Here is a 69,772-nt window from a genome sequence, read left to right as displayed (position 1 = left end):
AAACCATATCTGTTGAGACTTCCCAAGGGTTACATAAACAGTTTGGATGCTAATATCTTTTTAAACAACAGTTTCTGAAAACACTAAGAAAAAATATAGCCCCTCTTATTTAACAGTCTGGTGCCTGGAGCCAGCCCTGGGAATCCCTAGGAGGCCTTGCAGAATCACTTCCTCCTGAGTCCGAGCAGGGATAGGGCTCTGGCTTCTTGAGGGACAGCAGTGGGGGAAGGGCCTGGCTCTGTGTGTGTATGTGTGGGTGTTGGGGGAGGGGAGTGTGTGAGATTGCACTTCGTGTAGGCAGCTATGTCTTGTCACTAGGAGAAAGCAGGAACCCAGGACGGAGCCCACAGAGGTCTTCTGGGGGCTCCACTCTTTGGGGAAGGATTGTGGGCTGCAGGCGGGATCTTGCCGTTTGAGGATCTGATGTGATGCAACCAGGGTTCCTGGGCCCTAGGTCACGCTGGGAATGTCCCCTTGTCATAAGGTCTCAGCAGCCTCAGTGGCCTTGATGGTTTCTTAGCTGTGAGGAGCTGGGTTCATCTGAGCAGCGCCTGTATCCCTTTTGACACATCCTTGTCATCCGCTCCTGTCCCAGTCCAGTGGCCTTAGTCTCCTGTGCCCATGGAAATGACTTGGTGTCATCCTGCCCTACTCAGTTGTATCTCAACTTTGTCATTAGAATTACATTCGAGGCCGGCGCCGTGGCTCAACAGGCTAATCCTCCGCCTTGCGGCGCCGGCACACCGGGTTCTAGTCCCGGTCGGGGCACCGATCCTGTCCCGGTTGCCCCTCTTCCAGGCCAGCTCTCTGCTGTGGCCAGGGAGTGCAGTGGAGGATGGCCCAAGTGCTTGGGCTCTGCACCCCAGGGGAGACCAGGAGAAGCACCTGGCTCCTGCCATCGGAACAGCGCGGTGCGCCGGCCGCAGCGCGCTACCGCGGCGGCCATTGGAGGGTGAACCAACGGCAAAAGGAAGACCTTTCTCTCTGTCTCTCTCTCACTGTCCACTCTGCCTGTCAAAAAAAAAAAAAATTACATTCGAAATTAAGCATTATTCTTCTCCAGGTGTCTTTTTGGAAATGCAGTTAGCTAAAGATACAGAACTCATTGATATGATTAACCTTATCAAATGGATACACTTCTGCTTAAAAGGGCTCCAACTGGTGGTTCCTACACTATTGTTACTTAATTTACTAGAGACAGACCGACAGAAAGAGCTCCCACCTGCTGGTTCACTCCCCAAATGTCTGCAATGTCTGGGGCTGGTCAGAGCTGAAGCTGGGAGCCAGGAACTCAATCCATATCTCCTACATGGTGGCAGGGGAGCCATCACCACTGCCTCCTAGGAGCTACATTAGCAGGACGCTAGAGCCAAGAGCAGAACCAGAGCTGGCACTGTGGTACAAAATACATTAAACTGCCATCTGTGACACTGGCATCCTGTATCAGAGAACTGGTTCAAATCCCAGCTGCTGGTTCAAATCCAGCTCCCTGCTACTGTGCCTGAGAAAGCAGCACCAGATGGCCCGAGTGCTTGGGCCCCTGCCACCCACATGGGAGACCCACATGGAGTTATAGGCTCCGTGGTGTTGCAGCCATTTGGGAATAAACAGCAGAAGAAAGATTTCTTTTCTTTTTCTTTTTGACAGGCAGAGTTAGACAATGAGAAAGAAAGAGAGAAAGGTCTTCCTTCTGTTGGTTCACTCCCCAAAATGGCCGCTATGGCCGGCGCGCTACGCCGATCCAAAGCCAGGAGCCAGGTGCTTCCTCCTGGTCTCTATGCCGGTGCAGGGCCCAAGCACTTGGGCCATCCTCCACTGCCTTCCCGGGCCACAGCAGAGAGCTGGAGTGGAAGAGGAGCAACTGGGACAGAACCAGCACTCCAACCGGGACTAGAACCCGGGGTGGGGGGGTGCCGGAGCCACAGGTGGAAAATTAGCCTAGTGAGCCGTGGCGCCGGCTGAAAGATTTCTTTATCTCTGTTTGTCCCCCTCTCTCTATTACTCTGCCTTTCAAAAAAATAAATTTTTTTTAAGGGCCAGAGCCAGAAATAGAACTCAGGCACTCTTCTGTGGAATGCAGGTGTCTTAACCCCTGGGCTGAATGCTCGCTCCAGTTCTTAGCTTTTGAGGACACACATACTTCTTCCAGAGTTTATTGGAATGGGTAGGCCCACTCCCCGGGAAACATGCCAGTACTTTTGTGTAACATTTGGGGATTTCAAGGACCCCTTTGGCCTTCACTGGGTTCTGTGTTCTTATAGGAGGGTGGTGAGTGGGACAAGGCGAAGGAGGGCAAACAGAACCTGGGTGCTGCTGGAGATCTTTTGGTGGCTGTGCCCTAATTGGCCACGTGAAAATGTCAGCAATGAGTGTTACCAACCATGATCCCGCCTACTCTAGTGCAAGAGTATGCTTGTGACAGCAGTGACGTGTGTCCCACGCCACAGCTCTGAGTGCCCCAAGTGAGAAGTGGAAGGGGGAGGACACTGTCCCAGGGTTGCCAGGGCTGGCTTTCTGCTGGAGGGGGCAGATGGTGGCCTGTATGTCCCTAGTGGGTTGGGATCCCCTTGGATGGTGACAGAACCACCCACCTGCCATCACCATGTCACACCAGCTGAGGTAGGGTCATGCTCACACCAGACTACAACCTCACAACCCTGAGCCTGAGGTCCCTTTTATTTCCTTTGGTGAAGTCGGTTCTACCACATGGCTTGTGATTCCCAGGTCATTGTTCTGCCCTGAGTAGGGGAAACATGGGGGAAGTTTTTGGATCTCGAGTTTGTCCCAGAGCATGGCAGGGGATTTTGGAAGTGAGGCAGCACAGTGAGGGTTTGTAGTCCAGCCTTGCTGAGCGAAGCTCCTCCCACCTGCCTGGTGACTCACGGAGGGGAGAATTTCCCCCTCTGGAGCCAACTAGACAAGTGTCAACGCCACCCTGCAGGGCAGAGGAGCAAGGCCTGACTAGGGGGAGTCTGCAGGGCTTGGGAGACTGGACCCAGTTTAACATGAAAAGGGGTGGTCCTTCCATTAAGCCAGTCAGTTGGGGTCCCCTTCCCCTCCACAGAGCTATTCCCAGCCCCTAGCACAGCAGCCGATCCAGACGGGGCATCAGCATGTCCTCACGGAGCTGGTTGGAGACTCAGCTCCCATCTTCACAGCCTGGTGATGCTGAGTCAGGCTTCACACAGCTCGCTCAGGTGGACACGCCTTCCCATCCCAGACGGTGCTGCATGCTCACCACCAGACCTCCTCTACTTCTGTGGGCTGTTTCCTGTCAGTAGTTTTTGCTGTTGTTATTTCTGTGTATGCTGCTGTTCTTAACATAAAGATGATTTAAACAGGATGCAAAAAGCAGTCGCCATAGATGAAAAATTAAACATTCATGAACTGTTAAACACTTTTATTTATTTGAGAGACAGAGTCAGATAGAGAGTTGAGCTCCCATTCTGGGTTCACAACCCAAATGCCCACGAAGGCAGGGGCTCAGGCTGGGGCTGAAGCCAGCAACCAGGCACTCAATCCAAATCTCCCTCTTGGATGGCAAGGACCCGATCACTCTAGCCACCACCACTGCCCTCCATGTTCTGCATTAGCAGGAAGCTAGAATCAGGAGCCAGAGCCAGAGCCAGGTCAAACCTAAGTACTCTGTGCAGATATCTCAACTGGCATCTTAACTGCTAAGCTGAATGCCCAGCCTGAGCTTTTGTGAACAGGGTAAAAAGGCAAGGTAGAGACAGGAAGAAGATACGCTCAGTACAACACCTGATGGAGGACAAGTGCTTGCATTCAGAATGTACAGAGAACTCCTACATGTCACTGTTAGGAAAAGAAAACTTAGGCAAAATTTTCAACAGAAACATCTAAATACTGCATATATAAATAGCCAATAAGCAAATTCAAGTGTGTAAGATACCACTATAAGCCCACAAGAATGACTAAAGTTTAAAAGATTGACAACACCAAGCTCTCATACATTTCTGGTGGGAATGTTAATTGGTACAGTCATTTTGGAAAACTGTTTGCAGTACGTACTAAAGCTAAGGTTATACCCCTGCCATAAACCTTCGTATGCACTAAAAGGAATGAGAGTAAGTGTCCACAAAGCCATAAATAAGGATGTCCATGGTATATTTATTTACAGGAGCCCCAAACTGGAAACAACCCAAGTGTCCATCCATGGTAGAATGATATTTTAATTGTGTCATATGCACATAATGGCATACAACACAGATTTTCAAGAAGTACAAACCATGGCTACTTATAACATCGTAGATGGACCTCAAAGTGTTGAACAAGAGAAGTTAGACATTAAAAATATACCTAATAGATGATTTTCCAGGGCCTACGCCCCTGGTCAGTAGGAAGCACCTGTAGAAGATACGATGATTCTACGCCCCTCAACATCACCTGTAGATTAAGGTCTGGAATCTCTGAGAGGGGTATGATATAGGCAGGCTTCTTTATATGAAGTTTAAAACCAGATTAAATTAATCTATGGTGATCGAAGTCAGAACAGAGGTTATCTTTTGGGTAGGTACTTTTAGGGAGGCATATTGGAACCTCCTGTCATCCTTATGGCTTCCGGAGGATAAGACCCTGCCTATTATCTCTGAGCCTAAGTGCCAGCGCCCAGCAGAGCTGCTGCCCGTGGGGCAGGTCCTCCGTGGGGGTTTGTTGAAGGAGTGGGTGCAGGGATCCTCGGCCTTTCCTTCTGAAGGTGCTGTCAGAGTACTGTGGGTGTGTGCTGCTGGGGAATCAGTTTGGGGAGGCAGTTAACAAATGCCCAAAGTTTGCTGTAAAACAGAAGCATAAAATAGGCGCCACAGAGAGAGAAGCAAAGGGGCCGTGGGTTGGGGGCAGACACTTGCAGATGCTCCAAGGACGGAGTGGGCTTCCTCAAAGAGGTGATCCTGAGCTGAACCTTGGATGGTGCTCAGCTGGGATCATAGCAGGCAGAGAAAGGCTAGGAAGGGCAACCCAGACTCAGGGAAAGGCATAACCCGCCAGTTCCCAAGCTTTCATGCAAATCAGAACCACTGGAGGACTCCTTAAAGCGCAGGTTGCTGGCCCAACCCCGGAGGTTCTGAGTCAGTAAGTCTGGGGCCTGATAATTTGGCCGTTTTTCTCATTATCCCAGGTGACACTGATGCCCCAGTCAGAAGCCCATTCTTTGAGAACACTGTTTTATACCAAAGCCAGCCAGTGCAGGCAGCTGCCTCTCACCTCAGGCACAGCGTTAGGTGAGGGAAACACAAGATGGGAAGGGGATGTGGACAGGTGCTGTGTGGCCCAGACCCCGTAGGCCTTTGGCTGCTCTCTGAGGAGTTCTGACCTAATTCTGTAGACTTCATTAGGTGTCTAGATACGGAGAAAGGACCTAGTCTCATGGGATGTCCTGGTCCAGGGTCTAGAGCACCCTGTACTCCCAGGCCCCAGCCTGAACCTGAAGCTTTATAGACAGGTAAGTGATAAATTCATACTGAGCCTGGCTTTGTAAAGACACATCCTCCACTGCCCCATGCGGCACACTTGTAAAGGGAGACAATTCACACTTAACAGGCAAGAGCTTGTTTTAATTATGCAACCTCAGGACTTCCTGTATGTAGCCGAGTGGCAGGTGGAGCAGAGACAAATAGAATAGGTTGTGTCTTCAGGCAAGAAAGAATTCAGAGGCAACAGAGATGAGTGGTGAGTAAGGTAACAAGGTTTCTTTACAGAAATCTGGGATGGGAAAATGCCCGTAATTCAGACAGGCACCAGAGACAGTGAGGGATCCAAGCAGTTTATTAATGCCAGCGGGCTCAGTTGGAATCGTTTCCTGAGAATTGAGCATCCAACCCAAGTTTCTTACAATATTTGTAGGTTCATCAGCATCATACCTTAGCTGTTACAGCATTGGTGGGTTTAACTTGTAGCCTACATGACTTAGGACCACACTTCCAATGGTCAGTGGGTTCAGGATGTTTGTGAAAGAGATACCAGGGGCAAATTTATTAGGTCAGATTTATGACGGGAGTTTATAGAAACAGAACTTAGGACATCTTCCCTCCCTAGACAAGATAACAGTGGGCAGCTGTTTCACTAGTTAATCACAAGCAGCCACTTTCAAGGTTTGTGTTGGGAGGGGTCCACTTTTCTTTTTCTTTCTTTCTTTCTTTCTTTCTTTCTTTCTTTCTTTCTTTCTTCCTTCCTTCCTTCCTTCCTTCCTTCCTTCCTTCCTTCCTTCCTTCCTTCCTTCCTTCCTTTCTTTCTTTTTTTGACAGGCAGAGTGGGTAGTGAGAGACAGAGAGAAAGGTCTTCCTTTGCCATTGGTTCACCCTCCAATGGCCGCCGCGGCCGGTGCACCATGGCCAGCGCACCCCGCTGATCCAAAGGCAGGAGCCAGGTGCTTCTCCTGGTCTCCCATGGGGTGCAGGGCCCAAGCACTTGGGCCATCCTCCACTGCACTCCCTGGCCACAGCAGAGAGCTGGCCTGGAAGAGGGGCAACCAGGACAGAATCCGGCGCCCCGACCAGGACTAGAACCTGGTGTGCCGCCGCCGCAGGCGGAGGATTAGCCTATTGAGCTGTGGCGCCGGCCCCGCTTTTCTTTCTTTGTCTCTGGTTGTGGCCATATTTCCTCTACAGTTTAATGGGTGGGACATATCCTACCAGACATGTTCTATCCAGACAAAATTTGAGTGTGGCAGCTCATTCAGGCTGGGGAAGGCAAGGTTACATGCTCTGATGGAGAGACTACACTTGACAAGCCAGGCGGGTATCTCAGGAGAGGCTGAGAGAGCTGAGCATGCAGTCTGTATTCAGACTGGAGCTTTTAAGGGACTGGGGTCTTGTTCTTCCCCTTCTCCTTCCTCCTGGACGGAGGGTTTGCCCAGTGTGAATTAGGTGAAATCCCTCCCACAGTGCTAGCAGACTGGGTAGCCTACCTGGCTTGGTTGGGTAGAGGAGAGTCCCCTAGGGTGCCTTCCTTCGGGAAAGACTATGAAGGTTTCCTTGCCCAGTGTTATCAAGCTGGGTAACCCATTTGGTGCTGAGCAGAGAAGGTTCTCCTAGGGAGCTTTCCTGGGGGTGAAGGCTGGGACCACCTGTAAAGTTATCAGGGCCCAGACAGGACTTTGTAAATGCAAAATACTGTGCTTCTGAGGCTTTGCTTTCTGCAGAATCTTTGTTTTTCCTTAGATTCCTTAAGCTAATTTGTAGCTTCCTACGTAGCAAAAGCAGCAGTGTTCATCCTAGTCATGAGATCATTGGCTGGGCCTTATCTTTCCCATGGCCTAGGACCTTCCTGGTTCCCGGGGGCAAGGATGTTATGCCACAAACACCATTCCATTTCTGTCGCTAGGGAAGCACCTGGATGTAGGTAGTTTCCCCTAAATGGTCTCCTTTGGCTAAGAAACGGAGAGCTAGTTGCCTCAGTGGGTTCTGCAGAGGGAGGCATGCTCTGTGTTTGCCTGAGGGAAAAGGTTGCCACTTCTCTCCAGGGCCATTCTGGTCAGGACACACTGGACTAGCAGGACTGGCCTTCCCTGGCAACCCAGGCATGCAGAGCACATGCCACCCGTCATCCTGCCTAGTGGGCTCACTATACCTTCAGTGAGCTACATTTACCCAGTATCAACTCTGCAAAGTAACCAACAGGATGTGGTAGAGACACAAGGATGAATCACCCATGGACCTGCCCTCCAGAAACATGGGATTCACCATGGAAGGGGAGATGGAAACCGTTCCTGAGTGTTAAAACCCTCCTTCCAGTCGCTCTGCATCCAGGGCTTAGATCCAGCCTCCCCTTCTTCCTCACTCCTGGATGCAAGAGGTTTGGGACTTTCACTCACTCAGCCTTCACCACACGCCAGGTGCCACAGGGGTCCTGGGCTCTCCCAGGTGAGCAAATTAAGATACCGTGCTCTAGTGGTGAGCTTCTCCTCCACAGCTGGGTTAGGCCAGCTCTGAGCAGGTGCTGTACAGCTGCCATCCCCACTGCTGTGGCCTTGACAGTCAGGCCTGGCCTGGGGATCCTCAAGTACCCTTGCTGGCTAAGGCTGCACACTAGTAGGGGCCCTCCTCTCTGTCTCAACCCAGCCGAACCAGGGGCCTCTGGGAGTCACAGGTGCTGTAGGCTGGTGATCCCTGGAAAGCTGGAGTAGAGCTCAGGTGAATGTGGTACCCTGCTGACTCCCCAGGGCCCTCCTTCCCTTTGGAGCCCTGTCTTCCTCACTGACCATGCCCCCTTTGCACCTAGAACAGAACACAGGCCCAAGAATCAGAGCTGAGATCAGACATTGTTCCGACACTGCCCACCATGGGCCGTGGGCAAGGCCCCTAACCCTCCTAAGCTTCAGCATCCTTGTTTGTGGAATGTAAATAACTAACTGGCTTATTGCAAAGTATTGTTCAGAGGCACAGGGTTGGCACAGAGGCAAAACTCTCACCCTGAAACCTTCCTGGAGCCCTAAGGGGGAGTGGGACACACAGTATGATGCTTGCTGTACCAGGCAGTTTTGAGGAGCAAAGTGGAGGCAACCTGGTATTGTCTAACAGGGGGAGACTGCAAAGTCCCAGCCTGTGCCACAGGGTCTGGGCTTCAGCCAGCCCTCCCGGGGGCTGGGCTCTGGTGTGTGTTAACACCAGGCACTGTTTAATGCATTTCACTGAGGCCAGACTGTGAGATCAGGGTTATCATCCCCATTTTACAGATGAGCATACTGAGGCTTGGAAGGCATCATGCGTTGACTTGGTGTAGTATTTATGGAGCACCTGCTGCCTGCTAAGCGGTACAGATGTAACTGCAACCAGAAACAGACCCAAGCCCCTCCCTCGTGGTGCCTCTGCTCCACAGAGGAAGTCACTTGCCCAAGGTGAGGTTGGAATGTGTGAAAGGCAGGATTCAAATGGAGGTCCGGTGGCCTCCAGGGCTTATGCTTTTCCCATCTCACCCCAGAACTCACTCTGAGGACAGTGCTCTCCTGTGGGGCAGACGCTGTCACTGATGACTGCTGTGAGGAGTTTGAGGATTCAGGAGCCAGAGTCAGGCTGGGCCCGGCAGAGGAGAGGGGCTGCTGCTGCTGGGGAACCCTCTGGTTCCCAGCATTCCCAGGCAGCCATGCAACTCCTGACCAAGGACGTCCCCTTCCCAGGGAGGAGCTTGGGGGAGATTTCTAGGGAGGAGAGGGGTAGGCTCGGTGCTGAGGTCAGGACAGGCTCCTCCTGGCCCACGTGGGGAAACCCCTGGGATTTTACTGGGTTTGTGGGAGGGGCCTATTGTTTTCCTGCTGCAGCAGGCCTCCAGGGAGGGAAAACTCAAGAGCCAGGCCCCACCTAGGGCTGAGTCAGCCTCTGCGGTCTGAGTGGCTTCTCTGTTTGGGGGCACAGCTGCTGCTGTCCCTGCCCTCAGCCCCCCCTCAGACCTCCTCTGCCTCCTGCTCCAGGCGCCCCTGGGCACTGCTCCTGGGCAGTGGCCGTTTTTTGTAACCCAGGAAAACAATCCGAGGTTTGCAGCCCTCCCCGAAGAGCACCCATGCGGAGTTTGTTCATTGTCACTGGAAACAATGCAAGCAGGCAGGGCCCCTGCGTGGGGTTGCATAAACCAGGGTGGAAAATCTACAGGTAATGCAGTGCCACCCTTGAACTGTTAAAATTATAGAAGAAAACATTAATGACTTGAGAAGAGCTCTTCGTAATAGATTTAGTCATAATTTAAGTCACAAAACCTAATGCATGCGATCTTGTTCTTGTAAAATATGTCTATAGACACACAGAAAAACGTCTGGAAAGGTGTGTGCCAGACATGAATGGTAGTTACCTCTGGATAATAGAATTATAAGCGACTTTTTTCTCTGTTTTACATATTTTCAACATTTCCTTCAGTGAAGAGGAATATCTTCTCTAGTTATGGAGGAAGAAACTTCCCATGGTGTGTACTGGAGAGAGAAGAGGGAGGGTTTCCTTATAGCCTAGGCCCCTGCCTTGTTCCAGGACCTCAGAGGCTGTAGAAGCCACAGAGAGGCCTGATAACTCCCAAAGGAATAGCCAGACGTTATGCAGGCCTCATCCTAGCTGGCATTGCCCAAAGGGGCTATGTGACCACTCCACCTGGCCACAGGAGGCCCCTCCATGCTCACTCTCCATCTGTAACCCCATTGTACTGTCCTTAGAGCTCTGTGCACGTCTAAGAGTGCCTACCTGCCTGCTTGGGCAGTGTTTGTCTCCTACCAGGAAGGCAAGCTCTGTGGCAGCATCAACCCTGCCTGTCTTCTCGCTGTCACTTCCCTGCAGGAGGAAGGTTTGGTTCGTGAAAAGCTGAGGACTTGCCCAGCAGCCCCAAGCCATGGGTGTTTGTCCTAAGGCTACAATGGGAATCACTTCTGGGCCATCCAGAACCAGGTAGATGGCTGGCTTCTGGGGCCAGAGGGAGATGAGGCTCAGCTACAGAGAGGGCCTGGCCCAGCACCAGCAACAACTGTAGCTGGCAGGTGTTGTGTGAATGCCAGCTTTGCGCATCACATTTTATGAGTGAGCAAAGTGAGGGCAGAACAGGTTCACCTTGTGATCCCTTGCCCCTTGGCTTCTAGTCTTCCTGCTGCACTAGCTACCTCAGGACTTGAGTCCCTCTCTTGAACCTGCTCCAAAGAAGTGCTCATCCCCACCAAATCTGCCCCTACCAGGATCTCGGGAACTCCACAGTGCTAAATCCAGGTGGCAATTCTCTGTCCTCATGGAACTTGACCTATCACAGTGGGTTGCTCCTTCTTCCTCCTGGTGGCCTTCCTGTTGTGCTTACTGGGCCCTCTCTGTCTCCTGCCTGAGCTACTGGATGGGACTCAGTCCTGGGGCTACTTCTCTGTTGGCATCCATCCCCTTGATGATCTCAGCCTGTGTCCACAGTTGTAAGGGACTACATGCTCAGTAGCTACCCTATCCACCTATCTACACTGGACTGTCTAAAAGGTACCTCTCAGGGGCTGGCACTGTGGCACAGTGGCTTGAACTGCTATCTGTGATGCAGACATCCCATATCAGCTGCTTCACTTTGCTGCTAATGTGCCTGGAAAAGTAGCAGAAGATGGCCCAGACACTTGGACCCTTGCCATCCACGTGGAAGACCTGGATGGACCCCGACCAGTGCAATCATTCAGAGAGTGAACCAGCAGATGGAAGATTGCTTTCTCTCTCTGTCTCTCCCTCTCTGTCACTCTGCCTTTCAAATAAATAAAATATATATTTAAAGATAAAAAAATAAAAGGCACCTCACACTTAAGATGTCCAAAACTGAGTTCCTTATCTTCACCCCAAACATGCTTGATCTGCTGATACCTACTATTCTGAAAACGGCAGTTCCATCCTCCCAGTTACCCGGGCCAAAAAACTGGGGTTCTGCTTGACTACTTTTGCATTTCTCACCTCCAGTCTACCGGCAAATGCTGTGGGCTCCATTTTTCAAAGCCCATCTGTGCCAACTTCTGACCATATCTCAACACCTCCATGCTACTGCTCTGCTACTTCCCAGCTACTGTTGGGAGGATTTCTGTATTAGCCCCCTAACTAGTTCTACTTCTCTTATCCTCAACACAGCATTCAGAAAGATCCTGTTAAAAAGTGAGTCACACCATACCACTTCTCTGTGTGCCTCCTTCTCAGAGCCAAAGCCAAGGTCATGTGAGGGCTTTTGTTCTTTATTGCCTGTACTCTCTGAGCCTCTCACCCCTATCTTCTCTCCCCCTGCTCATGCTATTCTAGCCACACTGCCCTCCTCACTGATGTATTTTTTAAAAAATGGTTTACTTTATTTATTTGAAGTGTGACCTACAGTGAGAGAGAGAGATTGAGAAGTCTTCCATCTGCTGGTTCATTCCCTAAATGGCTGCAACAGCTGGGCTGGACCAGGCCAAAGCCAAGAGCCCGATCTCCCAAATAGGTGGCAGGGGCCAAGTATTTGGGCCATCTTTTGCTGCTTTCCCAGGCTTATTAGCAGGGACCTGGTTGGGAAGTGGAACAGCCAGGACTAGAACCAGTACTCATTTGGGATGCTGACATTGAAGGAGGTGGCTTAACCCACTGCACCACAGTTCCAGGCCCCTCCTCCTCAATGATCTTCATGCGCCAGGCAGGCTGTCACCTCCACATCTTTGCACTTGCTGAGACTTCGATCTGGAAAGCCTCTTCCCCATGAATGTGTCTCCGTTATCCTCGTTTGTCCTCACTTCATGACTGACCTCCTCAGGTGTCCTGCCTTCCCTGGACACACTATGAAGAATCTCAGCACCCCTTCCCCAGAGTTGCCTGCCACCCTCTCCTGCTTTATTTTTTCAGTGTAGCATTTAACCTCCTCTGACTGCTATGTTTTCAGTTTATTGTCCCATTGGTTGTCACTGTCCCTCTGTTGGCTGCAGATTCCACGAAGGCAAGAGGTTTTGTTTGCTTTGTCTTGCCACGTCCCCGAGCCCCATGGAAGTGCCTGGCACATAGAAGGTGCTCAGTGAATAGCTGATGACTGATGTATTTGTAGAAATGAAGGAGGGGCCTTGAGCACTGGGTTTCTGCCAGCTGAGGAGCGTTACCGGGCTGAGTGAGAAGGAAATCGTCCAAGTGGAGAATGGCCCTGGGTGGACACCATGGTTTCTGTCTCTGTCTTGCGCCAGCACGCAGCCAACTCACAATGCTCAGCTTCCATCCAGGCTTCCTCCCTCCATGCTCAGCCTCAATTGTTTACTTTCCTTTTTTCCTCCAGGTGCTAGAGTTCCCAACCAACTGGAGGCAAACAACAGCCACGAGGTAAGAGAACAATGAGATCCTGTCTAGTTTGGAACTTTGCAATTTAAAAGCCTTGGAAAGCTTTCAGGGACGACCAGCATGCTAGCAGTCTTGGCAGCTGGGTAAGATGAAGGCCTAGGGGACAGAGTGAGCCATGGGACTGTGAGGACATCTCAGTGTCATAGATGGCCGAGGGGTCCTTAGACTCTGTGTCTTAGCCCATTTTCTATTGCTATAAGAGAATCCTTAAGGCTGATTTAGGAAAGGGAAGAAGTTTCTGCAAGCTCCTGGTTCTGGAGGCTGGGAAGTCCACGGTCGGCAGGGTCTTGTGCTGTGCGGTAACACGGTGGAAAGGTGCGAGGGCAGGTGAGCATGTGTGGAAAAGAAAGCAGGAGGTGTTGGAAGACATTAGTCCTCTTAATGATGGAATCCCCTGCCGCAGGCCCTCCAGCCCAACATTGCCACAATGGCTATCAAATGTCAGCCAGAGTTTAGACATTCAAACCACGGCACCCAGTACAGCAGTGTTTCCCTTGGGAGAGCTTGACTCGCTCTCAAGCCATTCGGGGTGGGCCCACTGCCTGGCCTTCCTGCTCCCCTTCCCTGTTCCCTCCATGGCCACCCCTTCCTCACTTCCTCCCTAGGCTTTGTCCAGCCTGTGCAAGTCATAGCAGGCATTGGCAGAGTAACTATGACTTCTTTTCTGGAAAGGATTGTTTGTTTCCATATTAAGAGGAATACACCAGGATCCTTCCAGCAGAGGAATACTGTGATCTTGTGTTAAATCTAAGTGTTTTTTAAAATTAATTGATTGATTAAATTTATTTGGGAGACAGAGTGCCCATCTATTGGTCTACTCCTCAAAATGCCAACCACAGCACAGGGCCAGGCCAAAAAGCCAGGAGCCTCAACTCAATCTACATCTCCCACTTGGGTGGCAGAGACCCAACTATTTGAGCCACCTGCTGCCTCCCAGGGTACACATTGAAAAGAAGCTGGAATCAGCAAGAGAGCTGAGATTCAAACCCAGGCACAGCCAGGAGGGTCTCTTGGGCACACATAGCCTGCTGGGAAGTGGAAATGGTAGCCACTGCAGGGCTGCTGTGCGTGGCTCCCTCCCACAGCCCGCCAAGTGCCCTGCTGGCCAATAACATCAGTAACAGGGGGAGACCTGCTTCTTCATGCACGAGGCGTGTACCCACCCATGCCTGTTTGCTGAGGGTTCCTGTGCATGCTCTTCTGCATAAGTGAATTTTCAAGTAAAAAGTCTTTCAAGTCTTTGTTTCCTCCTGGTTTATTTTTGTTTGCTTTTTCCCCTTTCCTTTTGGAGGCTTTCCTCAAATGCTGGATGCCTTGGCTGCCTGTTGATATTTATGAATGGAGCAGTGCAAAGCTGGGCTAAACTCTGTGTGCTTGGGGAGAATTTACCAGCTGGGAATTCTCTTTTGGGAGGGAGCCAGACTTTTAATTATCAAGCCTCCAAACGTTAGCATCTTTCTCCAGGGCTAGCTCTTTCAGCCTTGACACTGTTGACAGTTTGGGCCAGATCATTGGTGGTCAAGGTCTGTCTTGTGTATTGTAGAGTGGTTAGCAGTATCACTGACCCCTACCCACTGGATGCCAGCCGCAACCTCCTTCCCAGAGCTGTGACAACTGAAAGCATCTGTAAGCATCACCAGAGGTCCTTTGGGTGCAGCTTCCTCGCCGAATAGCACTAGTTGGCCACTCTTCAGTGCTCGGGAGAAGTGCTCTGACTCCTTGTCCCTGTTACTGATGGCTGCACAGCAAACCGCCCCCAAACTTGGCAGCATGAGCAGCCACCCCTTTGTTACAGTACCAGTCAAGGATTCAGAAGGCGCACAGGTCTCCCCTGTTCCACCATGTCTGGGGCCGAGGGTGGTATAACTGGAATAACTAGGGGGTGACTTGGATGGTGGCTGGGAGTTGGAACAGCTGGGGCTGAGGGATCCACTTCCAAGATAACCCTTCACTTGGCAGGGACAGCTGGAAGGCTGAGCCCAGCTGGGACCACTGACCAGAGAGGTTAAGCATGGCCTCTTTAGTACAGGGCCTGGGAGCTGACGCTTAGTGTGAATGTTCCGGACAGCAAGATGGAAGCTGCGTGGCCTTTTCTGGCCTTGCCTTGGAAGTCGCACTGCATAGCTTCCACTGCGATCATAAACCTGCCCAGATTCAGAGGAGGCGACACAGACCCACCTCTCAGTGGGAGAAGTGTCCCAGACCTTGCAGCTGTGTTTTAAATGCACCTGCTCCTGCACAGGGTGATGTACACCTGGGGTCGAGGGGAGGGGGAGGGCAGCTCGTGGAGTCCCATGGTTCCGTCTTCAGACCTTACCTTCGTCCCCAGTGCTAGCCTGCCCTCCCTCTGGTTTGGGTCTCCCTTTTCCTGTCTTTTATCTCCTGCTGTGTGGGGTGGGAGTGAGGGTGGAGTTTGGGGAAGGTTCCAGTCTTTCCAGATCCTTACCCCCAACACACATACCACCTGGTTCCTGTCTCTTATCCCCACCATCCACAGTACCTGAGCTCCTCCAAGCTTCAGGGGAGGGAGATGAAGTGCTTGCTTCCTGTGGGTGTTCCTTATGCAGCCTCCTCCCTGCATCCCCTGCCCTCTGCTAGCTCCCAGGAGCCTATGTACATCTCAGCGATCTGTGTCTCCTTCACCATCCTCTTGGCCTTTGAGAGTTTATACCATTTAATTTTTTTTTTAGTCTTTTAAAAAATTTATTTATATACCTGAAAGGCAGAGTTACAGAGAGAATGAGGGAAGGAGGCGGAAGGGAGGCAGGGAGAAAGAAAGAGGAGAGAGAGAGAATCTGTTGGTTCATTCTCTGGATGGCTGCAACAGCCAGGGCTGGGCCAGGACAAAGCCAGCAGTGAGCAGTTTCATCTGGGTTTCCCACATAGGTTTTAGGGGCCCATGTGCTTGAGCCATCTTCAGCTGCTTTTAAGAGCATTAGCAGGGAGCTAGATTGGAAGTAGAGCAACCAGGACTTGGGGTGCTGCCATCACCGGTGGTGGCTTAACCTGCTAGCCACAATACAGGCCCCTCCATTTGATATTTTTTTATTTGAAAGGCAGAGTTGGAGAGAGAGAGAGAGAGAGAGAGAGAGACTGACTCTTTGATCCACTGATTCACTCCCCAGTTGGCTACAATGGCAGGAGCTGGGCCAATCTGAAGCCAGTAGCCAGGAGCTTCCTCCAGGTCTCACACATGGGTGCAGGGGCCCAAGGACTTGGGCCATTTTCCACTGCTCTTCTGGGCACATTAGCAGGGAGCTGGATTGAAAGTGGGGCAATGGGGAATGGAACTGGTGCCCATATGGGATGCTGGTCCACAGGTGGCAGCTTTACTTGCTATGCCACAGCACAGGCCTTTCCATTTGATTTCTTGACTGGCCTATCAGTGGTGCTGAGGGAGAGAGAGGAGATCAGGTCCTGTGAATAACCTGCTGTGTTTAACTGGAAGCCTGGTTGCTTCTCTTGCAGGTGGATGTGTCTCTGCCCTGAGTTTTTACCTGCCCTGCCCATAATAGCTCTGCACAATAGTGCAGTGACCACATTTCCGCTTCCGGGGATCATTCAGACGTGTCTTTATGAACAGAAAGGGTTGCACCTCTGTGGTGGGGACTCCAATCTCTGTGCTGAACTCTTTACACCGTTTTTTGTGGCCAACTCTATCTGTGGCTGCCTCTCATCCTTTGTGTTGACAAGGAGGTGCCACATTCCAGCACTTGAACTTGTAGTACAATCTTTTTTTTAAAGATGTATTTATTTGAAAATCAGAATTACAGAGAAGGAGAACCAGAGGCAGAGAGAGAGAGAGAGAGACACCTTCTATCCACTAATTCACTCCCCAAATGGCCGCAATAGCCAGGGCTGGGCCAGACCAAAGCCACAAGCTTCCTGTGGGTCTCCCATGTGGGTGCAGGGGCCCAAGCAGTTGGGTTATCCTCCCCTGCCCTCCCAGGTGCATTAGCAGAGAACTTGATAAGAAGTGGAGCAGCCAGGAGTCAAACTGGTGGCCATATGGGATGCAGACACTGCAGGCGGAAACTTAGCCTTCTATGCCACAGCACCGGCCTCTGTAGTGTAGTCTTTTAAGAGGAGCTAACATGGGTGGCTGCTGGCCACTGTTTGCTGTCTGCCCCTCCCCCTAGCCCTGCCAGCATTGGACCTTTGTGCATTGCATCAGCCAGGCTCCTGGGCCTCACATGTCAGTTGGGTTTGGAGTTGAGGCTGAAGGGTGAGGGAGGATGATGTTGGGGTGCTGTGTACCTCCCCCTGATTCCCTCCCTTGCCAGATCTCAGGTCACCAATATCTGTGTCCTTCCACTCCAAACCACAAACACTACACCTGTCCTCCCTGCAGCCATCTCTGAGTGCCCATAGCCACTCTCTTGTCTTCCCCGGTAAAGGGTGGGGGTGGGGGTGGGGTTGTTGATCTCAGCCCCGACTGCTGCTGGCCCCAAGGTATTTCACCTAACCTTGGGGGTTTCCTTCAGTCCTGATCCTCTCCTGTTAATAGTCTCTTGCTTAAACTATGCTCTGTTACTGTGGGGTGCGACTCTGTCACCTGCTGGGACTCTGAGTACAGACAGTTTTTCCGATTTGCTTCTAACGCAAGAGTGAATAGTCCAAGAGTGAGGTCCCCAGGGACTTTCTAGGAGTCCTCAGCTTTGGGTATTCTGGACTTTATACACACACACACACACACATACTTTTTAACAGTAAAACAGATAATAGAGGGCACTAGGTTAGTGACTTGAGTGTTTTGAGAGGGGAAGTAAACATGTCAATAAAGGGGGGCCAGGAGAGAAAACTTATGCATAGCACCTTTCTGAGGTCATGTGACAGACAGGAAGCTGCCTGCAGTTTCAAAATTGTGGTAAATGCCTTCCTGGAGAACGGACAGCCCTGCCTGTGTGTGTCCAGGTTGGTTTCTCTTGTTGGTGCTTTTGATCTGAGGAGTGGCATGTGCTTGTCCACCTAGTGGGATGAGAACACACTGGGGCCCAGGGAGGCCCAGGCCTGTCCCTGCCCACACATCACCCCTGCAAGTGCTTCCAGGAGCCCATTCCTCCTGTGCCCACCTCTGTATCCAGCCTGTGTGACCCTCTGCATTCTCTTGCCACCTAGGACTCCTGCCCTAAGCAGCCCTCACTTTTTTTTAACTTGCAAATGTCTTTGAAGCACGCATATCTCTAGGCAAAAAAAAAAAAATAACATCAAGAACTCCTCCTGACCACCCATTTCCTGAAGCATGAAAAGGAAATGTTTCATAAATGCTTCTTAAAATGACAGGAAGGGGTACTGCCACTCTGGCTGGCAAGGGTTGCCACTGTGGAATCTCACAGACAGGTGAGGTGGGGTGGCTCCTGGGGCCTGAGATCCCGGTTCGCAGCAGCATAGGCAGATTTCTCAGGGTCCGGGCCTCCTTCTAGCCCACCCCTTCGGAGCTGTCTTGGACAGGCGGAAAAGGCCCTGGGGGCATTGTCCCCATGTCATGGGGGGAGACTGAAGCCAAGGAGGCAGAGAATAAGGGCTGCAGTGAGGAGGTGTTCTTACACCCCCTCCTGCCCCATGCATGCTTCTTTTACCTCTAGGAATGTCTTTGTCAAGCATGGCTACTCTTGAGTGACACAGTGTTATCAGTTGGGCTTGTCCTCTGGCAGCCCACGCCACTCTGTGTCTTTTGGCCATGTGAGCCCAGCCAAGGCCCCCAGCGTCCTTTGCCCACAGAAGTACAGGAGGCCTCAGGCTTCTTCCTGTTTGCTCTTGCTGTATAGACGCAATGCTGCCAGACAAACATGCAAGGACATGGCCCGCAAACCCAGCCTGCTCACTGTCCCCAGTGGGGCCCAGGCCTTGGCACAGCCCTCCCACAGCAGGAGGTTCAGGGTCCGTGTTTCTGGGAGGGCAGATGGCTGGTAGTGGTGGTGGTGGTGTAACACCTCTGTGTAAGCCTGTGCTGTGTGTTACCTGGGCCAGGCTGCCTGTAGTTTGACCAGAGCATGCTAGAGGGTGGCCATTGCTAGGGAGTCTGCCATTAACCACATGGAAGTACGGAGGAAGGAAAAGCATCAGCCCCACACTTAGAGCTGAGCCCAACATGGTCCTCGGACAGATGTTGTAAGTTCCTAATCTGCTGGCACAGGCTGGGGAGTTTGGGCGTTGTCTAGAATCCAGGGCTGGCTGTTATCCACTAATGTACACAGTCTTGAGCCAGATCCTCTCCCTGCCCACCGATGTCCTCAGAGCCTCTGCAGTGCCTTCACCAGGAAGCATAGCTGCCACCTGTCTGTCAAAAGCCCCATAGCAGCTATGCTGAGTCATTGACTACGCTGGCGCAGGGCAGAGCACGGCCCACCTTATTCCCATTACACATCGTGGCAAACTGATGCAACCAGCTTTCAGCAGACACCACCCAGGAGATATTGCAACATCATGCTGCGCTGCCCAGGAAGGAGGCCCCAAATCTCACTCCCTAAACAGGAAGTGGCCTTGGTCTGTGCCTTCTGAGGCCCTTGGGTGGGTCTGATTTTCCCACGATTTGAAACCAGGTCTTTCACTCTTTTCTGCACATGGTAGTCATCTGGGGTATTAGAAAATACTGATGCCTTGGCCGGCGTCACGGCTCACTAGGCTAATCCTCCACCTGCGGCACCGGCACCCCGGGTTCTAGTCCTGGTTGGGGCACCAGATTCTGTCCCGGTTGCTCCTCTTCCAGTCCAGCTCTCTGCTGTGGCCCGGGAAGGCAGTGGAGGATGGCCCAGGTGCTTGGGCCCTGCACCCGCATGGGAGACCAGGAGGAAGCACCTGGCTCCTGGCTTTGGATCAGCGCAGCGCGCTGGCCATAGTGGCCATTTCGGGGGTGAACCAATGGAAAAAGGAAGACCATTCTTTCTCCCTCTATCTCTCTCTCTCTCTCTCTCTGTCTAACTCTGCCTGTCAAAAAAAAAAAAAAAAGAAAAGAAAATACTGATGCCTGGACCTCACTCTCACCTCAAAGATGAGGCCTTGCACCTCTGACTGAAATGATGTATGTTTCAAAAATTTTCAACTTTTTTTTTAATAGGCAAACAGAGATTCCATCCACTGGCTTATTCCTCAAATGTCTGCAATGACTGAGACTGAGCCAGGCCAAAGCTGGGAGCCAGAAACTCAACCCAGGTCTCCCACGTGAGTGGCAGACACCCAACGACTTGAGCCATCACTGCTGCTTCTCTGGGTCTGCATTAGTGGGCCACTGGAATCTGGAGCTGGAACCCATGCTCCCCTCCCTCCCACAAGCATTTTTGAGTTTTTGTTAGAGGATAATGTATGAGGGTACTTCAAAAAGTTGGTGGAAATGGAATTAAAATGTTTATTTTGGTGCAAAAAATTTTGGTATCCAGGTATAGTTTATTCATTCTATGCATGTTTCATAAATTTTTTGAAGGATCCTTATGTGCATGATCTTCAAATTTGTTTTGCACCAAAATAAACTTTTAATTCCATCGTCTGTGAATTTTTTGAAACAGCGTCATAGATGCCAAAAATAAATTAATACATAAAAGCAACAGCAACTTGGCAGCACGAATCACACGTGTAAAACTCATGAATGTTCACAAAGTGAACTTGGCCTCATTGCCAGCATCTGCATAGACAGAGCGTCGCCTGCAACCCTCAGCACTGCCTCTGGTCACCATCCGGCTCCAGAGGCTAGCCGCCATTCTGGCTTCTAACAGTATAGGTTAGGTTTGCCTGTTTTCTTTTTTATTTATTTATTTTTTTGACAGGCAGAGTTAGACAGAGAGAGAGAGAGAAAGGTCCTCCTTTTTCCATTGGTTCACCCCCAAGTGGCCGCCACAGCTGGCGTGCAGCGGCCAGCACTGCACCGATCCCGAAGCCAGGAGCCAGGTGCCTCCTCCTGGTCTCCCATGCGGGTGCAGGGCCCAAGGACCTGGGCCATCCTCCACTGCCTTCCCGGGCCACAGCAGAGAGCTGGACTGGAAGAGGAGCAACCGGGACAGAATCTGGTGCCCCAACCGGGACTAGAACCTGGGGTGCCAGCGCCGCAGGCAGAGGATTAGCTTAGTGAGCCATGGCGCCTGCCAGGTTTGGCTGTTTTCAAACTATGTGATATAAATGAAATCCTCCACTTAAGGATGTGAGTATGTTCAGCCTTTGTCTCTGCTGCCAAATAATTTTCCTACTGATCTGTACTCCCTCCAGCCATGTGTGAGAGTTCTGGAGTCTTCACATCCTTGCCAACAGTTTTTTTGTTTCTGTTTTTGTTTTTTTCTTTTTCATGTTGGCCATTCTGGTGGAGGTGGTATCACAATCACAGTGTGGTTTTAATTTACATTTCCCTGATGACTAATACAGTGGAGCACCTTTTCATATGTTTACTAGCCATTTAGATCTGCTCTTTGGGCGTGAGTTTTTTTTAAGAGCTCCTTAAGTAACTAATGTGCAGCCAAGGTTGAAACCATTGAGCTAAACCACAAATTAGTATCTGCTGCTCCTTTTCTCAGTGTTCTTTCCTTGAATTTAGAGCTCTGTGGATCAGAGAGGACCTCTTGGGCCTGGGGAAAGATAATCTTCACCCCCCCCCCACCACCATCAAACTGAGCCCACAAGGAAGAAGCAATGGGAGAATGGAGCTTTAGGAATGCACCTCCACTTCAGAAAGGCCCGGGGGAGGGCCTGTGGTGTCCACAGCTGCCACAGACATTTCCTGACCACAAAAATGGCCCCATGCTGATCTCCCAGAGCCCTGGGAATCATGTGAAGGAAGTAGAGGCACCAGGCCAGGTACTTCCCAGTTTCTAGGCCCTGTTGAACAAGCCCCAGCTCATGTGGAGCTTGTGGTCAGGCTGGGGGACAGTGGAGCATGGGCTCCAGGGTCCCAGGTATAGCTGAGGGAGGCCTGTTGTCTGTGGTCTTGTTGCTGGGTGGGCGAGCAGCTGCTGGGGGTGTCCCAAGTGAGTGTGGGCCTGGCTGGGTATTGGGCTTGCGTGTGAGTCCTGGTTGTCATTTCCGTCACCTGGAATGGCCTTCTCTGTTCTTTGCTCTAGAATCTACACAGTAGCTGAGGCACCCTGCTCCAGGAAATCCCTGGCTCTAGCTATTCTGAGAGTCGCAGCCCTTGAAGTAAGAGTCCACACTGGCCCCCAGTGGCCTGCTGCCTTGATTGAGTCTCCATTGCCTCTGTGCTCATCTTGTCCCTACCCCTGGACAGTGCCCTTGTCCCAGGGACTGCTGGGAGTGTCTCTGTGCTCCCACACAGTGAGAACAATGCCATTTGATAACTCAGTGATGCCATCCTCCAATGTGAGAAGGAAACTGCAATTAAAATATAGACCTTACATGACGTCAGCTTTTTCCTCCCTTCTGACTCCAGCTGGGCAGGTGTAAGCCAGGATACCCTGTGGGCTTGCATTGGTGCTTATGCCAGGCTGTCAGGGAGCTCTGTGGCAAGGCTGCAGTTGGACCACTGGGAGTTACAGGGGGCAAAGAAGTTCTAGGATTCTGGCATTTGGCCTGGGCCTCTCAGTCATAGCCCCAGTGAGCTCTGAACACATTGTAGGGTTCACCACACTGCCTAGAGCATGGAGGGAGGGGTCAGTTCATCCTTGTCTGTCCCTTATGCTCCTTGAAGAGTATGGACCACCTTCTACCACCTGTAATTTGGCTAACTGCATGACTTGAGATGAGGGGCAGGAAGGCACATGGGCAAAGCTGACACTAGGGAGCCTGGTGGGCCCAGAGCTAACTACAGACGTGGACTGTGCCAAGTCCTATGGATCAGGCCCATCTTAGAGATTGCTTTGAGCATGTTAGCAGAGGTGGGTGGTAGAGGTTCACATCCTTATGCAAGGAAAATCTCAGGCACAAGACGTAGTAGTGGTAAGCGAGGTAGCAAGGTTTAATGGAGGAGGGATTCCATCAGATGAATCTGAGAGGGAGTGTTCTGTCATTTGCACTGGGATTAACAAGGTTATACAGTTTAATGTTGAGAATACATCCACAACAGCAAAGCAAACACCCCAGTTAAGAGATGGGCAAAGGACTTTAACAGACATTTTTCAAAAGAGGAAATCCAAATGGCCAACAGACACATAAAGATATGTTCAGGACCACTAGCCATCAGGGAAATGCAGTTCAAAACCACGATGAGGTTTCACCTCACTCCAGTTAGAATGGCTTTCGTACAAAAATCAACAAACAACAAATGCTGGCAAGGATATGGGGGAAAAGGTACCCTAGACCATTGTTGGTAGGAATGTAAACTGGTAAAGCCACTATGGAAGACAGTATGGAATTACCTCAAAAAATCTGAATATAGACCTACCATCTGACCCAGCCATCTCTCTCCTGGGAATTTACCCAAGGGAAATGAAATCAGTAAATAAAAGAGTTAATCTGCACCCCCTTGTTTATTGCAGCTCAATTCACAATAACTAAGATAGGAAATCAACCTAAATGCCCATCAACCAAAGACTGGATAAAGAAATTATGAGATATGTACTCTATAGAATACTACACAGTGATTGGCTGGCACCGTGGCTTAACAGGCTAATCCTCTGCCTTGCGGCGCCGGCACACTGGGTTCTAGTCCCGGTTGGGGCGCTGGATTCTATCCCGGTTGCCCCTCTTCCAGGCCAGCTCTCTGCTATGGCCTGGGAAGGCAGTGGAGGATGGCCCAAGTGCTTGGGCCCTGCACCCACATGGGAGACCAGGAGAAGCACCTGGCTCCTGGCTTCGGATCAGTGTGATGAGCCGGCCGCAGCGGCCATTGGAGGGTGAACCAACGGCAGAAAGGAAGACCTTTCTCTCTGTCTCTCTCTCTCTCTCTCTCTCTCTCTCACTGTCCACTCTGCCTGTCAAAAAAAAAAAAAAAAAAAAGAATACTACACAGTGATTAAAAAAAAAATGAAATCCAGTCATTTGTAACAAAATGAATTAATCTGGAATACATCATACTTAGTGAAATAAGCCAGTCCCAAAGGGACAAATACCACATGTTCTCCCTGATCTGTGAGAGCTGATAGAGCACCTAAAACAAAATCTGTAGAAGTGAAATTGACACTTCAAGAAGGGATGACTTGAGTTGCACTTGTCTTGACTGTCAAGGAAGAGTTTAGGGTTTGTTTTTGTTTTTTTTTGTTTGTTTGTTTGTTTTGTTTTTTTTTTTTTTTTTTTTTTTGCTATTCAAGCCTCTCTTTATCTGCTTTATTGATCTGGACATAAGTACATAAACCTGGAAACAAAAAACAGAATCTTGTGGTATTTCCAGAATAATAATTAACTTTCCCACCCGTGAATAAAAGTAGCCCATGCAGCCCAGGCCAATTACACAGAAATGGGCAGCCCCTATAAAAACAATAGCAGTCCTCTGGTCTGTCTCACATCATCATCGCAAAGGTGGTTATCTCTGCTGTTGTGTTGGCCCAACCTCCTCCACAAGGAGTTGAGTAGACATTCTTGCACAGAAGACAGTCCGATATCTCATTTCTGCAGCACGATTTGTTCCAATGTTTATAACGCATTGCAGTGAATCACCTAGTCCATTGCATATTCCAATCAAATGACATCCAAGAGCATCAGTAGATCATCACCCTGTATGTGAGCAAAAGGCTTGGCCTGGTACGAACTCTGGACAATCAAGTCTGTCTGTGGCACATTACATGGAGGAGGGCCTGGAATTGACCATTTTTCTGGTTCTATCTTTTTTCTCATTTTCTCATCCACAATTGCTACTTCTGTGCTATCCTTCAATGCCTCTAAGATGAGATTAAGGTTTGTGGTGAGAGCCTGAACTCTGTGAAAACCAGTAATCAGGGAAATAGACAAGAAACCTTGTTCATCCATCTTTCGCCAAAGAAAAAAGTCCTGTTCTAGATTTTCTATACTGAAATAATACTCAATTTGATGCTTAATATACTCTTTAAGCAATGCTTCTTATACAGGATACACCTGTACTCCTGTACCATCATCATAGTAATACATCATACTGGTATTAAGATCTGTCTGAAATGGTTGATCGGTCCTTTCACCATGTTCTTCATAACCATACGAATAATCAAAGTTCAATCGAGGATTTCCTCTGCCTCATCCTCTTCCCCATCCTCGGCCTCTTCCTCGGCCTCTAAAGGAACCTCGGATATTACCACCCTCACTTCTCATGCTGGACACTTCATCTTGGTCTTCTCTTTTTTCTCTATCTCGCCTCCAACTTCGTGTGTCATTTCTCCTATTGGTATGTGCTGATTTATTTGTTTCAAGTTGACATCTTGAGCTGTTCCGGGAACCAGGTCTTTCTTAACTGTCTGGTCTTACATCATTCAAGTGGAGAGGTACCCACTTATGCTTATTAGCTTGAAAAATACAAAATGCAATAAATTATTGAAAATACAGTTTTCACTAATGCAAAAATATGGAACGCTTCACGAATTTGCATGTCATCCTTGCACAGGGGCCATGCTAATCTTCTCTGTATCCTTCCAATTTTAGTATATGTGCTGCCGAAGCGAGCACTGTTTTTGTTTTTGTTTTTATTTTTTTCTTAATACTATTTGTTGAACTCTTTACTTAACATAGAGTTACTCATATGTAGATAAAGTCAATTCATGATGAATCTTAGTAAAAAAAAAAAAAAAGAGTGGGAATAAGAAAGGGAGGGGGAAGTTTGTTATTATAAAGCTATATAGTTGCCAGCCCTGCAGCTCACTAGGCTAATCCTCTGCCTGCGGCACCGGCACCCTGGGTTCTAGTCCTGATCGGGGCGCCGGATTCTGTCCCAGTTGCTCCTCTTCCAGTCCAGCTCTCTGCTGTGGCTGGGAGTGCAGTGGAGGATGGCCCAAGTGCTTGGGCCCTGCACCCGCATGGGAGACCAGGAGAAGCACCTGGCTCCTGGATTCGGATCAGAGCAGTGTGCCGGCCGCAGCGCACCGGCCGCAGCACACCAGCCGCAGTGGCCATTTGGGGGGGTGAACCAATGGAAAAGGAAGACCTTTCTCTTTGTCTCTCTCTCTCACTGTCCACTCTGCCTGTCAAAAAAAATGATAAAGCTGTATAGTTCTGCATACATTCCTACAGACTTACTTCTAAGGGGTGCAGATTTAAACCTTATCATGAGACCCCAAATCCCGTTAAGCTGGGTAGTAAAAATGCTGTCTTAAGTGTTAAAGTGATCATATAAATAGGATCAAGTGTCTAATAATAATAGTAGATAGAATTAAAAAGGAGAGAATGTTCCAACATGGGAAGCAGTCCACACAGCAGACTCATAGAATGACAGTCACTTTAAGTAACACTCTGACCTCAGAATCAGCCCTTAAGGCTTCCTGGTCTGGCTGAAAAGCCTGTGAGAACTTTTCAGGCGTGGAAAGCCAAGATACTATGGCAAAAAAATATTCCATATGAAGGATCTCTGTGGGTGAGACCCCAGTGGTTCCCTGCCATTGTAATGGAGCATTAACTTCCTGCCTAACAGGCACAGGGACTTTGGGTCTGAGAGTCCAAGTGCAAATGCTGGGCCTCCTGCCACTGGTCCAGTGGTAGCCTGTGTCAGTCAGTTTGGGCCTGCAGTGGTTACAGGAAGAGCGCTCCCTTCCTCGGGGTAGGAGAGGTCTGGCTCCTCCCCTTTCTTGCCCACACTTGCATTTTCTCTTGAGTCTCACCCAAGGAGAGACTCTGCTCCTTCCCCTGGGCCTGATCCCAGCTTTCCCTTCTTTCAGGAGCTCCTCTCCTACCCTTCAAGACCCCACCTGGGGCAACAGAGTCTCCTTCTGAGGTGGGAGGGGAAGGGGGGCTGGTGTTTAATGGACAGTTTCAATTCAGAAAGATGAGAAAACTATGGAGGCAGGCAGTGGTGACAGCTGTGCATCAGTATGGGTGTGCTTAAAAATGGCTAAAATGATTAATTTTACATATATTTTACCATAATAAAAAGTAATTTGGAAGTGTTACAGAGATTTTTTTGAAAACATTATTCAACACAAAAGGAAAAATGAAAATCATTTGCAATCACTAGGTAGAGACAGCCGCTATTCCAATTTCACTATGTACTTTCCCTTCTTTCCTTCTCTAAAAAGGAATGTGTGTGTGTGTGTGTGTGAGAGCATGCTTATGTCTCCTCAGAGGTTATGTGTGTGTATGTGTGTGTAAGCATGGTTGTGTCTCCTCAGAGGTCGTGTGTGTGTGTTTGTGTGTGAGAGCATGCTTATGTCTCCTCACAGGTTATATGTGTGTGTGTGTGTGAGCATGGTTGTGTCTCCTCAGAGGTCGGTTGTGTGTGTGTGTGTGAGCATGGTTGTGTCTCCTCAGAGGTCGTGTGTGTGTGTGTGAGCATGCTATGTCTCCTCAGAGGTCGTGTGTGTGTGTGTGTGAGCATGCTATGTCTCCTCAGAGGTCGTGTGTGTGTGTGTGTGTGTGAGAGCATGCTTATGTCTCCTCAGAGGTTATATGTGTGTGTGTGTGTGAGCATGGTTGTGTCTCCTCAGAGGTCGGTTGTGTGTGTGTGTGTGAGCATGGTTGTGTCTCCTCAGAGGTCGTGTGTGTGTGTGTGAGCATGGTTGTGTCTCCTCAGAGGTCGTGTGTGTGTGTGTGTGAGCATGGTTGTGTCTCCTCAGAGGTCGTGTGTGTGTGTTTGTGTGTGTGTGAGGGCATGCTTATGTCTCCTCAGAGGTTATATGTGTGTGTGTGTGTGAGCATGGTTGTGTCTCCTCAGAGGTCGGTTGTGTGTGTGTGTGTGAGCATGGTTGTGTCTCCTCAGAGGTCGTGTGTGTGTGTGTGAGCATGGTTGTGTCTCCTCAGAGGTCGTGTGTGTGTGTGTGAGCATGCTATGTCTCCTCAGAGGTCATGTTTGTGTGTGTGTGTGAGCATGGTTGTGTCTCCTCAGAGGTCGTGTGTGTGTGTGAGAGAGAGCATGCTTATGTCTCCTCAGAGGTTATATGTGTGTGTGTGTGTGAGCATGGTTGTGTCTCCTCAGAGGTCGGTTGTGTGTGTGTGTGTGAGCATGGTTGTGTCTCCTCAGAGGTCGTGTGTGTGTGTGTGAGCATGCTATGTCTCCTCAGAGGTCGTGTGTGTGTGTGTGTGAGCATGCTATGTCTCCTCAGAGGTCGTGTGTGTGTGTGTGTGTGAGCATGCTATGTCTCCTCAGAGGTCATGTGTGTGTGTGTGAGCATGGTTGTGTCTCCTCAGAGGTCGTGTGTGTGTGTGTGAGAGCATGCTTGTGTCTCCTCAGAGGTCATGTGTGTGAGTGTGTGAGCATGGTTGTGTCTCCTCAGAGGTCATGTGTGTGTGTGTGTGAGCATGGTTGTGTCTCCTCAGAGGTCGTGTGTGTGTGTGTGTGAGCATGGTTGTGTCTCCTCAGAGGTCGTGTGTGTGTGTGTGTGAGCATGCTATGTCTCCTCAGAGGTCATGTGTGTGTGTGTGTGAGCATGGTTGTGTCTCCTCAGAGGTCGTGTGTGTGTGTGTGTGTGAGCATGCTATGTCTCCTCAGAGGTCATGTGTGTGTGTGTGTGAGCATGCTATGTCTCCTCAGAGGTCGTGTGTGTGTGTGTGTGAGCATGCTTGTGTCTCCTCAGAGGTCATGTGTGTGTGTGTGAGCATGGTTGTGTCTCCTCAGAGGTCGTGTGTGTGTGTGTGTGAGCATGGTTGTGTCTCCTCAGAGGTCATGTGTGTGTGTGTGTGAGCATGGTTGTGTATCCTCAGAGGTCATGTGTGTGTGTGTGTGAGCATGGTTGTGTCTCCTCAGAGGTCGTGTGTGTGTGTGTGTGAGCATGGTTGTGTCTCCTCAGAGGTCGGTTGTGTGTGTGTGTGTGAGCATGGTTGTGTCTCCTCAGAGGTCGTGTGTGTGTGTGTGTGAGCATGGTTGTGTCTCCTCAGAGGTCATGTGTGTGTGTGTGTGTGTGAGCATGGTTGTGTCTCCTCAGAGGTCATGTGTGTGTGTGTGAGCATGGTTGTGTCTCCTCAGAGGTCATGTGTGTGTGTGTGTGAGCATGGTTGTGTCTCCTCAGAGGTCGTGTGTGTGTGTGTGTGAGCATGGTTGTGTCTCCTCAGAGGTCGTGTGTGTGTGTGTGAGAGAGAGCATGCTTATGTCTCCTCAGAGGTCATAATAGGCTTAAACAAAGAGTCTCCTCACTTCCATCCCCTGATGTTCCCCACGGTGCCATGTCCTCCCTGGCAGCCCCTGTTGTAGATGCCAGTACTGTGACCACTTCTCATGGCTGATTCCACTCCCCTGTGTCTCCAGGAGAGCCCTTTGCTGCAAATACCCATTTCTTTTGAGCGTCTGAAGGTGTGCTACCCACACCTTGGAAAGGGTTGGAGAGAAAAGCAAGTGACTACGGCTTCTCAGATGCCCCACACCTTAGCAGTGGCCACGTGAGCATGTTGGCTATCTTGTCTCCCTGAGCCTGTTGGTCCAGGCTGTGCCAGCCTCAGGTCCCCTCCTCCATGACCCTGATCTCCATCTTGGTCCCCTTGCTTCCTGGGCCACGTTATCCATGTTTCTTCTGCTTCTCGCATCCAGCTGCTCCAGCCTGTCACGAGGCTGTGCCGCCAACTCCAACGAGCAGATATGCCCTCCCCCACTGAGAAGGCTGTGAAAGGAGTGGGGGCCCCACAGCCTCTGTCCCCTGCTCTGTATAGCTGTGGTTCAGCAGGAATGAGCCAAGTTTCACAAGCTGTGGCTCCCTTCTTCTTGGGACCTCTGTGGGTTCTGGGGATGTCCTGCCACAACTGCCAAATAGAACTGGCCCCAGACCCCTTCCATAGCTTTGTCATCTGACCCAGGATCCAGGGTTTTGTCAGCATCCTTGGCAGGGGGAGGGGCACCAAGGGGCCACAGTTGCTCAGATGCTGAAGTTCATGTTCGTACCCGCTGGTTGGAGATGCACAGTGACTTCGTTTGCCTCCAAAGGCCTCCACGGCAGGGTTTGTTTAATGTTGTTGTCAGGACCTTTACAACCCAGTCTGAGATTATCTTTTTATTGCAGCTTTGATTAATGATTGATCAAAAACTGATACTAGATGCACAGAAGAACAAATTTGCCCTAGAGATTAGGAAAGGTCTACATCTGCTAGGCTAACTGGGGACCTGCCCACCTAGTGCCCCTGAGATCAAACCAGGGCAGGGGTCCATTGGAAGCCCCAACCCCCACAGCTTTTACAGGTGCACTCAAACTGGGGCTTCGGAGCATTTAAATGGCCTCAAATCCTTTTTAAATTGTTACAGTTTGCAAATAAACAGCACAAAGGACAGAGCAAGAGAACCTAGAGGCTTTTAGTAGATTTGTTTCTTTCCTGTTTTGTTTCTAGTAATGGTTGTTAGAGGTTAGGGAAAGAGTAAAGCTTGTGTGAAGTCTGCAGCCGGGGCTCCCTACACCCAGAGCCCTGACATCTGCCTTGTCCAATGGCACCAGGCAGGGGAGGAGGGTTTCATGTGCCTCATGTTTCCATGGTCTCTGAGGCCACATTGGAATCTCCAAGGAACCCACACCTTCAGCCTCAGACGCAGGAGTGCTGGGAATCTGCCTTTGCAAACCTCCCCCACAGTGGGTTCTGCCAGTGCCCTGCTCCTGGGGTGAGGGTGGGGCTCCCAGGGAGCAGGATGGTGGCTGGAACAGCTTTTCTTGCCCCTTAGCTCCTCTGTGGAGCCTTGGGGACAGGAAACGGAAAGCTGGCGGCACCACCTCTAAACTGAAACTGGAAAAGGAAACTGGAAACCCCAGAGGTTTCTTTTCCAAAGGGAGAATCCCAGTGGGGGACAGCAGGGGGAGGAGAACGAGGCATGGCAGAGGGGAACATGTTTAGTGGGGACAGTGAGCCTGGGTACCGGGGCCTCAGCACTGCCCAGCTCCCTCCCATACGGGCCAGCTCTCTGCAGTCCTGGAAGGGTTTTTGCTCTCTAGGAAGAGCTGATTTCATGATGATGTTGAAAATGCTTTTCAGTGGGGCTTTAGGAGGGACCCAGGCTGTTGGTTAATCTGGGCCATTTCATCTCCCTTTGGTCTGCTGGGGCTTCCCCACAGGTACACTGAGGACTTCAATCAGGAAAGGAGGTGAAACTGTTTGAGTTTAGCTGAGGATCAAAGATCAAAAACCCTGGGCTCCCTTCTGTAGTCACTCCCCAACACACACACACACACACACACGTGCTGGGCTCCCCTCTGTAGTCACTCCCCAACACACACACACACACACACACACGTGCTGGGCTCCCTTCTGTAGTCACTCCCCAACACACACACACACACACACACGTGCTGGGCTCCCTTCTGTAGTCACTCCCCAACACACACACACACACACACGTGCTGGGCTCCCTTCTGTAGTCACTCCCCAACACACACACACAAACACACACACACGTGCTGGGCTCCCTTCTGTAGTCACTCCCCAACACACACACACACACACACACGTGCTGGGCTCCCTTCTGTAGTCACTCCCCAACACACACACACACACACACGTGCTGGGCTCCCTTCTGTAGTCACTCCCCAACACACACACACAAACACACACACGTGCTGGGCTCCCTTCTGTAGTCACTCCCCAACACACACACACACACACACACGTGCTGGGCTCCCTTCTGTAGTCACTCCCCAACACACACGTGCATGCACATGCATATGCCCACACACTGGTTTGTGCTCACCTGGGCACAAACACTAAAAGCAGCTGCCAGCAAGGGCTCTGCTCTGGGGCGACTTTGACCCCATCAGCAGAGCAGCTCTCCCGGAAGCTGCAGGTTTCCTGAGGAGACTGGAATGCAGGGCAGGAGGGTAGAGAGCAAGCCAGAACTGTCTTCACCTGCTAACTCCGCCTGCTGCCTCCTCACATGAGCTGTCTCTTCTTTAGGGCATGGCTGCCCAAGCAGCCCTCCTCCCCTATCCCATGTACTCCTTCTTAGATGAAGATCCCTGCGGTTGCAGCCTCTCACAGCACCTGTGTTTTCAGATTTCTGTGTGGTTATTTGCCTAATGTTTGCCTACCTCACAGAGCTAAATCCTGTGTGGCCTGGGCCTGCCATGTAGTGTTTGTTGTGTGTCCCCAGTTCCTGGAACAGTGCCTGGCATGCAGTAGCAACACCAAGAAAACCACTAAAGGTGTGCTGACTACTGATGCCTGAAGAGCCCAACGGCCGGCCGGTGCTCCAGCCAAGGGACTGCATCCCAGGCTGCAGTGTGTTGGACCCCTGTCAGCCCCTCTGGGCACCTTCACTTGAGGATGCAGTGGGCAGACTGCTAGCTCTGCTGCATGTGGTTCCTTGCTTGCCCCCAGCCCATGGAATGCTTTGACTGTCCCCATGTATGCAGGCAGTTTCTGAGAGCTGTGGGCTTAGCAGGGGGAACTGGCAGAGGCGAGGGAATCTCCTGTGGCACATCCTTGATTGCCCTGACTTTGTCCCCCTTACCTGTACAGGTGGACTTTACATAGCCTCTTCCACATCAGTAGGGAAAGGTGGTCCCTGGGCCACCAAGGAAAGAAAGGTCTGTGGGTTTAGAGGCAGGACAGCAGTTGGAGGATGCACCAGACAGTTCTTTGAGAGGAGACATGGACTGAGGAAGCAACCCTGATTTCGGCCCCCATACACCCTTGCAGTTGTCTGATTTTCTCATCTATAAATGGGACGTGCTGTTGTGTGTGTACCATGAAAGGCAGTATGGCAGATACCATAGGGCTTTGGAATCATCTGGGATCAAATCTGAGCTCTGCCATGCATGGAGTATAGGACCTTGAGTCAACTTCTAAATCTCCCTTGGCCTCATGCTTCACTTCTGTAAAATGGGAACAATCCCAGTGAATGCTGTGAATTAATTCATGCTCCTATCACATGGTGAGAACTCAGTCATCAGCAGCTGTTATTACCTTTGCCAGAGTCCTGAGGATCCAGTAAGGCGGCAGAATGTCAGCACAGCTCCCAGTCTGCAAGGGAACAGTGAGTAGCATTTTGTTTTTGTTGTTTTTATTTGAAAGGCAGAGTTATGGAGAGAGGTAGAGAGAGACTGGGGGTGGGGGTGGGGTCTTCCATCCACTAGTTCACTCCCCAAATGGCTACAATGGCCAGAGCTGAGCTGATCTGAAGCCAGGAGCTTCCTCCAGGTCTCCCGCATGAGTGCAGGGTCCCACATGCTTGGGCCATCCTCCACTGCTTTCCCAGGCTCATTAGCAGGGAGTTGGTTTGAAAGTAGAGCAGCTAGGACTTGAACCAGTGCCCATATGGGATGCTGGTGCTGCAGGCCTGTGCTTTAACCTGCTGCACCACCGTACCGGCTTGTGAGTAGCATTTTGGAAACACTGAAGACACAGCTTCCCTCCCACCTTTGGGGTGGGGCACTTTTTTTTTCCTTCCTTAATGTTAAGCTGGAAGATGCACTGAAGGGAGGTGAACAACTGAAACCACCAACCGTCTGAGCTGCAACAGAGCAGTGTGGCCTGTGCAGCTGGCGAGGGCCCCAGGCGGGCCCACTTCCTCCCTTCCTGCCCTGCGTCTCCCTCAAGCTAGCTGGCTTCCCAAGACTGCAGGAAGTGGGGCCAGGAACAAGCGTCCTAGGCATGTGAAGGAAGGCCAGGCTGGGGCTGGCAGCCACCAGGGTGGGGATGGAAGCTTTTGAGGTCCTTGCTTTGCAGGAGCCCCTGCCCTCCCACGCCCAGGCCTCTCCTAGATGAGCTGGGGGTAGGTTCCTGCCCAGGCTCTTCCCTCTGAGGCATCGCACACCGGGCTGGAGGAGTGGAGAGCCGAATCTTCTCAAAGGAAATGCAGCTGTGGTTTTGAGATGCTCATATTTCACATCTGTGGTTGACGTTTCCCAGGGTTCTCAGGGGTGAATGCAGGGTCAGCCCCCTGTCACCAAGTAAGATTTGCAGTGACCCTAGCAACAGGCTCTGCTGCCCATTGGCTGCCACTGCCATCGCCAGACAGTGCAGCTCCCGAAGGTAGCACCAAGGCTCCCGTGTGGGCAGAGGTCTCCCCCCACATCAGAAATCACTGCTCAGGTAAGGAAGGTGCCCTGGAAAAAGGTGGACCCAGCAGGGACAGCACTATCTGGGTGCCCAAGTTCCAGAGTCCACCTGGCCAGCACTCCACCAACTGAGTTCTCACATGGCACCAGACTGGCACCCTCAGCTTGGTGGCCCTGTCTCAGCATGCCAGGCTGTGTCCCCCCGCATTGCCCAAGCTGGACTCCATGGCAATGATTACCATTTCACAGTCCTGCCCCTTAGAGTTCTACTCATTCCTCTTGGTGCCAGCACCGAGCCAAGCTCCTTAGAGATGTTTTATCTTTTAACTCCCTCAATAACCCTGGGAGCCAGTTAGCCCTATTTTATAGATATGGAAACTGAGGCTGGGGGAAGTCAGGTAACTGACCCAAGATTGCACCACTTACTAAGTGGCAAAGCCACAATTTAAACCCAATGGGCCCACTGCAAATCTGGAACGTTGAATTGTATTATTTTGTCTTTTGTATTACATAACAAACTAATAAGAATTTGTAATTTAATACAAAGCTGATATTTTCTTTTAAAAAAAAATTGGAGACAGGTGCATATCCCATGCTGTTCTCCACAGCACCATGCTGCCAGCCCTTCTGTCTCTGGGGCTCCGTGTCTTCACATTGTGACATGGGCATGTTCATACGTGTACCTCCCAGTGTTGGGGTGAGCATTGCAAGCTGTGGCTCAAGTCCAGAACCTGCTGCCGAGCAATGGCTTGTCCAGCAATGCACCTCAGTGCCTGTGGCTGCCCCAGAACCCCAGGCGTACTTGACGGCAGCTTGCATGATGTTCCGCCTACCCCCGAGGTGCTGCTGAAACATTGAGGTTTGTGGACCAGACTTTTCTGTGGCCCTGGTATTTGGTTTCCACTTCCTCTTTTTCGACCTCCTCCCATCCCCACCCAACTGCACTGCAGAGGTAGGGAGGCCAGAGAGCAGCACAAGGGGCCAAGGCTGGCCAGGCTGGAGGGAACACAGTTCTGAGGACAGAAGATGGCAAAGTGACACTGTAACTCCTTGCCTCTACTCCAGACAGCACCGTTCCCCTGAGGAAAACGTAGGATTATGAAGGATGTACATGATGTGTTAAGGTGAGAACACATATCCCTGATAGCCCGGCAGTCCCATTGCTCAGGATCTGCTCGAACCACGCTCTAGCTCACATGCTCCAGAGACGCCACACAGCACCAGGAAGAGTGCAGATGTCCAGCAGCAGACAGGGTTTAGTAACCCAGCAGCTCCCTCGGTGACAGCAAATGAGCCATAGCAGTTGCAGTGTTGGATGCTGACCCTAATCCTGGATGACTCTTAGGAACATAATACTGAGCAAAACACATGAGAGATTCCACCCAGTGTGATTCCTGTCACAAGAAGTTAAACAGCTGGGGCCAGCATTGTAGTGCAGCACCATTGGGCCACTACCTACGAAGCCAGCATCTCATATTGGAGTGCTGGTTCAAATCCCAGCTGCTCTGCTTCTGCTGATGCACCTGGGAAAGTAGAAGATGGCCCAAGTACTTGGGTCCCTGCCACCCATGTGGGAGACCCGGATGGGATTCCAGGATCCTGGCTTCAGCATGGCCCAGCCTCTAGTGTTGTAGCCATTTGGGAAGTGAATCAGTAAATGAGAAAAATGTGTGTGTGTGTATGTCTCTGTCACTCTGCCTTTCAAATAATTTTTTTTGAAGTTGAACAGCTGGCCAAAATGGGTGGTATTGTTAATGGACTCATGCAGGGGAGATAAGACTGAAAAAAGCACAGCATTGATGGAAAATTTTGGGTTAGTTGTGACCTCAGGGGAGGATTGGGATTTGGATTGGCAGGGGCAAGCAAGGGGCTTTGGGAATGCTGGCATTTATTTTATGTCTTGACCCAGTTGATGGTGATGGTATATAGAGATTTGCTTTATGACTATTTGTTAACCTGAATGTATGTTTTTGTGTTTTCCTGTGAAATTATTTCACAATTTAAAAAAATAGAATGTGCAAGTATATGACTGTGTTATAGCCCTGAACAGTGCAGTGAGTGGACAGGGCATGCAGCATGCAGTTTTGGGATGGCGGTCAGGGCTCCGTGCTGCTCTCCCAACAAGTGTTCCTGCAGATTGAGGAGCCTTGGAGGGAGCAGAAGATAAAGACCATTATGGAACTCAGGGTTGGAGGATGTTCTTTGGCTTGTCACTACTGCCAGCGATCATGCAAGTGGGCTGGAAGCAACCATGGCCAAGGCCTGCCTGGCCTTCAGGGGATTTGAAGGGGCAGAGAGACAGATGCAAATGACCCCAGCCCCAGTTGGCCCCATAGGTGGATCCCCCGGGAGTGCCACTTCTGTGGGACCCCCTCTTCATGGATGCCCTTTAGACAATGTCCTTTCTCTGTGGCTGAGGCAGGAGGCAAGGGGATGTGCGGTGAGGATCCAAGGCTGTGGGATGCGGCTTTCTGGACTCTGTCCCCTGGGGGACTGATGATGTCTCAGGGTACAGACCTTGTTTGACTCGTTGTTATTTCCCTGACCCTGAGCAGGCTGTGGATGATGCCTGAGCAGTGTTTGTCAAGGCAGCGAGAGTGTAGAGTGTGTGCTGTAGAGAGTAAGGGCTCATGAGGACTGTGCTGCAGAAGCGGCCCACTGGAGGGCCTGGCCCATCACTGGACAGCCCTGCCAGGGTTGCTGCCCACTGGCCCTTCTCGCAAAGGCAGCCTGGCAGGTGTTAAAGAAGTCTTAACGTGTTCAGTTTCCATGGCTCTTTGTCTCCTGGCCCACAGCATGGGTGCAGATGGGGAATTCACATTCGCATGCTTTGGTGGTCGGTGTATTCGGCTTGTAGTGGTGACAGCTGCTGGGGTGGCCTCTGGCCCTGTGGGAAGGCTCTGAGTTGCTACCGATCGCTATTCTTCCTGTGGTGGGTGTTCTCATGGCTTTTATAAGACCCAGCTTTGGTGTCAAAACCAAATTATATTATTGTCAACAGTGTCATGCTTCCCCTCAACTGTCCCAGACCCTTGCTGAGGCAGCTAGTTAGTGGTAGGTCACCCATGAATGAAAGCCAGTATTTGTTTTATTATTGAAATGCACAAGCATTCTTGTCATCTGATGAGCATGTCCTATGTGCCAGAAGCTGCAAGGTGTTAGAACACTGTAATGAATAGGGTAGACCTGTCCCTGCCTGACAGAGCTCCCATAGACTCTGGGAAGATTTGTTGATTAAGTGATAAACCCTGACTGTCAGAGCAAACCCTTCCTGCCCTCAGCTGCTGGAGTGTGAGTGGTTGAGGGGGTAAAAACTGCTGGGCTTGGAGGGAACAGAGAGGTGCCCAAGTCCCAGCGCATAGGTGAGTGACTTGACCTTTCCTGAAATGAGGTTAGCAGTCTGGGTGTATTCCCCGAGACATGGAGGCTGCAGTGGGTTCACCTCACAGTGCAGTACCAGGGGTGCTGCTCTCTCTGTGGTCTGCACAGCCTCTGGAGGCCTGGGATGAAATGTGCCCTGTGTGCCCTGGAGTGGACGGTCAGGGAGCAGTCGTCATAATGCACAAGCCACAGGGCGGCAATGGTCACTGCAGGCCAGTAGACTGGACAGGAAGGGCCCGGCTCTGACAGGTGCCAGCAGTGATGCCTTCAAAGGCCAGGAAGCAGGGATTTCCACGGCTGGTCTGGAGGAGTGCGGCAGGTGAGGGAGGGGCGGGCAACCTGCAGGCCCACCTGCAAGATGTGGAGGTGGATGACACCAAGCCAATTATTGAGCTGCGCAGGATCCTAGAGAGCCGCGGTCTGCCCTCAGGCCTCATCAAGCAGCAGAGGCCAGGAAAGGAAGGCCGTGTGCCTCCAAAATCACACGGCAAGGCCCTGGGCCAGGCCCCCAGCCTGCACAGAGCCCTGCCCAATGGCTCCTCAGGCTGCTTGTGCCCCACAGATGAAATCCCTGGCACTTTGCATATTTCTTTAATTATGAAAGTAATCACAAATAGTCAAATGTTTTTTTAAAAAGCAATTATAGTAGATCTTTATAGAGCATTTTTAAGCTATAAAAAATGTAAAGAAATTGCAATCACTACGGGTGTTTTAAAAAGTTCACAGAAAAATGGAATTAAAAGGTAAAGTGCATTTTCTGTAAAGAAAATGAAGACCCCTCTTGTAATCCGCTGTCCAGAGATGGCCACTCTGCTGTGCAGTCTGTTTCCTCCGGCTGTGTTCCGTGTGAGAGGACATTCGTTAGGTTGGAGCTGCGTTGTGTGCTATAAAAATGGTGGGTGTTTTATGACTAGGGGCGGTTTTTCCATGACGAACAAGCTCCAGAAAACATTTTCCTCAAAAAAAAAAAAAAGGCAAAGCTGCTGTGGTTAGGGGCTCTGCCGGGCGCTGGGGTGCGGGCGGTGGTGAGTCTGCACTCGCCCTTCCTTCCCGACACAGGAAGCTGTGAGCGTCCACCCCGACAGAGGCATGGCAGGTGGTGATGGCTGTCGTTAGTAAGAACAGCGCGTCGGCCTGCATGGCGCAGCATCTCCTGTGTGTCCTCTCACCCGAGGCACTCCTGTGAGACGGTGCTGCTATGCCCATTTTACAAGTGAAGAGACCGAGGCTACCAGAGGCCTGGTGGCTTGTGGGAGGCTCCACAGCCAGTAAGTGACCGAGTGGAGTCTGCATCAGATCCAGCAGTCCCTGATTCAGAGATGTTTTTCCCTCTAGCTCTAGCTTTTCCTGAGCCAAGCTGGATCCCCTTAGTGAGGCCCAGGGCTGGAGTGTTGGAAGATTTAGGGGTGTGTGGAGGGACCACAGGAGTCCACCCTGCAAGTCTTAAGCCAAGCCCTGGGGGTCCTTGGGTGACTCAGGGCCAGCACCTCAGCTCTTCCGAGGCGTGAGGGGTGGGTTCCAGGAGGCAGCTGCCTCTGTCGATGTGTGCAGTGGAGGTGCCGTCCCTTGGGGCATCTTTCTTGATCTGCCCTGCCCACGGCTCCAGTCTCAGCTTTCACAGAAGGGCTGTGGGGCTCTGTGAGGCTGTCTCTCCCCAAGGCATGGGGATTCTGACAGCCACATCTCCCAGATGGACCCCACTCCCACCCCGTATTGAGTTTCTGTTGCCATAACAAATTCCCATAAACTTAGTGGCTCATAACAGGACAAATTCTTTATCCTACAGTTCTGTGGGTTAGGAAACCTAAATAGGTCTCACTTAGCCAGATTCAAGGTGTCAGTTGGGCTGCATGTCTTTTTCTGGGGGCTTTAATAGAGAAACCAATTCCAGCTGCTGGTCACCCCTGCTGTCCTTGGCCTCTGGCCCCTTCCTCCATCTTCAAAGGAGTTTCCTGTAGTGGCTCCCTGGGAAGGCCTCTCTTGCCTCCTCCATCCTCACCTAAGGACCCCTGTGGTTACACTGGGCCTGAGCAGATAATCCAAGAAAATCTCTTTTAGTTTTTCAATATTGAGAGAGACAGAGAGTTTCTGTCTGCTGGATCACTACCCAAATAACCTGCAATAGCCAGGGCTAGGCCAGACAGAAGCTGAGAACCTGGAACTTACTGTGGGTCCACACATTAGCAGGAAGGCGGAATTGTTTGCAGAGCCAGGATGCAAACCTAGACACTACGGTATGTGGTGCTGGCAATCCAAGTGGAGTCCTAACAGCTCAGCCAAACGCCCACCCCAGTCTGTTTCAAAGTGAGTAGCAACCTCAGTTACATCCATAGTCTCATTCCCTTTACCGTGGAACACAACACACTCACGGGCTCTGTGCATTAGGATGTAGCCATCTGAACTCCACAAATTAGTCTGCCTGCCACTCCCTGCCTCTCCTCTGGGTTTTCCAAGAACCCCGGGCCAGGCCAGGCCAGGCCATAGTCAGGATGTGCCTGCCGCTGTCAGAGAGGTCCTTTCTGCCCAGGTGTCCTCCCTCCTCCTGCTCCTCAGCTCAACCTGTTCTGGATTCCTCCACTCCCAGTCTTAGGAGGGAGGAGCTGAGCAGGAAGTGCCTGCAGGTATGGACATGGAGAAGAGCGAAGCCAAGGCGGGCCTGTGGGCAGCATAGGACAGAAGTGTCTGGGCAAGGCCTTTGGCCCTAAAATAGAGTGACCAACTGACCCTGAGTTGCCTGGGACTTTCGTAGTTTTGTCACTGAAAGTTCCAGATCCTAAGAGATACTCAATTTCAAGCAAACAGAAGAGTTGGTCATCCTATCTCCAAGGCCGTTTGTACCGCACCATCTACTCCTCACCACTCCTGTAGCCTCCACGGCCCCCTCTTTCCAGGCTCCTGGATGCTAGAGAGACCTGAGGGTTGAAGGAAGACCCCAGCCAGTGCTTGCAGCAGTCCCAGCACAGATTTTGCCTGTAGAGACTGTGCCTGTGTAGCCCAGGCCATAGCTCCTCAATCCACATACAAGGGAGTGAGAAAATATGTTTGAGCTGAAGCCTCCAAACGGTGAGCAGCCTGATTGTTCTCGGGTGTTGTGTTGCAGTTGGCTTCAATAAACGTCTTTGTGTGCTCATCTGGATTTCTGCCTCCTTGTACAATGAAACCACGTTCCTTCTACTTGGTGCAATTTTAATAAAAGAAAGCAGTAATGAGTCAGACTCCCGCCTCCAGTTCTGCAGGGACTTGGGCGGGTTGTGCTCCGTGTCCTGCACCATGGCAGCAGGTTGGTCATGGCCTGTTCTGGACAGGGCTCTATTGCAGGGACAGCACTAGTTAGTCCTCCGTGCCCCTCCCCCCCACCCTGCTGCTGCTCTTCAGCCTGATTCCCTGCACCCCAGGGTCCAGCCTACTCGTCTAGGGTACAAGATCTCAGCAGAGCAGGTGAGTCTGTGAACAGCTACTAAACAGCTTTGGCTGACCGGTGAGAGATCTCTGCAGGGCCAGTTGTAGCTGGGCAGTGAGACAGACGGTGGGAGACTTGCACTGCTGGCCCTCAGAGAGCCTTCAGTCCACTGAAGAGATCCAGTACACCCAGACCTTGTGGGGACAGGGACAGATGGTTAGGCTTTGCCTGTGAGGGCTGTCAGAGACAAGATAGGGGAGGGCTCCCAGGCTGCTTCACACATGCCTTAGCACAGCTCAAGGCTGCGATGGGGTCCTCTCAGGGACACAGGGAGCCAGGATAGATTGCCTCCTGGGCCCAGAGCTCTTGACGGCTACTTTTTGGCAGAAGAGAGGTGATGAGAAGTCACTAGGCCATTCCAAGTCTTAGAAAGCCAGATACTCCTTCAGACCCTCCTGCTGGCCCCCTGACCCTCGTCATGGCTGTCTCCACCTCCTGTCATCCAGTTCCCCTCCCCACACAGACAAGCCCATAGAACACTTAGAGGAGGCCCCTGGGTCCCCATGAGAGGCAGCCACTCCGCCCTCCCCAGCCCATGGTCCTGGTATGGCCAAAGTGACAGGACTCCTTACCTAGTTCATGGTTTTAGAAAACTGTGACAGTTCCAACCTAATGACTTCCTCCCTGCCCAAGGGCCCTGTGTCTGCACAGCTCGCCTGTCGCACAAAGTCAGCTCTCAGAGAAACCTGGACATGATTCCCCACCCTAGGCACGATCCCGGCTCCCGAGCTAAGTCCTGCGTAGACCCCAGCCCTCTGTGAGCCAAGGGTAGCTGAGGCGTGTGATGCTGTGGAGCTTCCCCGGCTCTGGGCAGACTCAGGATCAGTGCCTAGAACATCTGGACAGCCCCTCATCCACATGGCTTTGAGGGAGCAGCAGGAGGGCAGATGCAGGGAGCGGGACCCAGGCCAGTCCAGAAGCCCAAGGCTGCCTCTCAGCTGACTTTGGAGGGTCAGGAAGGGCCGTCCCTGAAGGAAGCCTGCCGCCAGGTCTGAGTGCCTGAACCAGGGCAGCGACTAGCCAGCTGCCAGAGCCACTGGGCTCTCTGAGGGGCTCAGAAGCTAGAGTTGAACTTACCAGAGCCCCAGAGTCTGAACCCAGCCATGTAGCTGGCAGTAAGGATGTGCCCCTGAGTGGTCCTGGCTCTTACTATCAGAGCCCAGACCTCAGGTGGACCCCAGGGCCTCATAAGGGGCCTGGCTTACAGCAGGAGCACATGTGGCCTTGCCTAGACAGAGCCATAGCTGAAAAGTCCTCTGTGCTCCCCAGAGCGGAGGGAAGGCCTGCAGCCAGAGTCCCCTGCTGCTGGGAGCAGGTTTGCAAACAGGCTGTGTGGCTGAGCTTCCCCCTGTGCTGAGCCAAGCCTATCTATGTTTCAGCCCCCAGGTAGTCTCCTGGGCATAGGTGGGGCATTGCTTCCCTGGGGGTCCAAGCCAAACCCCACCCTGCTAGAGCCCTGAGGCCTGTAGCAGCAGAGCCCGTGTTGCCTGGGGTGACAGGAGTGGGCAAGGGCAACACAACAGCCACAGCTTTTGCTGCCTTCCATTCATGTCCCCCAGTGCTTTCTTGACCCCCAATTACTAGTATTCTGCCCCAGACTTCCTCCCTAGGCCTGTTTCCTCCTCTGCAGGCAGCTGATACCGTGGAACCTACCTGGGTTCTGGGCATGGAGAGATAGGGACTGGAGTCCAGGCTCCATACCGAGGAGCTGAGTCATCTTGGGCAAGCCGCCTGTGCCTGTTGCGCATTGATTTCCTGGTTGGTGAAGGAGGTGGGGGGAGTGTCTGTTCCATGATGCATACAGGGGGCTTGGCACAGCACCTGGCACAGTGTGAGCACCCCAGGTCTATGCTGTCCTTATCCATCTGGACTTTGAGGTCTTTCCATTCTCATCTCATGTGGGCATCATCTTCCTTGGGTGAAAACTGGTGAGCTGGAGCTCCCCCTCTTTCACTGTCCCAGTGTCTTCAGACTTAAATTAAATTCAGCATAGACTCTGAAGGGCAGCCTCACCGCTGAGCCAGCTGAGGTAGGGACTTCTGCAATCTCGCCTCCAGAAAAGCAGCAGAGATGTGTCTCTTGGGAGCTACCTGGAGCCAGGAAGACCAGGTAACCAGCCTGCTGAGCCCTTGTTCTGTCTTAGACTTAGCCCTGCCTGAAGGGAGCCTTGGATGATAAAGCCATATCCTACCCTGCTAGGTTCTTTCACCCCTGGAAGAAGAGTTTGTGAGCTCCCTGGTTACCCACCCAAGCTTCCTGCCTGTGTGGCAGCTGGCAGACAAATGTAAGGGTTTGTGCTGACTCCTGATGGACTGCACACATCCCCAGTATGAAGTGAGTCACACTCAAGTGAAGAGATAGCGTGACAGAGACAAAGCTGGCAGTAGGGGCACTGTGTTAGCTCTGGTCCTCCAGCAGGGCTCCCTCGAGGAGTCTCCTGCACACCAACACAAGAGCAGGTTTGGGATCTGTGCAAACAGCGTGAAAGAAGACCAAGTGGCCCCAGAGATTGCGACAGTCTGGACACGAGCCAGCCCTTCCAACCAAGCACATCACTTCCCTAGCAAAGGACTCCACCTCTCATCAGGCTCAGGGCCATGGTATCAGTTCTGTCCTTTGCAGGCCTTCCTGGAGACATCCAAGGAGATCTGAGAAAGTTGTTATCTTTGGAGCTATGGTAGTCGCAACACCCTGCATGCAGCGCCCTGAGATGCTGAATGCTGATGCAAGGGATGGTTTGTGTGTCAGCCTTGTGCTTTCGTCCTGTTGCCAAGTGAGCTGCACAAAAGAACAAAAACAGCCCAGCCAAAGTGTCACTTTGGGATCAAGCAAGGAAACCCCATGACTAACCACAAGTGCCCTCAGACATGTACAACACTTGACCCATCATAGGAGTTCTCATTGGTGTGGTAGAGCCCCACATGGGCCGTTTACTGCATTGGAAAGTGGGCCTTCAGGAAAATGATGTCATCATAACCCCCAATAAAACAAGTCTTCCAGTGGCCACCTGGCTCATCAACCAAGAGCTTCCACCAGTGGTGCTTAGAAACTCTTGAGAGTGACTCAGGGCAGTGCTGGCACGTCCTCGGAATGATGCAAAATCCTTAGGCCCAAGTTCAGTTCCATCCTATGCATTGTTTGACTGAAGGGTTAATGTCAGCTTGGCCCCGTCCTTGGACGAGCAGTCAGACCTCAGTGTTTCTGTTCTTGGGTGAGGACTGAGCCCATGTGGGATGATGACATAGCTCTCCCTCCTGGATAATCTCTCTCAGTCCCACACTCCCCTTCCAGGCCTCATCCCCAGGACATGGTGCCCTTATGACAGGAGTGTGACATGTGGGGGTCCCTTCCTGGACATTCCAATGAGTTGGCCCCCATCACTTAGGACTCCTAGGACTGGAAGACCTGGTTCTGAAGACTGGACCTCATTCTTCTCATGTTTTGCTAGTTTACTTTAACTTTGTTTATGGAGCTTTAGAGATTCCGTGGCTGCCTGGGACTTGACTGTACCCACTTCCTATTCTCCACCAGGGGTCAAGTTCAAGGACAGGAAGGGAACAGAAGCCAGAAAAGGCCCTGCTGCCTGTTCTGAGTTGCATCCCTCCCTCCCATGACTCAGAGCCCTCTGCCTGGCTCCACACTACCCCAGCCATCACTAACAGAAAAAGCAACCCCATCTGATTCTTCATAGTCCTTGAGGAACTGGGTAAGGCCACCTTGTCTCTCCCTCTGCCCCCAGGTGAGGTCACTCTTAAAAGATCCAAAAGGGGACCAGTGTTGTGGTATAGTGAATGAAGCCACCACCTACATGCCAGCATCCTATATGGGCACCAGTTCATGTCCTAGCTGTTCCACTTCTGACCCGGCTCTCTGCTAATGTGCCTAGGAAAAGCAGAGGAAGATGGCCCAAGTGTTGGGCCCCTGCCACTCATGTTGAAGAACTGGATGAAGCTGCTGGCTCCTGACTTCAGCCTGGCCCAGCTCTAGGTATTGTAGCTATCTGGGGGAGTGAACCAGCGGATAAAAGATCTCTCTCTCCCTTTCTCTTTGTATGTCTTCCAAATAAATAAATAAAGTTTTTTTAAAAAAATTAAGAAGATCCAGGTGAATCTTCTGATGGGCAGGGTTTGTATTCAGGCACCCACATACAGAGGAAGACCCACCCAGCAGGAGCCCTCCTGTCTCACACAGCATCTCCAAGTCCAGGGACCAGTGTTCTGAGCTTGACGGACATTAAGCTCATTTTCCAGTTCTCATCATTTTCTCACTCTGCCTTCCCTCCCCACCAAGGGCCCACATGCCTTCCAGAGTGACAGCCTTGGAAGGAGTCACAGCCCACCTGGTTTCTGGGACTGAGAACCCAGAAGACACATCTGTCCCTGAGCAATGCCATGCCTTCCCCGGGTGGTGCCCGGGATGCCAGCCAGCTTCTCTGGGCCAGCCACCCCAACACTGGGTGCTGTTTATGCACCAGAGACTGCAGGGTGCGGGGGAGACAGGACAAGCCCTTCAGCAAACCTTCCACCCGCCTACTTAAAGGGGCATTGTCCTATGTCTGCAGTCCCCAAACCGTGGTCTTCAGAAACTGTTCTGATCAGATATACCCCTTCTAAGGCATGTGGTGTATAAACAAAAAACAAAACAAAACAAAAACCAAGTTCATTTAAGGTCAAGGTTTTCCTAAGGCATTTGTGCATGGACCTGTCACAGTACCTTGCAACAATAGTTGTTCACTGTTAACACAGTAAAATTCTCTTGATGAGCAAGTTAACAGGCACAGTGACCTCCAACCACTCAAGCCCCTCCTCCTCAGATCTGCTGCCAATCCAGTATCTATTTGCAGCATCCAATATGGTAGCCACTGGCCACACATAGTTGTTTAAATCCCAATTAACTGGCCGGCACCGTGGCTCAACAGGCTAATCCTCCGCCTAGCGGCGCCGGCACACCGGGTTCTAGTCCCAGTCGGGGTGCCGGATTCTGTCCCGGTTGCCCCTCTTCCAGGCCAGCTCTCTGCTGTGGCCAGGGAGTGCAGTGGAGGATGGCCCAAGTGCTTGGGCCCTGCACCCCATGGGAGACCAGGAGAAGCACCTGGCTCCTGCTTTCAGATCAGCATGGTGCGCCAGCCGCAGCGCGCCAGCCGCGGCGGCCATTGGAGGGTGAACCAATGGCAAAGGAAGACCTTTCTCTCTGTCTCTCTCTCTCACTGTCCACTCTGCCTGTCAAAAATAAAAACAATTTAAACAAAAATCCCAATTAACTAAATAAAAACTCAGTTCCTCCATTGCACGGGCACATTTCCAGTGCCCAGCTGTGACATGTGACTGGTGGCAGTGCATACTGTACGCATCAGTGCAGAAGAACTCTGCCATTACTCTAGAAATCAGATGGCAAGGAAGACGCAGCCCAGGAGCCCTTGGGGGCTGGTGTCTGTTCCTATCATCTGAAGATGTGTTCATCAACTGTGTACTTTTTGTAGTAACAGAAAGTTACTGTGTGTTCAGCAGGACACCAGATCTCTGGCATTCCTCAGAAGTCAAAACATAACACTCCCTAGGCCTAGGAGCCCAGACCTGACTCCCAGCTATGGCTGTGAAGGCAGCACCAATTGACTACGCCTACTGAGCACATCCCAGTGGTATCACTGTCCCGGGCTCCTGCTACATTCTGGGTGAACAAATTCAAAGAGTCTTAGAATGGATGTGTTGTCTTGAGTTTACCCCAGAATCAGGCTCAGGCAGGAGGCCAATAATGAGTCCATCTGAATGTTTTCATAAAAAGTAAAATCATCTACAATTTCTCTCTTAAAAAAAAAAAAAGTCACACCCCTGATAAACAATTAACTTTTTATAAAAAGAAAAATGTACATATTTACACACATGTCCATATGTAGTCACACATGACTTAGTGATTAGATGGCATTTCCAATTTGAAAAGTCACATCGAGGCGCTCACACTTCCCTCCCGGGGCCCAAAGGGGTGCCGGGCGCCGGGCAAGGCACTGTATAAATAAATGCAAAGGCCAAGAGCTTGGAGGAAACGTTAGTGTCCACCACCGAGCAGAAACGAGGCAAGGGCCACAGAGAAAGTGCCGTGTTTTCTCCCAAGCCCCTCAGCCGGAGCAGGGAGCAGGGCTGAGGGAGCACCACCCCACGGGTCCCCATCTCTCCTTCACATTTCACTGGCTTTGGAACAGTCCCCGGGCTCAGCTGGGAAGGGGGCGGTTCTTTGGGAAGAGAATTCACTTAGTGCAATCATCGTCTCTTAGTGCAGAGCCAGCCCTGGGATTGGTGCTGTACTTTTCTGAGGTCACTCGTCTGTTCCCCTCAGGGCCAGCTCAGTGACAGCCCAAGACCCTCTCCAGACAGCTGGATTCAGAGAGAAAAGCAAGAGGCTGACTCCTGTCCAAGCCTCCCACCCGACACACCAATCTCAGATGGCATCTTCCCAGGTGGCAGGGTGAGTTTTCCTCTGAAAGACCAGCCCAGCCTGCCAGGCCCTGAGAAGCCACTGACCCAAGGAGGGAGGCCCCATCCTCACTTGGCAGTGAAGGTCACACTTTTCTATGTCAAGGGGCCTACAGAAGTCCAGCCTCTCTGCACCACAGCCACCATGATGACACGTCCTGCTCATCTAGGGGAGTAAGAAGAGGCCAGGGCCCACCTACGGTGCACAAGGAATGGCCTGGATAGAAGGCAGCCTGACTTGGGGCAGCAGGCTGTCCAGCCAGCTGCTGTCCATGTTCTTGAGATCTGTGAAGACGCGGTGTAGGCTCAGACCAATATCCCCTAGAAGGTGTGAACAATGTTGTGTTAGAAGGGGGTGTAAGGTGTGCTCCCTCCCCTGCCCCCAAGCCTTCCACTTATCTCCCCCCACCACCCAATTCTCCTTTCTCTAAGAAGTCGGAAAAGATGTGAGCATTTCTCACCTCCAGGGCTGTCAACTTCTGGCTCCTCCTTGCAGCTGAAATCTCCATAGACAGCAGTGGCCTGGGCCCCAGGCTCATTGAGCAGGTACCCCTTCCCATCCACGTGTGTCGGCTGCCACTCTGGCTGCTCCAAGAGCTGGGGACAGAGGAGCAAGGAGCCATCAGCTGCCTTCTGGTGCAGCTCACCCTATAACCCTGTCCTTGATGAGCCAACACTTTCCAGCCAGGAACACACCCTTGACCATTTCCAGGTTGTCATATGGGTGCAGACGTACAGAGCAGTCAGGACAAGGGCAGGAGGCAGAAACACACGCTGGCCCCAGGGCCTCAGTTCACTTCCCCCCTTCTCCCACATCCACCCTCTCAATGCTGTAAGGAAACACCAGCTGGGAGTGTTGCGTAAAGTAAAGGTTAGCATAACAAGTCAAGAAAAATGACTAGCAAAACCAGAGATAAGGAACTAGGCCTATGTGTCAGTTTTCTGTGCTGATGGAGTAGGGCCAGGGTACGACTTCTATAAAATGTTTCTTAGGTGCACTTTTAAAACTGAAGTAGTAAAACAAACAAACTAAATCAATTTGCTTAAAAAAAAACTAAGAAAAAAGTCAGCCATCATATTACAGATCCCAGCAGCTGATTATTGAAACCTGATGTGCATTTCCCAAACTTGCAGGGCTGGGGCAAGTTGGGGCGGAGGACACCGGCCAGGGACCCAACATGATGCTGGCTGACTCAGAGCCATCTGAGGCCCCAGGCCTGCTTCCCACCTGTCCTCGCTGCCCATGTGTTTCCCCACCAGCCAAGGAGGGCCGTGGTCCCCGACCATGCCCACGAGACACTTGCGGGACTGTGAGCAGCCAAGTGACAAGAGCAGCTGCACACCGCCAGTGTGGAAGCTCTCCCTGGTTGCTCGCCTCACTGAGCAGCAGCTACTTAAAAGAGCACCCAGCTAGAAGGGTCTTTACCTTCATGATGTCCTCAGGTAATTTCCCTTCCTCATCCTCATCTGTCGCAGCTGTGGATGGGGAAGAGCAGAGGAATGAGCTGGGGTCCCCTCGGTTCCAGCCTCACCAGCTCCTGCTGCCCCTTCAGACACACACACACACACACACATACACGCACATACACACACGCACACATGCACACACACAGACACACACAGTCTCTCTCTTTCTCTCTCTCTCCCTGGCCCCCCAGTGGACATCTGCCTGCCCTGGAGATTCCAGAACAGGACATGGCCTGGTGACTCAGCCTCCCAAACTCTGAGACCACGCCTCTTCCCACCCCCTCACTTCCTTCCTCACTCTCAGAGGCTGGGCTGCAGAAGAGCCAGGACAATCAGCAAGGTTAGATCAAAAAGCAGCCCTGGGTCCAGGCCCCCACTCCTGCTCTCACCAGCCCACCACTGGCCTGCAGTCTGCTCTGACAGGCCTTCCTTATGCCAGAACAGCTTGCCTCATCCCCACAGGGGCTGGCAGTGGGCACCTCAGTCAGCTCAGAGCCAGTGGGGTTCTGGGCTTCCTTTCCCCCCAGGACCTGCAAGCCAGGCCCCTGGACCACTAACCTTCAGAGGCGGAGGGCATGGGAGACACCTGGAAGCTGTACAGGTCACTGGTGCTGTCCGGCACGATGTCCCCCGGGATGTTCCAGGAGGGGAGAGTGCTATGTGGTGACAGTGCTGGGGGACAGCAGAAGCCGCAGGTCAAGACTATGCTTTCTCCCCATCCCGCAGCCAGCTCTGACAGGCCACCCACCACCAGCACAATGATTCCTGCACCCAAGGATAGGAGCCATCCCCCAACCTGTGGGGACCCTGCCAGGCCTGGCCCACCTCACCTGGAGTGAGGGCCTGCTCCACCTCCGAGTCCTGCCCAATGTAGCCTTGGGCAGTGTAGCCACTGTGGTCATCAGGCAGGGTGGAGCTGCTGAGTCCATCAGAGAAGGTGTCCGGGCTGGAATCCCCACAAGACTGCTGAGAAAGAAAGCAGCTGAGGCCCAGGCGGCACCTCTTGCACGGCTCACCGTGACCCACAAGTGACCAAAGGCTCAGCTGCTTAGCAACACACTCACCTTCCTCTTGGCCTTGCCCTTAGCATCTCGGGTAGACTTGGACTTTCTCTCTGTGGGGCAAACAGGCTGTCAGCCTTGGCAGAAGTGTGCTGGCCTCAGCTGAACTACTTCCTTCCTCCCTCCCTCCCCAAGGATGGAGCCCTTAGGTACCTTTCCTCTGGCTCCTGGTGAGGGGCGGGAGCATCCGGTACACCCGCACGGCCGAGCTGCCCTTGTTCCTGCTCTGGTCCTTCACCTCCTCAATGTCTGGCAGGGAGTTCATGGCACAGCGGAAGTTGGCCTTCCACGTCTTGGGATCTGGCTCCTTTTCCCCAGCTTTGTATCGGCCTAGAGAGCAAGAGAGTGAACAGGATCGTCAGGGCCACAGGTGGGAAGCCTCAGCTGCCCCTGCCCGGGAGGAGGAAGTACCCATGAGCTGTCATGTGACCAGAGACTCACACTGGTCACACCAGCAGGGATTCCTGGGTGTCACCGACTGCAGGCCCTAGGCCCTGAGAATTCTTACTGCCCAGGCTTGGCATCTGGGCATCAAACCCTTCCAGGAAGTCCATGCCAAAGGCTCTCCCAGGAGCACTGGGGGCCCCATATCCCTGAAAGCATGTTCTCTGTGTCCCAGACCATGCCCAGTCTTCCACCCAGGCTATCAGGGGCTGGAGGCTAGAGACTGGGATTCTCTGATGTTTCTAAACCTGGGTGTGGACACAGAGTGGGCACCAAAGGGCAGTTACTAGGAGGTGGGCTGGCTGTGTTGAGATGGGGCCAGAGTGGCTGACCATGTGGACCTGGGGCCAAGGACCTTGGGCAGCACCAAGAGAAAGGCAGTTCTGAGTGTCCTTTGCTACCCTGGCTCCCATCTTTTCATAGCTCCTTTTTGATGGGTAGGACTTAAGTGTAGACACAAACTCCCTGAAGCCAGACTCTCATAAGGTTTGGGCTTTGCAAAGCCCTCTGAGAATTTACTGCAGTGACGGACCCTCTCCTCCAGGAGCACAGGTGTGCCCCTGCTCCCGACCCCAGGAATTCTGCACAGCATCACAGGAACCCCAAAGAACAGCCTGTGTTGTCGTCAGGGCCTGCCTTCGTCTCTTCACCTGTGTGAATGGCCCAGCTCCGGAACAGACAGGCGTCCTTGTTGATGTCCCAGCCGTGCTTGGCGGCGTGCTTCCATGGGATCTGGAAGATCATCTCCTCCTGGGCAACACACAAACAAGGCTGTGTCAGCGCAGAGCCCAGGGTCTTGGGCCAGAGTCTGCCCAGCTCCCCAGGCCTGAGAAAATCCTCACTTCCTCTTTTCCCCCTGACATCTGGCTCGGGTGGACCCATGTTCCACGAGGCCTCTTGGGAAGATCTCCAGGTTCTCACAAGCTGAGCACCACCATGGGGAGCTCCTCCTGCCTGGGGCAGATGCGCTGCAGCCCCACAGAGCACCCTCCTCGCAGTCCTGGGTCTGAAGCTCCAGGGTAAGAACCTCTTCCATCCACACCCCAAGGGAGCCCTGAGCCAGTCTTGGGAGCCGTCTACCTGTGTGACCCTGGGCACTGTCACTGCACCGCTCTGCTGCTCACAAGAAGACCAAGGTCTTCACTGTTGTGATTACTGAAGGTGAACACTGGGTTTTAAGACTGTTCAGATTTTGGCTTTATCACTTTTTGTGTGATCTTGTTAGCTGCTTCTCAGTGCCTCAGCTTCCCTACCTGAAAACGACACCAATGGGATCTGACATGTCAGCGCATAAGACACACTGAGCACATGTCAGGCACACGGCTGTGACTGTGAAAATAGTGCTGTTATTGCTGTGAGACTCCTGGTCAACTCTGCCCCAAGTGCACCCTCTATAGGCTTCTGGGGCCAGAGCAATTGGTGCGTCATTAATTCTTGGGTCCTCGGCTGAGCCAGCTGCCTTCCTGCCCAGCAAGGTCCACTTCTCTGCTCCTGTGTGGCTATGGGCCGTGGTTCTTTGTCCAGATCCCCCTCAGGGGAGTCAGAGCTGGAGTTTTGCAGATGCTAGGGGAGTCCTGCTGCTGGAAGCTGTCAGTGCCTGCAGTCCCACCCAGGAAGGGAGGAAGGCAAGACAGGGCAAGTGGGGCCCAACGGGGCTTTGCGAGCTCCCTGCCTGTGGGACCCACGGGGAAACAAATCTGCCCACCCCCTCTTTATCACTCCCCTTTTGAAACCACATCTGCAGCTCTGGTCTCCTGAAGAACATGGGTCAACACAGTGACAGAGAAAAGCCCCACGAGTAGCACTCACTTTATTAATCCAGATCAGCCCGGGGATCTGGTTGGAATTAATCTGCATCTCTAGCCAGGGTCTCATGCGCATCCGAGTGATGGGCATGTTGCCTGTGAAGAGAAGACAGAAAGCCCCTGCTTGGAGTCTGTTGAGCAGTCCCTGGGCAATGCCCTGCCCCACCCCAGGTCACTTCATTACCCTCCCCTGCCCACGCTTGAGGTCACTACCTTCCCCTGCCCTCAGCCAGGCACCAGGTACTACGTGGGGCTGGGGGGGGGGGGGGGGAGGCGGCCTGCGGTGTAATAAAACTGCTCTCCAAATCGCCCCTCCCAGCCAGTCTCCGGAGGAGACTGGCAAGCAAGTTCATGGCTTCAGGATTTATGTGCAGGAAAAGTGACAAAGGCCACAGATAATCTCAATGTCCTAAGTTTCCTTTCAAAAATCCAAATCCTCTGGGAAGGGAAGGGCTTCTTTTGCTGGATGCCAAGAAGAAATTCCCTGGACGTGGGCTGTGAACGCCAGCTGTGCACCTTCCCTAACGGGCAAGCAGTCGCCCTGGGGCCCGGACACGCACAGGCCACCTTTCCTTCTCGCCCCGAAGGCCACAGTGCCCACCACGCTGAGGTCGGGACGCTAACCCCTTCGGCCTGCTCTCCCCTCCTGCAGGAAAGTAGCCCAAGGAGCACCTGTGGCTCCTCCTCCAGCAGCCTCCGTAGGTCACGACGCCCTGGGGCCGTCCGGGGCAGCCGGTCAGCCCCTGGCATCAGCTCGGAAGCCCAAAATCTGGGGCCTGGGCGCGCAGCTTGGGCCGCCGGAAGCAGGCGGCCACTTGCGTCCCCGCGCGGCGCGTGGATGCGCGCGGCAGGCGGACCGGGCCACCCAGAGGCCCCGGCGGCCCCGCGCACTCGGATCTGCGAAAGCGGCCGCTGGGCGGTCCACGCCGCGGCCCGCCCTCCCGCCCGCCCGCGCCTCGGGCGCCCTCCCGCGCCCGCGTCTCTCGGGGCCGGGGTATTGGTTCGGGCCGCGTTTCCTGGTGCCCCGCGCCCGGACTGCTGCGCTCACGCCGTCCCCCGCCGCGAAGGCGCTCTCACCTCTGCAGCAGGAGCCGTCGGCTGTGCGGACTCTTGGGGCGTGAGGACGCGCGCAGCGGGAAGAAGGCGGAGGATGCCTGGGTCTCGGGGCCGCTGGGCACTGCCGGCCTCGCTCGGCCCGGCTCGGGCGCACGTCTTGCCCCGACGAAGGAGTGGTGCGCTCTGCCCCAGCAGCGGCGCCGCAGAGAAATCTAAACACTTAGCGGGATTCCCCCAGCCCAGGCCCGGCCCCGCCCTCCGGGGCCGCGCGGGCGCCCATTGGCCGGCGCCGCCTCATCATTTCGGGGAAATCAGGCTGTTGTAGAGCTAGCGGCGAAGGGGAAGTACAGGGCGGCTGCTCCTCCCCACCCCTCCGGCCGGGCGCCGCCGCCCCGCGGCCCGCGGCCCGCCCCTCGCCTCCCTCCCCGCCCCCGCCTGGCGACTGGAGAGCCTGGCAACGCGGGAGAGCCAGACGCCCCCCGACGCACTGCTCCCGAGACCACTGACCCCCGCCAGCACCTCCACGGCCTGCGGGCACCAGACGAGGTGCGCCTCTTCGGGTGACACCAATACCTGGCTCAGGGGAGGGACTCACCCGGGCAACTGCCGACCTCTGCGGAGGGTTCAACGAGACTGGATCCCCGAAAACCACCTGGCGCCTCAAGCTCACTAACGGGAGTTTCAGCCCTCACTGCCTGGGTAGAGGGGTAACGCAGGATCCCCACCTGCTCCGGAGAGGTTAAGGAGGTGGGAAGCCCACCTTTCCTGTGGAGCAGCAGGGGCTGCAGGGTGCGAGACCCCAGCCTGGCCGCTGCTGGCACAGCCAGGACAGGACTTGGGCCAGATTCCTCGACGACAGCCCCCAGGAGCCGCGCGTTGCTGCTGTGCTGTTGGTGGGGGGCGGGGGTGTCGCGGCCGCGGCAGGTGCTGCCTGGCTGTCAAGGTCTCTGCCCCAGGGGTCTAACAGTGACCAATGACGCCCCTCTCCTTTTCAGGCCGCACCCCTGCGGCCACCTTCGGGAGAGAGAGGAGGAGAAGGGATTCAGAGAGGCCAGGGCTGGCTGGGACGCCTCTGAGCTTCCCCCTGGCTCTTGCACGGGAGCCCCTTGTAGGTGTGGTTTCTGGGTGCGCCTGGCATGGCCCAAAGAGATTCAGGGCAGCATAGAGTGGGCAGGGTGATCTGAGGGCTTGGGGGCCCTGATGCAGGCCTCTTGGTAAAGGCAGCAACTTGGCGCTGGCACTTGTGGCTAAACCTTGTCCCGCACCCCACCTTGTGCTCCCAGAGGCTGGGCCCGGCCTTTATTTTCCATCCAGAACTCTGGCCCAGCAGGCACCTTCCGCCACCTGCCTGAAGCTGCTGACTCAGAGGTAAATCGCTCTTCCAGGTCTGTCACTGCTCTCACCCCAGCTCTCCAGGTGAGGCAGCAGCTGTCTGCCATGATGCTGGTTAAAAAATAGACAAGCTGGTGGTGCATTCCCCCTGTCAGTTACTCTTCTGCCTCCCTCCTACTGAGGCCAGGGATGGGCTAATCCAGATCTGTACCCCAGAACTGGCCCAGCCTGTCTCCGAGCAGGCCAATGAGAACAGGCCAGTGAGAACGGTCAGTGGCCAGGGAAACAAAGGCGCAGGAGGCAGGAGCCTAGCAGGTGGAAGGCACTGAGGCCCTGGACAGGGAGAGGGGTTTGGGGTCCCCTAAGTGACAAGTGGGAGTGAGAAGCTGTCACAGGGACCGAGATCTGAGCAAGAAGAGGAGAAAACAAGTGGCTCCTGACTCATGAAGTTCGTGTCCTATTGCTGGGAACCTGACAAACACTGAAAAATTCAGAATGAGATTATGGAGAGGAAGTTCGCATCTCTGGTGGCCTATGGAATTGACAGCAGTGGCCCTGGGAGGGCAGCAGGAGGTTGTACTAAATACTTAAAATAAAAACTTGATTTTAGTTCACAATCACCCGTATCTACACATGCATACATGGTGAGCAACTTTCCACATCGTGAAATACATGCCTGCAATGTCATTTGTAATGGGTACATATTATTCTATTAGAACAATAAATAAAAATTTACCCAATTAATCCCCTATTGTAGGGCATTTAGGTTATTTCCAATTTTTCATAATACAAATGACACTGTTAGCTGAATCTCTGCGCACATCAATAATTTTTGGCTTAGGAGAAATTCCCCAGTGTTAGGATGAAACTGTCCTTGACGTCTTGAAAGTGCTCTTTGGCATTTTTTTTCTATTAGCCTTAGAGATTCCTATTTTCTTTTGAAGTCTGTTAGAATCTGCTAATCATGTTGTGGGGTGGTATATCCCAGGTCAGTGAAATAAAGCTAAACCCTGTCTAAGCTCCCTAGGTTTTTATTTGATGAATCCCATTTCAAAACGCACCACACCTTCCCTGTGATGCTGAGCAAACACGCAGCCTTTCTGGGCTCCCCTGAGTAACTCAGGGCCTGGCCTCTTTGCTCTCCGACTGCAGGCATTAATCCAGCCATCTCCTCCTGGCACGCGTCCTCCAAAACCAAGCTCTGATGGCCTACTAGGTATTTTCCTACAACCCCATTCACACAGAGTCTCTCTCAGATGAGAGCACACACACACACACACAGCTCTCCACCTGGCTGTCCAGCCCCCTGCAGCTTTCTCTTTCCTAATTCTGTCTCCCTGCCTGGCACCGTCTTTTGCATCCTCCACCTTCCCGTGCCTCACCTGATGCGGAGCTCTGCCTTCCCTGCCTCACATTCCAGGATCACAGCATTGCCATGTGCGGCAGCCCCACCTTGGGCCTCCCCCCCCGCCCCCCCCCCCCCCCCCCCGTCAGGCCCATGGCGCCTCTGCACTGGAATCGTCTCCCTGACTCTGATGTTCTCCCTAACAGTCAGGTCCACCCAGGCAGCTTCTGAGTGCTCCTACACACACATACACACACACACACACCACTCCCACATCAAATCCCACTCAGCCTTCTGTCCCCTACGCTTGACAATAACCAGAGAGGCGTGGAGAGAGAAGCCAGGTTTAAGTGTGAAAGCTTGAGGTTTTGCTATGCTGTTGTCTCCTGCTGGGTAATCTTAGGTAAGTCACTGTCTGACACTGAGCTTCCTTTTCTCATGTGTAAAGCAGATCATCTCTGTGCCTCTCTCCTAACTGCTGTGAGGACTGTGCAACAACACCATTGTCTTGTGCGGAGCTCCTGTCCTAGCGTAACCAAAATGGAGCCGCTCACTACATAGTACATAAACTGAAACTTTAAGGAAGTAGATGCTGGAATAGATGAGGATTCCACCTGAGTTAGTATAATAAGGAAGTCCCCTCTGCTTCAAGACTTACAAAACTAACTTGAAGTATTCTGATGTTGACCAATCAGGGTGGGTGGTTTTCGGTTTTTTGTTTTTGTTTTTGTTTTTGTTTTTTTGCCATATTATGTCATTTCCTTTCCCCCACTTTACAAAACCCACTTTTTTGCTACTGCCAGAGGCAGCTCTCCCTAGTGTTTTGAAGAATGGAGGCTGCTCAATTCATGTATCACAGATTAAAGCCAATTCAACCTACAGCTGTGTGTGTGCCTCTGTCCTTTTACAAGCTGAAATGGAGTAGACCACCCAACCCTTTCCAAACTGCCAGCACCCGCCAAGGCCTTTGCCAGCGTTTCCACTCCCTCAGCTCACCTTGGGTCTCACCACGGCCTCCACTCTGTCTTCCTGGCACACGTAGTAACCCTCACTTCTTTCTCTCCGTCTCCTTCCTCTTCTGCCCCATGCCCACACGCACCTCCACATTGTAGGGCCCATAGCCAACGCCTGGGGTCTGCAGAGTGTGCTCACGATAGCCGGCCGTTTCCCTCCCTGCACACCCTACCTAGCCTTCCACTTTCCCACGCGGTCCCCTCTTCCCTTCTCGCCTTCTGGGGGACAAAGTCTGTGTTTTCTGTAAGAGACCTAAGCAGGCTAAGCCCCAGCAGCAGCACACCCCACACTCTGGGGTCAGCTCACACTCCCAGGATGCCTCCTGCTTACACCTGCTTACACTCAGCAAGAGCGAACTTACCAGGCAGCATCTTGCTTTAGGCCCTGGGGTTTTCTGGGCTGGCCAAATGGGCTGATTGGCTGGCAAGGCCTGTTGTGGGGTGACAAAGCCATGAGGATGCTGGGGGCAAGATCCCCCCACCCCACATCCTGTGGGAGCCTCTCCCTTAATGGAGCAAATCCTGTTCCCAGCCCCGTCTGTAGGCTATCAGAGCCCTGCACCCCCTAGAAGGGCTCCAGGTAGTCCACAAAGCCAAGAAACCTGGCTCCCAACCCATCACCACGTAACACAGACATGCAGATGCACACACACCACCATGCACACATACCACCAGGTGCACACACACGCAGGGACCACAGGAAGGTGACATTGCAGTCTAAGCTCTCCCAGTCCGAGCTGCTGGCACTTAGGAGACACTCAGGAAATCCTTGTTGATTGTCGGGAATTTGATGCTCACTCATTCTCAGACTTCTCTCTGTCATGGATGCTTCTGGCCAAATCCTCTGCTGACAGAGGTGCCTATGGAGTGAGAAATGTTCTCAGAAATCAGAGGGGGGGCATGGGAGACCTGGAAGAAGATTCTGGCTCCTGGCTTCAGCCTGGGGAGTGAACTGGATGGAAGATCTCTCTCTCCCTCTCTAACTCTGTCAAAAAAAAAATCGGCATGCCGGCACCGTGGCTCAATAGGCTAATCCTCTGCCTGCGGCACTGGCACTTGGGGTTCTAGTCCCAGTTGAGGCGCCAGTTCTGTCCCGGTTGCTCCTCTTCCAGTCCAGCTCTCTGCTGTGGCCCGGGAGGGCAGTGGAGGATGGCCCAAGTCCTTGGGCCCTGCACCTGCATGGGAAACCAGGAGGAAGCACCTGGCTCCTGGCTTCGGATCGGCGCAGCGTGCCGGCTGTAGCAGCCATTTGGGAGGTGAACCAATAGAAGGAAGACCTTTCACTCTGTCTCTCTCTCACTAACTCTGCCTGTCCAAAAAAAAAAAAAATCGATGGGGGTGGGATGGGTCGGTTAGCCTAGTGGTTGACAATCACCTCCTAAGTTGCTGGTTTGTCTTTGGCTCTGACTGTGGGCTCCATCTTGCTGCCCATGCAGGCAGTGGTGATGGCTCGAGTGGATGGGTACCTGCCATTCAAGTGGGAGACTGGGTTGAGTTCCCAGCTCCTGTTCTGGCCTGGCCTAGCCTTGGCAATTGTGGGTCTTTGGTAAGAGAACCAGCTTCTGAGAACCGTCATTCTATCTCTGCATCTCAAATCAGTTTTTAAAACAGAAAAAAAAGTTTAACGTAAAATTTATAAAACGTATTTCATAAAAGAAAGCTGGGGTGCCGGGTGCAGAAAGGCCAGCACTAGGTTTCTGACTGGGAGATCTGCTACCCAGAAAGGCACAGGGCCCTGGGAGCGGACAGCTCGGCCGGCCACCACCTTTCCGTGTTCACAGCAAACCTGGGGGGAGGTCGGCAGCCCTAAGCCGCGGTGTGCCCAAGACACATCCGGTATACAAGATCCCTGAAAGCTGCAAGCTCCCGGCCTCACCCCCTGCCTGCGAGGCGCCTACTGGAGAGAGGAGGCGTTGTGGAAATGCGCCCAGCGCGCAGGAGTCGCACCACGGTTGCGGGTCACCTCCAGCTGGGCCCTGGAGGTGGGCGGGGGCAGGAGAGCTGCCCCTCCCCGCTGCACGCGTCCGCCTCCACGGGGCGTGACGCGGCGCAACCAATGCCGTGTGCACGCGGGCCTCGGCCGGCTGGGAGGCGCGCGGGGTCGCGCGGCGGCGCCGTGGCCGCCGCTCCGGAACTCCCCGCGGAGGGCGGGGTGACCTCGTGGTCTGCGCCGGTGCCCGGGCGGGGTTTCATTTCTTATAAACACGGCATTGGGAGGAAAGCGGCCTCCGCGGCCCATCCGCCCCCAGGGGCCCCGAGGCCGGGGGAGGCGCCTGCCAGGGCCCCCGCGGCTGCGGCCCGGAGCCCCGCAGGAGAGCCTGCGCCATGGGGCCTGTGGCAACCCTCACCCCCACCCCTTTGTGAGCCCCTCGCCCAGGCGGCCCCCGCTCGCGCTCGTCGTGGCCAGAGCCGGCCGTGGAGGAAGCACAGGCCTTTGGGGTACACTGCCACTTTCCGGCTCGGGGGTGGGGGGCAGCCGAGGTGAGCGGTCCGCTCCGGGCTGGCTGGCTTCCCGGAAAGGGCGGGCAGGGGAACCGCCAAGTCTCCCAGTCTCACCGCCCAGGTGACCGCCAGGGACGGTCCCCGCCCTGCCCGTCCCGAGCTGGGCCGGCTGCCGCGCCCGGACCAGGTGGCGCACCTGCCCGCGGCCAGGACACTTCCTCCTGCGTCCCCGCCCAGCTCCGCGGCAGTGGGCTGTGTGACCTCGGGCAACTTGCTAAACTTTGGGTCCCTTCGGGGCCCCCGCGGGACGGAAGTAGAGACGCGCGGCGGTGCCGGGTTGTTTGCCAACGCCGGGCGCTTTCCTCCCCAAATCCCCACTTCGCCGGTTTGGCAAACATTAGGCACGCGGGGGGACGCCCCCGCACCCAGGTGCTGTCGCCAGAGCGCCCCGCCGCCGGCTGCGTCCGCGGGTGCGAGCACCTGGTGGGCGCCCACCTCCGCCCCGGCCCCGCCACGCAGTTGGGGTCAATCTCCGCGCCCCGGGCCCGCGCTGAGGGGCGGGGCGTGGGGTTTCGGTTTCTTGCAAACGCCGAGGCCGCAGGGAAATCGAGGAGTTTCCGGGAACCGCGCCGGGAGCGCTGAGGTCTGCGCAGCGATGGGCGTGCGTCCAGGGCCAGCGGCCAGTGGCCGGCTGGAAGTTCCAGCGCGAGCCGGGGAACACCAGCTCCAGAAAAGCCCCCGCGTTGAAGGCACCTGCCCGGGGCCCTCTCCGCAATGGTGGCCGCGCGGGCGTTTGGGGTGTATGCGGGGATGCAGGGCTGGGAGCCCACAGATCGGGCCTGAGAACTGCCCGCGGCTGTACTGCCCGCTAGCGCGACCCGCGCCTCTCACGAGAATGGTCTCCTTGGGTTCTTTGTCGCTTAGGGATTGGAGTAGTTCCCCACCCCCCAGACGACTTGGGAGCGCCGCCCGCCTGTCTAGACCGCCCAATTGATCCGGGTCCCCTGAGCCTAGAACAGGGGCCGCCAGAGGAGGGGCTTTTGAGCTTAGTCTGACTCAGTGACGGATCAGCCCGGGTCACAGGCGTCTGTGGGGGCCGTGTGGGCTTCTGACCTGCTGCTCCACGGGACCCCTGTGGCCAGGGGCCCTGCAAATGCCCCTGGGAGACCCCCTTGCGGGAGAGGCCCCAGGCCATTTGGGGGCTTCCCCTCTGGCTCCCTGAGAACCGCCCCTCACATGGGGGTGTTGGACAGCAAGCAGGCTGTGGTCATCTCAGAGGAATGTTGGCCCAAGGGTCTGCCCCTTCCTTCCCTCCCCAGGGCTTGGAGCTCTGGAGGCCAGCTGGGGTGATTGTGGGTTGGGCTTGAATGGGAGCCCAAGGAGACTGGGAGTTTGTGATGGGGGGGACAGAGTCCACTACCCTGCCTGACCCTGTGAGCCCACAGCAGTACCTGGGTTCAAGGTGGGCAGTGGTAAATTCTAGCCTCAGATGTCCCACGGGTGTGGCCCTGGACCGTGGCTCTTGCAGAGACATAAATCAAGTGCAGCAGAGCCCCTCAATTCTGAGGGGCTGGGGGGGCAGGGGGTAGCATCCCAGTGAGCCGATGCGGGACAGGCACACAGACCTGCCAGCATCCCTTGTGCAGAGCACCAGCGACTTCCCGCAGCCCAGGCCCAGGATCAGGGCCAGGGAAACTCCAAAAGATGCAAGAGTGGAGCTGGTGCTTGGGGCACAGCCCCTGGTGACCCTGGTGACTCAGCCTGGGAATCCCGACTCCAGGGCGGGCGTAGGGCTCAGGACAATGAGGGGGTGCCCTTGGGGGACCAGCAACATCGGCTGCACATAGGCAATTGTCTCTTCCTTCTCTCTTGGCCCAGGGCTGGACCCGCTGATGCTGGTTTTCTGCCCAGTCCAAATACTACTTTTGAGTTCCAGAGCCAAAGCCGGATCCCAGCCCATACCCACACATTTTACCTGAGAGAGGCCCTGGTCCTCACAGTATCGGTGCCGGGCTCCAGCTGAGGTCACATCGCAGAAACAGCTGATGTAACCCCGGCTAGAAAGTTCTAGCAGGAGTGTCTTTGTGTGAGGCTTGGACTCAACCAGTGTTGAGCTTTTATGGGAAGAAAGCAGGGCCAGAGGCAGGAGCATTGCAGGAGGCCTGGTGGGTGCTGGGGCCCCGGCACTGCTGTAGTCTCAGGAGCCAGCCGTGGCTGGGCATGGAGCATACACCTTGAATCAGCGTGGCATGGATGGGGAGGTGGGTGGATAGATGGATGGTGGCTAGAATTTACCAGTGCCCACATCGACCCCAGGTACTGCTGATGGACTTAGCTATATGGATGCCTCCAGGGGCAAAAAGGCAGGACGTGGCTTCTCTGAGCAGCACTGGGGTTGTTTCTGCCTGGTTCTGGGTCTCCACGGGAACCTCTCCCTTCCCCACTGCCCTGTTCACGAGTGTGGCCGCCTGAAGTCCTGCAGAGAGACTGGACTCCCAGTGGGAACGGAAGAGGGGAAGGAGAAAGGTGGGTGCTCTCCTACTCTCCCAGAAAGGCGGTTCCCAGAGGACTCCATTTAAGTAGGACCTCGGCCAGCTGTGGCAGCCTCCAGCCCTGTCTCTGGCTGAGGAACTCCTACCGACCTAGTGGCAGGGTGGGCGGTGGGGCAGCAGAGCCACTGGGCCGTGGAACACTGCTCAGCCCTGGGCCTGCATGGGCCCTGCAGGCGCACTGAGAAATCCGCACCGTGAGCCTGCTGTGAGCTCTCCAAGAGCAGTGGTTGCTGCAAGCCGCCTCGGACACCCAGCACGCTGCTGCAGGCAGGAGGCCCTCGCTAAGTGCGCTGGCGTTGCTGAGTGGCAGCTGTGTGTCATCCCTGGAGTATGAGGCAAAGGGACAGCTGAAGGTGTGGGGACACGAGCGAGCTCAGCCGGTGTTCATAGATGGCTGCTCTAAAGAGGTGACAGTTCAGCACATCAAAGTTTAGTAGGCCAAGAGGAGGGAGGACATCTGAGGACGCCGGAGCGCTGGAGGCTCAGCAGTGCAGGCCAGATCGTGCTCTGGACACGGGCTGGGGTGACCAGCCCAGGAGTCATGGCTGGACTGGCCAGGGGCAATCTCAGTTCCCAAACCCCGAGTGCTGCAGCCAGGAGTCGGGATTTGGGTCTGCTTAGGGCCACTCCGGTGGTTCCTGTCCTAGATTCAAGGCCCAGCCCCAGGTCTGTCTTCAGATGTTTGTGGGACCACGTCGTGGGGCAAGCCCTGCGAGGGAGGGACCCCGGGGACCTGGCCTTTGCTTTACAAGACTTGCTGTGGCAGCCACAGCGGATGGGATGTGGGGCGCACTGAGGCAGGACTGGGGTGAAGCAGGCGGCCTCCCGGGGCCGCACACTGAAGGAGGCTGTCACTCTCAGCGGCCAGCCCTATATTGGCGGCTGCCCCTGGGTACCTCCCCTGCTGCACACTGCAGGATACTGTCCAGGTGAGCCAGGGGGTCAGGGCTGTGGGCGTGGGCATGCGGGGAGGTGGGCTTGCAGAATCAGAGGACAGACCTGGGGACGGCCGGGGCGTGGAATGGGCTTGAGAAGGACCTCCCGCAGGCCACTCTGGGAGAAGGGCAGGGAGAGCCCCCATGCTGTCCAGGTGGTGTACACTCCCTACAGCCAGGGCCAAGACAAGACCGGGGCCTTGGCTTCTGCACCAGATTTGTGAGTCTGGGGAGCCAAGGACATTGAGCTAAAGAGAGCAGAGTGGGAAGTATAAAGGTCACAGCCTGCCCCAGGAATGCCCAGGTCACTGATGACCACAGCTATAACTGAGAAAACGCCCAAGACTGCCCGGCCTTGCCCTTTGGACCCTGGGAGTGTGGGCATAGGGTAGGTGGATCAGGCTGCCCCGTTGCTGGGTAGGGCGAGCCTGTCAGCCCATCGTCTGTTCATTTGTTGTCCAGCAAGTTGAGAGTGGACAGTCTCTGTTCCCAGAGGATTAGCAGTTTGTTGCCCCCCTACCCCCCACCCCCCACAGCCCTGGAGCTGACTCAATGGCAGCAGCACCCCCTGCTGGTCAACATGCAGAACTACTCCCTGCCCCTCCTCTTGATGGCGGGAAAGGGTGGGGGCAGGAACTGAGGATGGACTTTGCTAAGGCAGGTGAGCAGGTGCCACCTGGTAAACAGAGCGCCTGCTTCCTCATCAGTAGGCTTCGTGCAGATGCCAGAGGGGCCGGGGTGGGGTTTTCTGAGGTGAGGGCTGAGGGAGGGGACTCTGAGCATTTCCGCCCTCTCCTGGCATTGCCATGGCCAGGAGGGCCCGAGTCCTGTGCTGAGCCCTCACCTCCTCAGAGGCCCCTGAACAAGGCTCCCAGGCCTGAGACTGCGCCAAGGGCTAGCCCTGTGAAGGCACCGTGTCCCAGGTACGCCCTACCTGGCGGGGCCTGTGAGAAGCTGCCTGGCTGAGTCCACCCCCGCAGAGCTCCCAGCCAGCACCAGTGCCTCGAGGCACGAGGGCCACCTCGGTGTGCTGGGTGAGGTGCCCAGTGGACCGAGAGGCCCCGTGTGTGCCACCTCGACCCCCCACGTACACTCACTGCCCACGCTCACACAGCCGGGAGCCAGAACGCCCTGACAGACATGGCCACGAGCAGGGCCAGGCCCTGGACAGCCGCTTAGAAAAGCTCCCGCTACAGAGCAGAGAGGGTGGTCCTCCCCTGCTGAGCCTTGCCGGCAAGAAGCCGTGCTTCTGGAAGTTTGTTCAGAGCTGGGTTCGAGTGAAGGGCAAGGACTTGCCTGGCTCCTGGGAGCACAGGCAAGGGGTCTGGATTGCAGGCTGAGACCGTGGACTCTTTAGGACTTGGAGAGGGCCAGGCACCCAGGATAGCAGCACCTTCCCAGGCCCCCCGCTGTGGGCTCCCCAGCCTGCCTCGCCAGGGCAGTGTCAGCCCCTGGCTGACCACTCAGCGACTCAGGGACATGGGAGGCCTGAGGGAGAGTGCACGAAGAGAAGAAATGGGCCCTGCCCAACTGCCCTCCCAGCGAGGTGCCGTGCCCCCCAGCCTGAGGGGAGGCAGGAGCCGGGGGAGCAGCGAGCCGAAACCTTGCTGCGGCCGTGGCATGGGAAAGCCAGCTTGCAGACACCAGGAAGTGCAGGGGCAGAGTAAACAGCTTGAGGCTAAAAAGCGTCCAGTTTCCTCTAACAGGCAGGCCCTGGGAAGGTCCGGGGCTGTGCTGCCGAGGGCACCGTGGTGGATTCTCTGTGGACCTCACCCTCCCCGGGCCACAGCTCATGGCAGCACCAGGGGCACGGCAGTTCTGTGGCAAAGCTCCCTGGCTACCGTGGGAGGAACTGATCTTGTCTTCCAGCCTCTCCACACACCCCCTCTCGTGTCTTTTTCCTACACGGACGTCCTTTCTCTCCTACTAGCCCAGGGATGGTTACTGACCATGGGTCACAGGTGTCACAGGACTGGATTCCCTGGCAAACTCAGACAGCAAACATTTCTTGGTGCCAGGCGCAGAAGACGGCGCTGTGGGCATAGGCGTTCAGCAATGCTGGAGCCTGTGTTATGTGCCAGACATGGCTCCAGGTACCAGGTTATAGAAACGAATAAAGACAAAGCGCCTGCTCTCTGGACTCTCACATTCCTGGGGAGGCAGGAATGAGCAGATAACCAAGGTCACGGTCACGACGAGCTAACCCTTCTGCAGAGAACCGTGTCAGAGAGAGCCCAGAGGTGGGCATGTTAGATTCGGCCCGCAGAATGAGGTGACATCTTAGCTCCCCGAGTGGCAGAAGCAGCAGCCAGGTGTAGAACAAAGGGAATGGCACTCCAGGCAGGGGGGACAGCCACTGCCAAGCCGTGGGGGAGGGAACACGCTTGGTCTGTGAGAGGGAGAAGCTGCAGCATGAGTGGCCGTGGAGGGCAGGGAAGCAGAAGATGGGGCTGAGGGTGGGCAGAGTCAGGGCCGGTGCACACTTGGGGCCTTTGGTCAGGGGGTTGGGCTTTGTGCCAGTGAAATGGAGAACCTTTCGGGGATGTTAGGCACGGAGCAAAGTGAGCCAGTGTACATTTTACAAAACCCACTGGCTAGGGTGGGCGTTTGGCATGGCAGTTAAGCACCTGCTTGAGACAGCTGCATTCCATACTGGAGCTCCCGGATTCCGCTTCCAGCTCTGCTCCCAATTCCAGCTTCCTGTTAACGAGAGACAGAGGTGATGGCTCCAATATAAGTGGGTCCCTTCCTTCCACGTGAGAGACCCAGACAGTTCTAGTTTCCTGGGTTTGGCCTGGCCTCAGCTACTGGGGGCATTCACGAAGTGACCCAGTGGGTGGTAGATTCTCTCTCTTTCAAATAAATAAACAATTCTAGAAAACATTAAGAAAGGAAACTCAGTGGCTGCTGTTTGCAGACCCAACAGCAGAGCGCAGTATGGGAGCAAGAAGACCCCTGCAGAAGCGAGAGAAGGGGCATTGAACCATGCGATGCGAGTGGGGAGCAGAGCCAAAGAGGCAAACACCGTATGGTGGCTGCAGAACATGTGTGAGAAATGTATTGGTACCTGAAGCAGATAAAGAATGCTCTTGACTCAATAATAAGACGACTCAGTTCTTCGAATGGATAGAAGATTTGGATGGATTCTTCAACGGCGAAAAACACGCAAACGGAAAAGCACATGAACACCTACTGCATGTGAGAGTTGTTGGAGACAGGTGCATCACAACCACAGTTAAGCACCGCTTCCTGCCCACCAGGAGGACGAAACGGCTGCCCAGGCCGGTGTTGGCGGAGACCGGGAGCGAGTGGGATGCGGCTGAGCTGCCCGCGGGAACGTCAAGCAACGTGACGCTGGGAGACAGTTTGACAGTTTCTTAGAAAGCCAAGCACACATTTAGCTCAATTCTTAAATATTTTTCCGAAACAAGTATGTGTCCAAAGATTCTTAGCAGCTCCAAATGCAGTAGCCCCAAATAGGAGTCAACAAGAATGAGCGTCAACAAGAGAATGGTTAAATAGTTTATAGTAAATGACAACGCTAAAGGAGGTCAACAGAATAGATGGAATTATAACGTAAGTTTATTTTTATGCTAAAAATTGAATCCATGCATGGTTTTCTCATCATATGCATTTTCCTTAAGCTTTTTGAAGATCCCTGATATGCATGGGTGTCAGAATTTTTGTACCAAAATAAACATATCATTTTATTCTATGTTCTATGACCTTTTTTTCTCTTATCTGTGCACGGGACTCCCCTGGGTTCCAGATTTCGAAGACGTGGCATAAACGCCACATCCTGTCTCTCCTGCAAAATGAAATAATTGAGCCTGGATGCGTGGAGGACCCTGCAGGGAAGAAGCAGCAGGTGAATGTGGGGGTGGAACCGGCATGTAGAGGCCTCTGAGCAGCAGGAGCGTCCCGCATGGGCTACACAGAAAGCAGCCTGAACCTGCAGAGGTGCGGAGAGCTCTCAGCGAAGCCCTCAGCTCTGGCTGAGCCGTGGAACAGGAGCTCCCGTTGCTCAGGCCTCATCCTCCTGGCCTCAGAGGCCCACAGGCGTTTAATGGGGGGTGGCAGAGGGGCTTTCTGTTGGAGGAGTCCCAAGCAGCGAGGACAGCCCCCACCCCACCCCCTCACCCATCTCTGCTCTTTCTCCTTTCCCCATCCCCCCTCTCCCTTGCTGGTTTGACCCTGGATGAGGACAAGATTTTTTGCTTGAAGTATGCGCACAGCAAGGCAGCTGTCACTCCAGCTTTACGGCCAGAGGACCAAAAACAGGAGGCTCAGGGGATCACAAAGGACTAATGAGCCATAGAACGGAAGAAAGTCAGGAGATGGAACTTACAAAGTTGTTGGTGAGCTCCTGGGCGCACCTCCAAGCTGCGCGTGCGTGGGTGCAGTGCACAGGGACCGGGAACCGTGCTGAAGAATGAACTGCCGCCGTGTTCTCCGGCAGACCCCGAGAGACTGCACACACAGGACAGTTCCGAGCAGCACTGCAGACGCTTTGAAAATGGAACGGACACAAAGAAAATGGAAGCCACGGCCCACAGAGGCTGCTCAGAAGCAAACATCAGCATTCTCCGTGGTATTCGAATAATACCAGGAGCCTCATGAATTTCAAAATGTCCAAGACACAAAACAAAGTTACTGTCTCGCTGGCCTGTGAGGAAGGACCCAGGAAAACCTCAGTTTGCAAGGGAAAAGGCACCAAAGGACGCCAGTGAGAGGTGAGCGGTTGGAATGAGTGACTAAGGCTTTAAAGCGCTCTTGCAGAAATGCTCGAGGAAATGCTTTTGAAATCAGTGGCAATATAGGAAGGCTCAGTAACAACAACAAAACACAGGAGTTATAAAGAATAAAAGATAGGAATCCTGGAATTTAGAAATGTAAGAACCAAAATTTCAATACTCAGTAGATAAAAGCGGAATGGAAATGACAGAGGAAAGACTCAGTAAGTGACTTGAAGATAGGCCAATATAAAATGATCCTGTCTGAACAACAGTAAGAAAAAGATTAAAAAAAAAAAAAAAACAGAGCAGGGGGATGGTACTGTGGTATAGTAGGTTAAGCCTCTGCCTGCAGTGCCAGCATCCCATATGGGTGCCAGTTCGAGTCCCAGCTGCTCCACTTCCCATTCAGCTCTCTACTATGGCCTGGGAGAGCAGTAGAGGATGGCCCAAGAGCTTGGGCCACTGCACCTGCGTGGGAGACCTGGAAGAAGCTCCTGGCTCCTGGCTTCAGATGGGCGCGGCTCTGGCCATTGCGGCCATTTGGGGAGTGAACCAGTAGATGAGAGACCTCTTTTTCTGTCTCTTCCTTTCTCTATCTGTAACTCTGCCTCTCAAATACATCTTTAAAAAAAAAAAAATGAGCAGAGCCTCAGGAACTTGGGTCCCATGACCAAAGCATTTGTCACTGGAGTTCCAGGAGAGGAGAAAGAGTATGGTGAGGACAGAAATGCTTGAGGAAATTCCACCCTAAAATTATGTATTTATTTTTATTGGAAAGGCACAGAGACAGAGATTTCCCATCCACTGGTTCACTCCCCAAACACCTGCAACGGTCAGGGGTGGGCCAGGCCAAAGGCTGGAGCCGGGAACTCAGCCTTGGTGGCCCATGTGGGCGGAAGCAACCCGACCCCTTGAGCCATCCCTGGCTGCTCCGCAGAGGGCACACAGGCAGGAAGCTGTGTTCAAGCAGGGGCTCGCGCCCAGGCACCATGGCGCGGGATGCAGAAGTCCCTAACAGCACCCTAACCGCTGCACCAAGCACCCAGCCCTTGAAGAATTACTGAGCACATGGAAACGCCCCCCAACTTGGAAAAGAATACACACACGTGTGTCACCGCCAGAGAAAACGGCACACAGTGTAGGCGGCCAGTAACAGATGACTTCAGACTCCTCCCAGGGCAGAAGGAGGGGAACTCATTGGTTGTGGAGGAGAAGAGCCACCACCCACAATCCCCTTCTCAATCTCAGAGCTGGACAGGTGGTCAAGGGAGCCCCCCCTCGGGTAAGGGAAACTGAGAGAATTCCTTGAGAGCAGATCTGCTCTAGGGTAATTCTAGAAAGAGGCTCTCGAGCTGGAGGGGAATCGAGGCCAGCAGTTAACCTGGAGTGTCAGCAGTGGGTAGGGCCTGGGCTAATGTAACATTCCATTGTGCTGTTGAGGTCTCAAAAGTATATTCGAAATATATGATTGATAGAAAAATTATCACGTTTGGTGGTGTTTTCAATGTCTGGGCACGTGGCAGGAAAGAATACTACCTCTATGGTGGTAAGGTTTTCACATTACTCCTAAAATGCTCAAATGTTGATTCCACGGAGACCACGGGAAACGTCAGATGTATGTTGTAACCCCAGAGCGAGCACCAGAAAGAGGGACAAGGAGAATTATAGCAATAGATACAGTGAAAACCACAGTGGATGCACTGAAATGGAATGCTGAACAAAGGGTCAGATAACCCAGAACAAAACCAAGGGAAACGAATGATAAAACGGTAGACACACATCCAGCCACAGCGGCAGCTACCTTAAATGTAAACGTTCTGGGGCTGGTATCAGAAAAAAAAAATTCAAAATTAAAAAGAAAACCATCCCTCTACACAAGCAGGGAATAAATGGCAAAACCGAAGCTTGCAGCAACCAGGCAGAGGCTCACTCAAGACAGAAAAGCAGGTGCATCTCTGCAGGAAAGCTGTGTGGGGTCACCCTTCCCACAGCATGGGTTCCTGGTAGAGGGGCTAAGACCAGAGGGACCCCAGAGAGACCCCCAGGAAGTCAGAAATGAGCTTATGTGTGTGTGACAAGGGCCTAAGGAATTGACATCTACTGGGATCCAGCATCCACATTTCAAAGTCACCCCATAACCTGCCAGGTGCAGCCCAGTATCTGCACTTCAAAGTCCCGCCCGAATCCTGATGACCTTCCAGGGGGTCCTGCCCCTTCTACCTGGCCTGATAAACATCCTTCCTCTAAGGCGGGCACCCTAGAGAGAAGCCCCCCTTGGCCCGGACAACTTCAGGGGAAAAACTCAGAAAGGAATTTTTCGTATTTACACCCAATAAGTCCTTTGGGAGGAGAAGAAGAGGGGGAGGGAAAAGGCGGGAAGGCAAGACCCAGCCCCTTAACCCCCCCCCCCCCCCCCCGGCCTAAATGTGAACTGTGCACTCTCTCTCAGGTCCTGTCTGGAGAGGTGCCCATCCAAACTTACGGATGTCCCTGCCCTAATAAACCTTGCTACGTTGCTTTCCCCTGCTCTCTGTCTCACGCCTGAA

At 53.4% G+C, this 69,772-nt stretch overlaps 1 protein-coding gene, 1 non-coding gene and 1 pseudogene across 3 annotated transcripts; all 3 read right to left on the bottom strand.

Annotated features, from left to right (window-relative positions):
• Positions 1-24,366: 24,366 nt before the first annotated feature.
• On the bottom strand, positions 24,367-32,460 carry LOC133758203 (la-related protein 1B-like; annotated as a pseudogene).
• LOC133758916 (U6 spliceosomal RNA) lies at positions 25,183-25,289 on the bottom strand. Its single transcript, XR_009865822.1, has one exon. It is a non-coding gene; the product is annotated as a U6 spliceosomal RNA (small nuclear RNA).
• A 13,921-nt stretch (positions 32,461-46,381) lies between the features above and the next one.
• Positions 46,382-53,060, bottom strand: IRF1 (interferon regulatory factor 1). 2 transcript variants are annotated; one of them, XM_062189199.1, is made up of 10 exons: positions 52,893-53,060; positions 51,820-51,911; positions 50,661-50,760; positions 49,720-49,896; positions 49,570-49,619; positions 49,336-49,471; positions 49,064-49,177; positions 48,465-48,514; positions 47,500-47,635; positions 46,382-47,359 (listed from the first exon to the last, which is right to left on the bottom strand). In XM_062189199.1, the coding sequence occupies exons 2-10, from the start codon at positions 51,904-51,906 to the stop codon at positions 47,235-47,237; spliced, it is 975 nt and encodes a 324-aa protein (XP_062045183.1). In that variant the 5' UTR covers positions 51,907-51,911; positions 52,893-53,060; the 3' UTR covers positions 46,382-47,234. The 2 variants fall into 2 exon arrangements, with proteins under 2 accessions (XP_062045183.1, XP_062045184.1); XM_062189200.1 differs by having other exon boundaries at positions 49,336-49,468.
• Between the last annotated feature and the right edge of the window lie 16,712 nt (positions 53,061-69,772).

Source organism: Lepus europaeus, chromosome 4 (genome assembly GCF_033115175.1).
Source record: "Lepus europaeus isolate LE1 chromosome 4, mLepTim1.pri, whole genome shotgun sequence".
NCBI lineage: Eukaryota > Metazoa > Chordata > Mammalia > Lagomorpha > Leporidae > Lepus > Lepus europaeus.
Note: the sequence above shows the minus strand (reverse complement) of the source record. Positions and strands in the feature narration are given on the sequence as shown.

Bases quoted from the DNA above. Each gene is read 5' to 3' on its own strand.
- IRF1 (XM_062189199.1), bottom strand. From the start codon at position 51,906: ATGCCCATCACTCGGATGCGCATGAGACCCTGGCTAGAGATGCAGATT. The intron at 49,472-49,569 runs GTGAGTGTGTTG...TTTCTTTCTCAG, and splicing joins AGGGCAAGGCCAAGAGGAAG to CAGTCTTGTGGGGATTCCAG. The intron at 49,178-49,335 runs GTGAGGTGGGCC...GCTGTCCCCCAG, and splicing joins GGAGCAGGCCCTCACTCCAG to CACTGTCACCACATAGCACT.